A 71,763-nucleotide genomic window follows, 5' to 3' on the forward strand; every position below is an offset into this window, starting at 1 on the left:
GGCATAAAAACCCAGGGTTTCTTATTGACCAGTGGGGGAGAGGGAGTTTGAGCTGTCTGGTCCAGGTCTGCTGCTTTTCCACAATACTGTACTGTATTCCATCAAGAGATTTTTTTTAAATATATATTTTTTTTTAAAGAAGGAGGGAGCTGGAAAATCATGACATGAACAGCAGCTGCAGGCACTTCAAGATTGCAATAGCCTAGCCTAGAAAGCACAAGAAAAACCAGTTTTTCAGAGATAGAGAAGGCAGAAGACAGAGGTGGGCAGATGGCTGCTCATCCTAGGCACCCCGAAGGGCAGGAGGGCAGTTCTATGAGAATGAATTTCCTTTTATTCTTTTTTGTTTTAATTGAAGTATCACCTACAAAGAGTAAAGTGGATGGTTCATAATGTATGATTTGATGAAAATATATATGTATATGTATATATTTGTGTAATCACCAGCCAGATCAAATCTAGAGCATGGCCACTATCCCAGAAGTTTTCCTTGTGTCCTCTCGTAGTCAATATACATCCATTCCCCCAAATTAGCCACTATTCTACCCTATCTCTAAATGAGTTTTGCCTATTTTAGAACGTCCATTTTGTCAACTTTCTTATGCTCAACATATCTGTGCAATTCATCTATGTTATTGTGAGTGTCAACAGTGCATTCTTTTTCATTGCTGTCAAGCATTCATTGTATAATATACCACCATTTATTTATCCATTATACTGTAAAGACATTTGTGTTACTTCTAGTTTTTGTCTATCATGTATAAAGTTGTTCTGAGTATTCTTTTGGTGGATGTTAGCACTCATTTCTGATGAGTATTACCCAAGAGTGGAACTGCTGAGCCATTTATTTATTTTTTAAAAAAGCAAACCTGGATTCAAAGAGGGCAGAGACAATGGCTGTCTTCTTCACTGCTATATCCCCAGAGCTTGTCACAAAGTAGATACCCCGTAAATATCTTTGGAAAGAATATTGCTAAAAATGTTAATTTTTCCAAAATTAGTGTACAGATTTGATACAATTCTAATTAGATAACAGGAAAGTTTTGGCGAGACAATTAAATAAAATTAAGTTATATAGAAGAATAAAGGCTTTCGAATAGCAAATAAAAATGTGAAAAAGAAAAATAAGGGGTGAGATTCATCTTACCAGATATCAGAATGTACTATAAAACCACTGTGATTAAATCAGTTTGGTACTGGCGTGGGAATAGATAAATATATCAGTGGAATAAAATAGGGAACTCAGAAATAGACCAAGTATATATATGAGAATTTACTATATGACATAGCTGGTATTTCAATTCCATGAAAAAGGATGGATTATTTAATAAATGGTGCCAAGACGACCTCCATCTGAAAGAAAATAAAACTGGACTTCTATTTTGTACCACATACAAATATAAATTCCATATAGATTAAAGGCAAATGTAAAAAGTAAGACAATAACAATCTTGAAAATTTAGGAGGCTACATGTTCAATATGGGGGGAGTGGGGGCTTTATAAACCAAGACTAAAATCCAGAAGCTATAAAAAATATGTAGACATATTTTACCTTGCGACAATAAAAAAAAGAAAAACTTTTGCATGGCAATCAATAAAATAAAGTCAAGAGGCAAACAATAGATTGGAGGAAATAGTCATAAATGTTCAGGACAGAAGGATAATTAAAAACAACAATAAACAAAAAGGTTTTATAAATGGACAAGAGAGAGACAAATAACCCAATAGAAAAATGAGCAAAAGCTAGAAGGCACCTCACGAAAGAGCTAAATGGTCAACATGCATAGGAAAAGAAGATCAAAATTTTTAGTATTTAGAGATGCAAATTAAAGTACAATGAGATATTATTTTATACCTTTTAAACTAGCAAAAATTTAAATGAGGGTAATTTCCATTGCTGGCAGGGATGCATGGAAAACAGTTTTTACATTGCTGGTAGAAATATAAATTTCTACAACCTTCTATAATCAGACGACATTTTTTGAAATTGAAAATATGTATCCCCTTTGACCCATCAATCCCACTCTTACTTCCCACAGAAATGAAAACACCAATACATAAGGAGATAGATGTAGATATCTACACATTTATAGATGTATGTGTGTGGGGCGGGGGGGTTGGTGTCTCAGCATCGTTTATTCATACTGGCCATTCTCTCCCCGCACCTCCATCCCACCCTAGAAAAAAAAATTAACTAGAAACAAATTAAAACCCATTAATAGGGACCAGTAGTGTGTTAGTTAAAAACGGAAAAAGCCCTGGATTGTAGCCTTTGCATATTCCTATGGTGTACATATTCTCACCATGCCCAACTTCAAGTTACCAGCCAGGTGTCACTGAATACCAGGCTGGCAAGAGATATGAACAATCAGCACTAGAAAGCCAGGGTCCCCAGCACAACCACATCCTGAATAAATTATAGCATAGCCATACCTTGGACTATTATGCAGCTATTAGAAAGAATCTGAATGTCCTATAGAAGTTTACTTGGTAGATTTCTGAGAGAGAGTTTTGAGCAAGAAAAGCAAGAGGCAGAAAATGTTTAAGATGACAATTATATTTTTATAAAACTATATATGCATATGCATTCTATTTGTATATGATTATATGAATATGAGAAGAGGGGAGAGGAGAGGACAAAGAAAAAGAGTAAACAAAAGAGGAACATTTATGTATTACATATGTGTGTATAAAAGTAAAATGCTTTTTAATTAAAAAAATAAAGATATACTGAGCCTGTGATTCATGATCAGTTCTGTTTCAGGCTTTTGGGAATATAGGAACATGAAAGACATGGTTTCATTCTAACATATAGATGGAACTACAAAAGCAAGTAGTCACAGGACAATGTATTATCTCCTATTAGGAGTGAAATAAGTGCCACGATAGAGGAATAAGTGAAATGAGAGTAGGACTGAGAAAATCCCACAGGACCTCTCCTTTTTTTTTTTTTTTAACTAAGCCCCAAGGCCCTCCTTGGCCCAAGCTTGCTGCCAGGTCTAGATCTTCTTCACTTTCTCACAGTGGGCCCTGGGGACCAGCCTGCTTTTGTCTCCTTGGGGAGGTGTCTTGGCCAGCCTTCCCAGTTCCCTCTTCCTTGCTGCCTCTAAAGATAAACATGTTTTATTTTAAAGCTTTTGCTGCTTTCCTGCTAATCACCATGGAAACAAACATGGAAAAACAGAAACAATACAATTGAGGAAGCCACACACAATTAAGAATCATACAGGTGCCTCAAGGTTGAGTTTCTGGGCCTGGCTCTTGACTCCTTTCTATTATGGTAACTGGAAGTGCTCACTGGGCTGCCTCCCTCCCCTTGCATTCTGTCTCCCAGTCTCTCTCTCTCAGAGCCTCTCTCTCCTTTGGCAGCCAACTATTCATCAGGAAAGACCTGCTGAGTTTCCATCAGCTTTACCTTGGGGCTGGGTCCTTCCACCTTGGAGGTATGCTGCACTCCCAGGCCTCTCTCTTACTGGGTTTTGTTCTCTGGGTAACACTCCAACAAACAGGCCAGACAGGTAATCTGTGCGTCTCCAAGTCCAGGATTAGCTAAAGCCCAGTAAATCCCAGTTGGCCTCAACAGTCTTTATCTTCAGGAAGCTCCAGACCCTGATAAATTCTCCACCCAGAGAAGTCTCTCAGTTTGTCAAAGCCCCTCATCACTTCCTGATACCCCATCTCCCCAAATCTGCAGTCTCTTTGCTGTCAACTAGCTACCTTTTTGTCTTGTTCCTCTATTCCAATGGTTTAGCCTTCAACCCTAGACTCTCAGGAAACTGGTGAGCATCTCTACCTGGTGTCATTGTCACCTCCCATTCAAATATCGCTTTAAGAACTTACTGTGCTCAATATCTTTAATTGATTGTGTCCACATTTCATATTCATATAGCTTGCCAGAATATTTACATAGAGTTCTGAATCATGCAAGAAAATGGCCAGAAGGCCTGTTTACATAGGAAAAAGAAGCAGAGTTTTATTAGGTCTGTGGGGGTCAAGTCAAGCTAGAAAAGAGAAAAACAGAATTGGGACTCTTAATAGTCTGATGAATGTCCCCCGAGTCCACCTAGACAAGGGGACAGGTAGAGTGTGGCCAGGGGTCAGTGGTAGCAGAAGGACACAATAAAATCATAGGAAACTGTGATGAATCAAGGGTTAGATTTTGGGCTGGGCTTGTGGGAAAGATTTCATTCCTGAGGTTGGCAGCAACAACTCAATAGCTGAAAACAGGTGGTAAGACCACACAACCACACAATCGATGAGTGATATTCCTACACAGGGCTCAGTCGCCCACTGCCTAAAATAAATTTGTTTTGTTTCTAATTTTCATTGTTTTCCTGATTATAAAAGTAACTCATACTCACTGTAAAAATATCAAAAGTTACAGAAATATATAAGGTAGAAATTAAAATTCTATCCTTCAGAGATAACCACTTTTAAGTTGAAGTGTATTTATCCAGATTGCTTTCTCCATATATATAAACATTTAATAAAATGCACATATATGTAAAGTTTCATAAAATTAGAATCGTAAAATCATGGCCAAACTTAGAACTTAAGCAACCCTAAGCCTAGAAATGGTTATGGTGTCCTCCCTACCTCACCTAAGCATATGCCTGATTTGTAAATTAGATCATCTAACACTATGTACAATACATATTATCTTGCAACTTGTTTTTTTCCACATGAGATATCTTGGGCATCTGTCCATATCAGTATCTAAACATTATTGTGATCAGCAGTTGCGGATTCCTCTCCAGAGAAAAACAAGATCCTTCAAATGTTGGTACCTATTGGCAAGAGTTAGGATCTTTACAAACACTGACATTAGCTTTACAAAATGACAAGGAGGGTTCCTCCAGATTCAGAATTAAGTTCACAAGCAACTGAACTGCTTTCAAACTTCTATGGAAAGATGAGATATAAACAAACAAATTGACTTATTCATTTACTCACAACTAGTTCAACTTTGGAACAGTGAATATCTTCATCATAATTAAGGGCGAAGGTAAAAATCAGAGAGAATTCATTGATGTAAGTTTTTTCTTTGTGTTATCACTGTTAGAATTTAGAATTGAACTGTCTTGAATTGGTTATTTAATTATTACTTAAATATAATACTTTTATTACTGATTTCTAATTTTATTGCACTTTGTACAGAGAATGTTATTTATATGCTATCAGTTCTTTGGTATCTCGTTGAATCCCGCTGTCACTTAGACATGGTCATTGCAAATAGTCTGCATGGGCATGAAAAGAACATATTAATACTGCAATTTTGTCTATCATCCTGAGTGAAGGAAGAAATCAGAAAATTAAAGTCCACTTTCCTATTTGAAATTAGCACTGAGGGACAGACTTTCAAATATCGTAAATCCTGAAATTTGCCTGACTGAAACCCTTAAAAGCTTTATGAAATAAGAATTTTTAAAAATTATAAGTGGTTTTTAAAACTTTCAAACAGAATAAAGATTATAAAGTCGAAAGCAATAATTCATGATAACTCTCCTAACTCTCAATCTTAGAGAACGGAGGTGGGGCACTGTTAACAGTTTTATGTATTTCCTTCCAGAGATTGTCTATGTACATACAAGAATATATAAATACATACTATATGCCTAGCTTTAAAAGGAAACACCATATAGAAATAGGATTTTACTATATGCATACTGTTACATGTGCTTGGCTTTTTTCACTTAACACATTTTAGGTATTTTTTCAAATTGGCACATTTACATTCTCTCCATTCTTTTTAATGGCTGTATGGTATTCCATAGCAAAGCTGTTCCATAATTTATTTAGCAATCCCCTAATGATGAACACCTGGGTGGTTTCCAATTTTCTATTACAGACGATGCTGCTATGAGCAACCTCATTCATATAAGATATTGCTGCTGCTCATCTCAGTCCTTTCTCAAAACCAACTGCTCCCTCCCACTGTATACTCTCCTCATCCTTCTTTGCTGTAGACCTAGGTATTCAACCTGCTTCCCTCTCCTTGGAGGCTGTCACACTACCACTCATGCTGGCTAAGGCGCAGCAGGTTGTCCCCGAAGTCCTCTATTTTGCTAGTGCCCCTAATGACCAACACAGAGGCCTTTTTGGTTTTAAGTGTTTTCTGCCATCACTTCAAGAAGGAAACAGGAAATAACAATAAGAGCAAATATGGCGTGATACGAAGCTTTCAAGTTTTTTATTTTGGTAGTCTCTGGCTCTGGGGTCTATCTATGCAATGCCTAATTTCCAAAGTTTATCAACTCCATTTCTGATCCCCAAATTAGAGAAAGTCATATAGATTATTTTCTCCATAATATTCCTTCTTTCCCTGCCTGAAAATATCTTCTTATTTCAGGAGTACACTTTACAGCTCTGAGGACCCCAGACTGGGTTTCCAATTCAACAGATCTCTGCCCTGTCAGTTGTGGTCACCCCTGAACATTTGCCTCAACCATAGTTTTTAATTATTATGCAACATCAAGGTAGGCCACAACGTTCTATGACTATTGAATAGCCTTAAAATGTCAGAACTTTGAGTGCTAAAGCCAGCTAATCCTTCATGAGTCACACATAACCTCCTGGTACCTATAACATAAGGCTAGAAGAATGCATAATTTTCCAAGCCTTACAGAGATTGGGAGATGGAGAGAATTCAACTCCGAAGTGAGCTTTGGGTATGAGTGCCTCATGGGTTGGTACATCTGTGGACACCTGTTGTTTTGCCATTTGTTCTGCTGAATTGGAGACACCCAAAATCCCCCAGGCTGATCCCTTGACTTTCACACCTGTCCACATCTGAATTTTTCATTTGTGATCTAAGCCAGCAGTGCTGTAAGGGCCTCTAGAAAATCAGGCATGGCATTTCTAGGCTCTGCTCTACAGAACAAAAACAAAGCATATTTTCCTGCTGCCAACCACCCAGGAAAGCTTTGTTTCTGCTCTGGTCATAAGAACACAAAGTGAGAATTTTGTGCTTGGAAGAGTTCAAAAGGAACATTATGGTAAAGACCATCTGACGCCCCAACATGGGAAACTGGATTCTGGGGGAATCCTGGAACAGATGGTTTGGTTTTATCAGATGTTGAGACCTCAGACTGAAGGCTGCTTCAAGGGTGAAGAGAAGAAGGAAAAGGCAGACTCGGTGAGTGACTTGGAGAGGACTGAGGTGAAAGTAACACAGAGTGCTAGCTAAGGTTTTTTAAATGCAAAGAATGTTCTCAGATTTGTTTGATGCATTGCCTTTTTCTAATGCTTCCAGTTCTTTTCGGTATGGTAGCTAAGTGCCTGGGATGGAGGAGATGGGAAAGAAAGGAGGAAGAGTGGGACACTACTGACCAAGACGCAAGCCAGTACTAAATAAACTGTGGGGATTACGCCTGAAATTTTGGTTGGGGATGTCCAAGTATCACCTAGGCTACCACTGCTCCAAGTATATTCTTTTGAGGAATGGGCCTTGGTGTCAGGAAATCAGAGGAAGTCAGGACTAGGCAAGAGACAGATGTTTTACAACAATGCTGCTATGAGCAACCTTGGGGGAACACCCCAAGGACAAGGTTATAAACACTATTATAACCTTATCTACATCTATCTTCTCTTATCTCCTTCCTGGTTTGGTTTGGTTTGGTTTGAAGGAGATTGGCTTTATTTATTTTTAATTTTTATGATTTATTTCACCTTCCTCCCCTTTGGCAATTATCAGCTTTTTCTCTATATGATGGTCTTTTTCTGTTTTTTCTGTTTTTTGGTTTTTGCTGTTTAGATTCCACATATGAGCGAAATCATTTGTCCTTTTCTGACTTTTCTCACTTAGCATAATACTCTCTAGCTCCATTCATGTTTTCACAAATGGCAAGATTTCATTCCTTTTATAGCTGAGTAATATTCCATTGTGTGTGTGTGTGTGTGTACTACTTCTTTGGTACTAATTCCGAAAAAGTATTAAGACATCCAAGGCAGGTGAAAAAAGCATTTATTTGTACAAATATACCAAGTGCCTACCACGAATAAATAATAACATTAATAATGAGTTAATAAACAGGGATCGGAATTAACCTTTATTGAGCACCTATTATATGCTAAACACTACTATAAGCACTTTACTACATGTATTAATTGATTTAATACAAGCCAATGAGATAGGTACTATTATTCCCAGTTTATAAATGAAAAATCTGAGGCATGGAGAAGCCACGCAACTTCCCAATGAGAAACAGCGCTGATTTAAACTCAGGCAGTCTGGCTTCACAGCCCACACTCCTAACCACTCTACTATACTGCCTCTTGAGATGAACAGACAAAAACCCTGGCCAGCTGAAGGCTTCAATGCATAGAGAAGACATATATACAATAAATCATTTCAATGCAAGGTCATAAATATTATAATGGAGTCATAATGTATACATGGGTTGAGCAAGGAGCAACCAGGTTTCTTCAGGGACGTCAGGGAAATTTTTATTAGGAGGGCAAGATAGCAGTACAATGGGTGCACAAAAGCCCAGAAGCATGAGTGAGGCTGATGTGTTCAAAGAATGGCCAGTACCATTCTTTGTTCTGAATGGCTGGGTGTAAGATGCACAGGGAGGAACACAGTGGGATGGCTTCACTCAGGTAGAAAGTGATCAGATCATGGAGTACCTGATATGGCACGCCCAGGAGTTTAGTTGTAGATTTAGGGCTTTAAAATTTGTTTGGGGATTTTGTTGTTGATGATGATGTTTTTGTTTTGTTTCCCTGTCAATAGTGAATTTGGGAACTGCATGCTCAGATTTGCTTGCTAGAAAGATAGCTCAGGCTGCAGTGTGGAAGATGGATTAAAGAAAGGCACACTGAAAGCAGAGAGACCAGTTTGGAAGCTGTTGCAATAAACTTTGCAAAGGATGATGAGGACCTGTATTGAGATACAGCAGGAGGGATGGAAAGGATATCTGAATATACAAAAATATGTATTTTTTCAATTCTGCAAACCTATAAAAAAAATACAAAGTTTAGAAAAATGAGTGAAATATACAAATATGCAATTAATGAAAGAAGAATCTAAATGGCCCCCCCAAAAAATTATGAAGAGATATTCAACCTAATAATTAAGGGAACACTAAAATAAAACAATGAAAAATCATTTTTGCCATTCAGATTAACAAAAATAAAAAAGGATGATGATATCAAATACTGGAACAGACATGAAGAAAACAGTGCTCTCATACATTGCTAGTAAGACTGAAAATTAATTCAGCTATTTATGGAAAGCAATTTGGCAGCATACAGTAAACCTAATAATGCAAATACCCTATGACCTAGCAATTTCCCTTCTGATTATATAACCCATAGAAATTTTTGTACATGGGCACAAAGAAACATGTACAGAGATGTTCATGACAGCATTGTTTGTAATGGATAAATAAAATGTGGCATATGAACTGCATACATAAATAAAATGTACATGTGTCATATCTTTAAAACATGTATAAAATAATCCTATATATTTTTTATGGCCAAATATATGTATATGTAAAAAAAATAAGGAATCCGAGGCATGGAGAACTTGTGGATTTGAAAATCACATAGTAGAGGGAGGCAAATTAAATTGGGGATGTCGATTAAAAAGGAATCACCTACTTCTGTAACGTTTTATTATAAAAATGAAAAGATCAGAAAAGAGAACTGGACAAAATGTTACAGTTGTATGTTTAGAGTGGTGAATATATATTTATAATATCACTCTTTGTATTTGTCTATATCTTTTACATTTTTAAAAAGAATCAAATATCGATGTGTGTGTGTATGCATGTAATTTTAAGAAAAAAGAGAGGATACAAGTGATATTTAGGGCACAAAATCACCAAGACTTGGTGACTGATAACAGGTGGGGGCTGGGGGTAACAGAGGGAAGGGGGTAGTAGGAATCCCAGGTTTCTGGCTTGGGCGATAGGTATGGGGAGATTTCACTGAGATAAGAAATACAGGAAGAGAGTGCATCAAATTTGAAGGTTAGGGAGAGAAAATAATGAGTTATGTTTAAGACACCTAGAGTTTGAGAACCCAGCAACAAATGTTTGTGCTACCAAATCTCTGTCAGGCAACATAACTTAATGGCCTCCACATTGCCCACAAGGAGCAGGTAGGAGTAGGGGTGTCAGTATTGAGGACCTAGAGAAGGCAGATGAAGGAGAAACGAGTAAATGCTAACAGGAATAGTGACAGCTATCTGGCAAGGTCTTTATTGAAAACAATTAATGTAACAGTATAAATTTTCATCTAAAACCACTGGTCCTTTTATTTCGTGATAGAAAGAAAAAAAAGAAAAAAGAGGAAGAAAAAAGAGAGAGCAGGGGAAGGAAGAAAGAATTGTGTTTCTTTGGAAAAATGATATAAACACCTGGTAAATATAAATTTCACAAATAGGAGAAAACCTCTTTCCAGAGGCAACCGCTGTTATGTGCTTCTTTATCTATGATCCAGTTGGACAGTTAAAAGGACCAATGACTAATGTTTATCAAAAATATAAAATGTACATGTCCTTTGACCCAGCAATTTCCCTCCAAATGTATCTTAGAGATATACTTCTGTGTTTACAAAAGTGAATGTATAAAGGTATTAGTTGCAGTATTATCAGTAGTATAAGGCTGAAAGAGAACTAACTAGTCCAGCAGTCGGAGACTAGTTAAATAAATTATGGTGCATACATATAGCAGAATACCATGCTGCAGTTAGGAAGTCACTTGGAAAGCACAACATCCTTCCAGAGATAATCTTGGCATAAACATGCAAATAATCTCTTTTATTTACACAGGCAATAACATAGTAGCATACACTGTTCTGCGACTTAAAATTTTTTCACTTAATATATCTTAGAGATTATTTCTTACCATTCTATATTATTTACAAGTGTTGAGAGTTCTGCAAAACCACTACATAATATTGCTGCATCCATTTTGTGTGGGCAAGGAGACTGCAGGGGCCTTGAACTGACACTAACCCTCCCATACGCATGCCTAGATAACAGCCGGCAGAGTCTCAAGTAAATATAAGTTCTTGATATGACTCCCCAACAGCCCTTGTGATAAATAGTCTCCCATCTCCCAAGGCCTTTCCCTTGTGTGCCCCTTAATTAGACCCCTGTGGAGCTTACCAAAACCCAGCTATTTTAGGTCTGAGTTGACCAACCCAGCTTTAGCCCTAGAACCCCAAAACACTCCACTACAGACCCTAATGAAGGCATGTGCCCCTGGTCCCGCTGCTCTCTCTCTTGCCTACAGCCTGTCTTGACCTCCCTAAGTGGCACCTCAAGGTATGCCACATACTTTTTCCAGGATCTGTGAGTAATAAACTTCTCTATTGTATTTTCTCTTGGATCTTTTATTGACCATGGACTCACCACCTAACATCCCAGGGCTCTACTTTACAAATGTTAATTTAACAAAGTCACAACAATAAGTAACAATAGCTAAACCTTATAGTTCCTATGATATCCCAAGCACTGTTCTAAGTGCTTTATTTGTATTAACTTATTTAAAACTCACAAAAATTTATGAGGTAGGTACTATCATCATTCCCTCTTGTAGATGAGGGCAATAGCACAGAGAGGTTAGACAACGCACCCAAGGTCACAGTTCTGCTAAGTGGCAGAGCTGGGATTTGAACCGAGGCAGTCAAACCCTAGGGCCTGCATGTTTAACCACAACACATCCTGTGTATCTAATCCAGAATTCTTAATTGCAGCATAGTATTCTAAAGCATGTTTGTGCCATCATTTGTTTAACTAGTCCCCTGTTGCTAGACTAGTTAGTTCTCCTTCAGTCTATTGCTATTGACAGTGTTGCAATGAATACCTCTATACATCCATCTCACAGAAATATAGAAATATAGGGTATATACCAAGACATTGAGGGCAGCTCAAATAGGGAGCTGCAGGCTTTTACTATAGGTCTATATTACGTCTCACCCCAGCACTCTCAGGGTTTAATGCTGAGAGAGAAAACATTGGGCCTACATTCTCACATGGAAATTGTGGCCTGAAGAGGCTGTCCGCATTTAGTGTGGAATGTGCCCTCCAGGTTTCCCAGTCCCATCTCTCTACTCTCTGAGGCTGAGTTCCAGGTGCCATATCATCACGTTTGTGCAAATACTGGGCAAATGTCACCATTTCCTAATTTGTAGGAATGTGGTGAAGATTAAATGGGTCAGTAGTCATAAAGTGCTTAGAACAGAGCCAGACCCATAGTAAGACCCAGTAGGTGTTTGCCATTATTGTCATCAATGCTTTTAAGAAATATTTCTCTGATCCCAACTCTGTAAAAGTTAGGAAAATGGAACTGATTCATGTACTTATATTACCTACCTAGCCCTTATAGGACTAAGACAGAAATCTAGACGTTTATGTGAAATCTCTTGATTTTAAAATGTTACCCCATATCTTTTTAAAAAAACTCATCAAGAGCTAAAAGAACACCTTCGGGAGGCCATCTTATCATGCCTGGTATAGGTGGTTCAGTATTTTGGTGTCGTGGAAACTTACAACTTAAAGATAGTGGTGATAGGGAATGACTCTGAAGAGGCAGATAAAGAAAAGCCCTATGGGTCATGATAGGTGTGTTGAATTCTGGTAAGAGCATTGCAAAGGTGTGAGATCAAATGTATTATTCCCTACAGATGGTTTCCAGTTCCAGGATGGTGCCCTGGGCAGGTTGGACAAGAAATAGATCTTTCTTCCTCTTTTGTACCATTTTCCCTTCTCTCCCATTTCTCACCCACAGTCCCTAGATTACTGAGGACAAGGTGGGACCTGAAAGGGTCACCTCAGCCACTCCTCCCCATCTTGAAAACTATTATAGCACAGAAGGGATATAGGCAAGCTTCTTTGGAGACATCTGCCTCCCTCTACAAGTCCCCCCAGTAGACACACTCTCGAAAGGTATGGCCTTAAAAGGGCACAAGGAGAGCCCTAGTTATGTCTCACTCCACCCCCCACCAGCAGGAGTGCCAAAGGATACCCATCATTTCTCCTCCAAGTAACTGCTATTGTTCAGTGCCACCAATACACAGAAGCGTGAAATGTGAATACAGATTACAGCGACTTTCAAATGTTTCCACGACTGTCCACAATTGGGGCCAAAGAAATCCTTTTATATCACTGCCATATAAAATATATATATAACTGAAGATGTAAGTTTTACAAAATATACATACCCAAATACTATGTGCAATGCACCAATATTCTCTACTCCATTCTCTTTTTTTCGATTCGGTCTGTGACCCATTACATCAATTTCAAAACTCTCTAATGGGTTGCTGACGAAGTCCAGAAAACGCCTGATTACAGGCTGGAGTCCATAAAACCACTAAGTCCCAGAGTCTCTTATATTTTAGATGTATGAATAATATCTATGCCTATCATCACTAGTAAATAAGTTGCTCTAGAAGAAGCATGGATATATATTTTCTATTTGTTATTTAGTTATTTATTAGTTTTTACAGTTAGATTCCATTTGGATAGTTATCACTTTCTAAGTGATATTGATTTTCCACTTACAGAAATGATTGTTTTCTTTTAAAACAAATGTATTTAACTTTAAAAAGTGATTTAAAGAAAAATATATTACATAAATACTAGTATAGGAAATAAGTTATGTCAAAAATCTCAAATATTTACTCATATTCTAAAGTGTGAGAAACTCTATCTTGCACCATTCTATAGTGAAACAACAAGAAATCTACTTTCCTAAACATCAAATCTGCTTTTGCAGTTTTATTATTTACTCCCAGGCAGTTTAAGTAACATGACGTGACATATTACATTTGACTTCTCCCCTGCATCCCCTTAAACCAAGCTAGTGCTTTTTCCAAGCACTTGTTGGGAAGTTTTGAGTTCAGCATCCATTTGCTAAGTAATTTGTGCAGGTCTTGAGATGCTAGAGCTGCCTTCCCTTCTCCAGATCATCATATGGTCCTTTCTCTGTCAAGCTTTTGAGTCAATTATTTCCTGTTTCTCTGAGTCCATTCCTTATCCTGCTTCCCAAGTGACCTCTATTTTCCCATCCACACATTCTCCTAGCCACTATGCAGCAAATCTATCTTTGCCTCTCCACCTGCCCTAACCCACCCTCTAACAAGAGCCTTGGAGTTTATTCCAGAGTGTAGCAAATTCAGAGCAAAAGAATGTCATTACTGTAAAATCAGAAGTTACTTTTAGAGTTCCCTGCATTTGAATAAACTTCTTCATTCTCTGTTAACTTACTAACCTTTTGTTCTTTTAGTCACTGCCCGCTATGGTACTGTGTGAGCTAATCTGCGCAAGCTGTTTTCTTTGTGACTGCTTGGGATCTCTGGCATGAGTTATACTGCCACTCCTCGCAGGACTCCCACTTTGGGTTTTGACTCTCCCAACAAATTTAATCTGTTGTTCATGCAACATTGTTTCTGCCGCTGTCCCCATTCTTTCCCATCAAGGCCAGAATCAGAGGTCTTTCATTGTCTTTAACAACTCTGAGTGTCAAACTGAGCTGAACTGTATGTACCCCATACAAGTTTCATACACAGAAGCCACTCTGTTCCTGTGGGCTTTGCTTCCTCATCCCCATGACCAAAAATCTTTGCTCAAACTAGCCTTTTAAGGTCATCTGGCCTTAATTTCTCCAAATTATTTTTCTAATCCTCGCTGAAGTTTTGTCTTAAATCTCTAATTCAGTCTTGTCTACTTTATTCATCCTCTCCCCCAGCCCCACGCAAGTTTTTCTCTACCTATCTTGAGGACAAACACCTGAACTCTTTAACATCTTTCACTTAGTGTACAGCTTCCTGGCCATGTATTTCCAGCCCACTACAAATTAATGTGTAAAAAGCCCTTATATTAACTGAATATATACACAAAGCAGGAGAAGGCATATAAACACAAAATAAACTGTCCAATGCTATTTAGGGGAATAAAAAGGGCCTTAGAAATTCCTAGGAGTTCTGATTAGTATGTTGAGCATATTTCACCCTGCAACCCAAATTTGTTTCATTTTCAAACACAGTTTAAACAAAGAAGAGCCTTGATGCTTATTGAAGATTTAGATAACTACCTCCCTGTTAAGAAGATTTTTTTTTTAATTGTGTTTTCATTATGACTCCATCTCCATTTATTGATCAAGGGATTTCTTGCCTCACTTAACTCCATAATCTGTTGCTCAGATTAAGAAAATGTGAAAACTATTGTTTGATAGCATGAGTACAGACTTTAGAGTGATATCTTGAAAGCTGGATGATTCAAATACTATAATCCAAGAAAAGCAACGAATTGATCATGCAGAACGTGTTTTTATGCACTACTCTTTTTTATGGACTGAGCATGCAATGAAATGAATCAGATTAAATGTTTTGTAGATGTGCTAGTATAGAAGCAGGAACTTATTAGTGTAGAAACATCTAACAAAAAGCACAAGAGATAGGAAATAATACATGTAAAAAGCCCTTAATAAAAATCATATGTCATTATTCATGCAATATATTTTAAGCATATCTTATCTTCTTTTTAAAGTAAGGAACAATACTAGATATAGCAATTTCTCAGTTATTAGCAGCAGAAAAATGTCCCTTATTGTAGTGTTTCCTTTCTTGCATCACTACTATCTAGCATACAGATAGCTATGTATATATGTTTTGGATGCATGTGAGCCCTGTACATTCACCATTTACCTTCCACCCTTCACCTTGATCACCACTTTATTCCTCATTAATTCTTCCTCCTGAGGGCTAACCAGGAAGAAAAGGTGAACTTCAGGTCAGTCAGGCATGCTTAACTATCGAAGCAGTTAAATCTCAGTGCAATAAACTTTAAAGACCTGTCTAAATTCTTTTGTGTCATTTAAGATTTTGCTCTGTCCAACCGATTGACCAGGCCTGCTAATTAAGCCTGGACATCCTTGTGATTGATATTTTAGTTAATAGTTATTATAACAATATCTGACCTGTCTCTGGAAGATTTTGATAGTAAGTTAAAGTATAAGAGTTGGTTTAAAGAACAAAGGAACTCTAATTTGCTCAGTACTTATTACATGAGATACTCTGAACTGTGCAGTTTACAATGCTTATCTTTTATTAATTACCCAGAAAAGTAGAATACCCGTTTTATAGATGCAGAAACTGAGGCTCAGATACTCTTATCAGTCTCTCCGTTTGTAAGGAAAACACTGGCTAACAGCCTCTAAAGCAGCAGTCCTCAACCTTTTTGGCACCAAGGAACCAGTGCTCCTGCGAGAATCTAATGCCTGATGATCTGAAGTGGAGCTGAGGTGATGATGCTAGTGGGGGCCAGCGGCTGCAAATACAGATGAAGCTTCGCTCCGCCACCACTCGCCTCCTGCTCTGCAGCCAGTTTCCTAACAGGCCACAGACCAGTACCCGACCACTGCTCAGGGGTTATGGATCTCTGCTCTAAAGTACAGGCCACTTACAAAGGACTGGAAACTGCTGGCAGCTTTCACTAATCTATGCTGTCTACACTTAACATGGGTAATTGAAACCTGACTATGTTCCTTTCAAAAAATCTCCAAAGAATCTGGCTGCAGAGACTTCATGGACAACTCCTTTCAGCAGCTGAGAAACAAAACGCTTCTGTGGAATAAAAAGTCTATTCCATCGGAGTTTCTTTCCTTCCTAAAAAGAAAAAAAAAGAAAAAGAAACAGAAAAACAATCAACCACAGCACTCAAGAACCCTCAGAATGGACAAGTTTTCAGATCGGTCTCTGCGGACTACAGAGGAAATTAGGACACTTTGGCCTAAAATGCTAGAGAGACAATGTAATGAATAGCTGAGAATTTCTGAGGCACGATTGTGTGGCACAAGAAACCCAACTGCAAGCCATCCTCACTGAAGGCGGCTGCTGGGCTTGCGTTTGCTTCTGCAAACCTCGCTCCTCGCTCTCGACTAGGCTGGTGCCCCCAGCTGCCGCAGCGCCCACAGCGGCCCGCGCCTTCCCGCCCCACGCGCGAGCCACGGATGACGCGGCCGGGGTTCGGCAGCGCGCGCCACCTCCGCCCCCCGCCCCCCGCGCACGTGATGGCGGGGCAGTTTTCCTTCTCCCCTCCCCCTTCCCGAAACCCCTCCTTCTTCAGAGAGGCTACGGCTTTCTATTGCGCCACTACCGAAATGACCGCCGTGCCATCCAATCAGAATGCGACTCTTCAAGTAAGACCCGCCCCTTGATGGTCCTCAGGTTCCTTCCCGCTCACACAGGAGTCACTTCCGAAGAGAGAACCGCCATGAAGAGAGAAGGGGGTGCCGCCCACCTCTGCTCCGACAGCTTCCCAGAGTCCCAGCAGCAAAACGGCAACCACGCACCCAACTTCTCCAGCCACAGCTCATGCCGCCGTCGCCAGCGGCGCCGACATGACAAGGCGCTGCATGCTCGCTAGGCCAGGTTTCCCCTCATCCCCAGCCCCGGGGTCGTCGCCCCCGCGCTGCCATCTGAGACCCGGTAGTACCGCCCCTGCTGCAGCGGGAAAGAGAACAGAGAGTCCTGGGGACAGGTACCGTGCAGAGGGCTTGAGAAGGGGCCGGGTCGCGGGGGCAAGGGTATGAGGGAGGACTGCGGACGGCCGCTCTTCTAGTTCCCGCCATCCTCCGCGAGCTCAGGCCTCCGCGTTCCAGGGCCTGGCAAACCCCCGCCCCGCCTCCGTGCGGGGGCTTCTGGGAGTTCGAGTTTCCTCTTCTATAGTTGGGACGCTGTCCTCGGTCTAGTGACCACAGCCTAGATGGCTACGGAGATCCCGCCTTAGGTAGAACGTGATTTTTGTCTTTTACGATAGCTGGTACCCGGGGCCCTAACTAGTTAATGCATATTTAGGTGGTTTCTATACTTGGCCAGCTCTACCGATCCTAGTGGTTTAATAGTATAAGCTTTTTTATATTGTGGGTGAAATTATGTAAGATGGGATGAGGAAAACCCTTCCACGAATTACTTTATAGTTAAGTGTACACGATAATTCATACTTAAAAGAACATGCAGATTTGGAGTGTGATATGTTTTCTCCAGTAATTTTACTTCTCTCCAAGAGGCCAGTTATGTAAAGATTTTGTGAGAGCTATGTAATGAGATGGGGAGATTCCTCAAATGACATCCTCTGACAATAAAACGTGTTTAAATTCTCTACACACTTGGTACTGTCTTTTTTATTTTAAGTGTAAAAATTTGTAACGTAAGTTTAACAATAAATTTGTCTTCCAATATTGTGGTACAGGTCCACAATCCCTTATTTCTGAAAGTCAGAAAGATATGAAAACTCAAAGTTTTCAGTAAGTTTGGCACTACATCTTATTTGGCAGCCAAACCTGACTAGAACTAATGGAAAGTTGTATATGGTCTTTATTCCATTAAGTGTAAGTATTCATAAGTTTGCTGGAGAAATATTAACGTGTCAGAGTGCAGTGTAAGACCCCACTGGAGGGCTTTCATACTGCATCCAAGTTACCCTCTTTCTAAAATCCAGTACATTCAGAATTCTAAAATACATTTGGCTCCAAAAGTTTCAAATAAGGGTTTGTGAGCTGTTATAATTTTTTAACTAGTTATAAATAATAAACATTTTTATGCATATGAACTTAGGGAACCGTTCCTTTTTGAACGTTACATTCATAGTTATTTTACAAATTTCCTGCATGTTTTACCCAAACCATTTTTCTCTCTGGTGCATTAATCAATTAGAAGCCAGGAATCTAATATTTTTAGGGAAGAGATACAGTGTTACTTTTAGAAATTAATGTAAAAACATTTAGTATTATCTTGTTTTGAATTAACCTCTTTTTAATCCTGTCTCATCTCTCTTTCCTCAACCAATATCTGAGGGCATCATCCTTCTCCACTTTACAGAACCTCCAGCATTTCTTTCTTTACTCTCATAGAGTTAGTTTACCTGATATTTATTTTTTGAAATCAAATGCATAAATTCTTCCTTCCATCACTCATGTTCATAACCACTTAGCTTTTCTACCAATATCTCAAACATTATAGACTCTTGGTAAACCATTAAAAATGAGCCTTCCTCTTTTAATGTAACCAGTAAAGTGTACAAGATATAAAATAAGCTTAACCTACAAGGGACTTGGATTATTCAAGTTTTCTCTGAGCATTCCAAACTCATAGTGGATAAATGTTTAGATAAAGTGAGACTACCACTTATTCTCTTTCAGTAAAATGAATACTTTTTAGCAAAACTTGCCAGAAAGTTAATTTTTTGCTCTGCACATAATGACATCCGTCTATGCAGCTGACAACTAAATACATGAACAAATCAATACAAATTCTGGTGATATGGTTCTGTTTCACTTCATGTCCACTGTACATTGCAGAAATCCTTAAAAAGAATTGTTTTTGTTATTTACTTCCTGTTCTGTTTGTTTTGTATTTTTCCCAGACAGTGCATTATTTTTCTAATTTAAGAATTTTTAGATTAAAAATTAAAATTTTTAAACTATTAGTGTATAAAGAGGGTAGTATATAAAGATGGTACTGTATAAAAGTATAAAGTTAATGCTTGATCCTTTCTGTCTTTTGCCTGCCACACTTCCATCTACCTCCCAAGACTGGCCAAATCACTTATATTGACATTCTACCATCTATTCTTGTTAATGAGCCTTAAGATTTTACTCAGTTTTTACAATCTCCATTATTCATTCAGCAAACATCTATTAAGCATTATTTTGTACCAGTCAGTGGATATATAAAGGAAGAAGATCAGATGCCTTCAAGATCTTTTATTCTGCTGTGTAACAGCAAGCTTTTCAGTCCCAGGAAGCACTCTACCAATTCTCTGGATCCACGCTTCAATCTTACACTTTAGTACTGTAGGCTGTATAAACCTCAGTTGTATTTTATAAATTTACTCCTACAGGAAGTAGTGGATTGTATTTTCAATTTTTTATCAGCAAAGCATAATTGCCATTGTCAGAATTTGATTAAACTATTCAGTGAAATCCAGCCTATATACTATAAATCTACTAGTGTTCTCCATTTAACCTGAATTATTGAGGTTTTAATATTTGCTTATGTGATACCATATTAGTTATGCTTTTATTTTCAGGAAGCAGTCAATTATAGATTTCTTCAAACCAGCTTCAAAACAAGGTATGTATTCCATTAATGCATTTTGGGAGGGAGGGAGATGGATTTAATTTTTAGATCTAAACTCATTAAACATAATGTTTAAAATTGAAATATGAAAATGCAATGTCTTTTTACAAATATAAGTTCTAATCATCGTCAAGAAACTTTTGCTCTTACACTTTATTACATTTAAAATTCCTGTGGTAATTTTCATAATGTATACTATTTTGATTCTCTAATGCAGTAACTTATTTTATAAATAGAGCCATAGGGAGCTTATGAAAGTACAACTATTAACCATGTCTTAATCACCTCTGGCAATAAAATATGTATCATATCTAAATAAATCGAAAATTTTTATGGTGGATTAGTATTTTAAATATTAATTTAAATGTACAACATAATTTGTATATTTTTAATAATATGCAATTTATATATGTTTTAATAGGCTATTTAGACAGACATATGTTGGATTCTCCACAAAAATCAAACATCAAATATGGAGGAAGTGGTTTGTCCATCACTGGGACAGAGCAGTTCGAAAGGAAACTATCCTCACCAAAAAAATCTAAACCCAAAAGAGTGTCGTCAGAAAAGAGCCCTATTTTAGAGGCTTTCATGAAAGGTGTTAAAGAGCACCCTAAAGATCGTGGTGTACATGAATCATGTCAGCCTTGTGTGTCACTAACCACAAAATGTCCAAAGACAGTTACAAAAGTCTGTCTTCCTCCTTCATTTCACTTGTCAAAAGAGATGAAGACACTAAAGAAAAAACATAGATCTCCAGAGAGAAGAAAGTCGCAGTTCATTCATGAAAATAGGGAGAAGAATGATAGAGATCAAAGCAAGACCAATGCAGATTCCAGAAAGCAGGCCACAGTGACAGAAGCTGACATCTTCAAGAATACCTCCAGAAGTCTTAGCAGCAGGAGCAGCTTATCCAGGCACCACCCAGGAGAAAGCCCACTGGGAGCTAAGTTCCAGTTGTCACTAGCTTCTTACTGTAGAGAAAGGGAACTAAAAAAGTTGAGAAAGGAACAAATGGAGCAGAGAATCAACTCAGAAAATTCTTTCTCAGAAGCAAGCAACCTTTCCTTGAAATCCTCAAGTATAGGAAGAAGTTGTCAACCGAGGCAGGAACAAAGTAAACAAAATGATGTCGCACCTGGAAAGAGTAATCTTTCAAACCTGGTAAGCACAATAATTACTGATTAGCTTGGCTACTGCTTTATATTTAGATGCTAAATATAAAAGTATTTAATAATTGTTAAGTTCATATTGGTATCTTTTGGTAAAGAAATGCTGATACACAGTTTGCGTAGAAGCTAGTTTTATTAGATTTTCTCCAGTTGTCTATCAGACTCAGTAAAGCAGTGTTTCTTTTCCTTAATTTTTTCAGACCAGGAACAAAGACCTTTCTTAATCAGTAAAGCATTCTTTTTTTAAGTCAAATATAGTCATTGTTAAAGTAGGCTATGCCGAAGGGAGATACTTGAAGAATGGAAAATCAAAAATAGCAGGAAATGGTTTAGAACAGAGGTTCTCAAAATGTGGTCCCTGGACTAGCAATATCAGCATCACCTGGGAACTTGTTAGAAAAATAAATCTTGGGCTCCACCCCAGACCTACTGAGCTAGAAACTAGAGGTAGAGTCCAGCCATCTGTGATTAACAAGCCTTCCAGGTGTCTAATGCACTTTAAAGTTTGAGAATCACTAGTTTAGATTACATATAAATCTTGAGTATGGGTCTTAGAAAATTATCCAAATACATCTTAACATCATCAAATTTCTCTTGAAAATGGACCAAACTTAGATTAGCATAAAAGCTGTTCCTCTCTCCTAGATAGTCATGTTAAGTATATCTGTTTCAAAGAACCTCTCTACATACAGAACAAATACAGGAAGATCAGATAACAAAAAATTACTATGCTGAGAAGATGCTATGAGATTTTAAAACTAGATAAACCAAAATAAACCAAACTATGGCATTCTAGGAGTGAATGGAGATTGTTGCATTGTATGTTGCTGGAAAATATATTTGGAAACTCTAAGGTCTGCAGGGATTTGGTGCCTTAAGTGAAATTTGCTAATAATCAATAGAGGTTAGTAACATTTGGTCTATTATAAGGTTTCAGTATTTGGCGTTGCATCAATACTTAAAAGTATTGAAGAGTGAGTTGTAGCCGTTTGATTGGCAAGTATTAGGCTTAGTATTTATCAAAATAATAGTACACTATAATATTACTCTTGAATTATCTCTAAATTTGCATTAGGAAAACTGGCATTTTTATATTTTTATGATACAAATGCCCTTTGTTTCTATGATGAAACTTAAGAATTTAAGATATTTTATTACAGAAGTTTGAATTTACCTCCAAATATAGGTGCTTGCTTCATTCAGTCTAAAAATCTGTGTTTAAATGTTACGAAGAAAAATTCACATTCTTTGCTTCCTTCGACTCCTAATTAATTTTTCTTATTTTGCTAATAGGAAAATGGACATCTCTCAAGAAAAAGATCATCTTCTGACTCATGGGAACCTGCTTCAGGTAGAATCAAATTAAATTTATGAATTTTTAAATTTGCATCTTAATGGCACTGTTTTTTAAAGCAAATTTGTTTAAATATGCAGATTCCTTCTAAAAGTGAATGAGTATCTCAGATTAGTTTAGAGTTTGGTAAAATTATATTCGAAAAGGAATAGTCTTTGAATTTAGTATGTATAACCTGTAGTTTGTCTTGACTTTCCTCTGCCTTCTTCAAGACTACCTAATAATGTGTTTTTCACATGATAATCATTGTTCTACTTTTGAGTCCTTGGCTATAATTAAGAAGCATAATCTTGTATCCTTAGAATTATAGACTGAGATCTTTCTATTAAAAGATGCTTTCTGTATGGTTGAAACTGTTATCATGATCCAAAACAATGTTTCCTATCTTTCAAATACAAAGATTCCTTTTTTAATATCAAATTTCAAGGACACTTACATGATATTAGTTTGTACTTTTAGTACCTACTGGTTGAGAAAATAAGTTACTGTTAATTCAGTAATTCTTAAAGTATCTTTATCTTTTTTTAGCTAGAAAATAGAACAATATAAAATTCAAACACAACTGAAATTTATAACACAGAAAATGAAAGGCCCCCAGAAATAACAACTATTTATAGTTTGGTGTATCAGAGTTTTTTTTCCCTGCTATAACTGCAAACTTTGAAAAATGAACTTTACAAATTTATACACTCAGTAAGATACATTGGACGTAATGATAATAGCATCATTTATTGAGTACTTACTGTGCCCCATTCTGTGTCTTTTTAATTCATTTGAGCCTCACATCCATATAAGGTGGTTACTTTTATTAGAGACCAAAAAAACAGAGGCACAGAGAAACAGTTCTGACATCATTCTTCAGGTTTCATGTAAAACTCTTATTTTTTTATATTTTCTAGAGGTGCACTGCATTTTGACCAAGTGATCTCAAGTGTTAAAATCAGTCTTTAGCCAAGGCTAAAATCTTACTTTACCATCATAGAAGGAGCTTCCAGGATACAGGAATAAATTTGAAGTTTTATGTGTTCTTAAAATTTTATTTAACTTTTATAATATTGTTTATTTTGGTGATCCAATTTTAGTGAATTTTGATATTATAGTACAAGAACAGTAATTTTTCAGCCATGCGATTGCTCCCACCCTCAGTGTATTGCACATTTGTAATAATAAATGATCACTTTGCACTGAGATGAATGGAAGAACAAAATACTTTTAGAGTTATACTCTGGCAGTATAAAGGGCTGCTGGTGGTAGTGTTGCCACCAAACTATTCAACTTTTTTTTCTTCTGATAATGAAATGAGTAAGGTAAAAATTATCTTTAGTTCATGGATTTGCAGATTTCATCAATGGTGACTGAAGTACTTAGATTTATGTAATCTCACATACTGAAGTTTTTGAACACTGCTTGAAAAAGATGTTTTCTACATATTTTCAGAGGCAAACTTAAGATGGTTGTCTTCACTTATTTTTATTTCAAATATTTTGCATATTTATCATAATTGTATTTTACTCTTAATAAATATATATTCATACTTGACTGTCAATAGAATATAAAGCACATAAGGGGCTTTCTCTTTCACTAGATAGCGTGAAGAATGCTTATCTTTATCCGATAGTGAATAGATATTAATAATTAAATGTTATGTCTTGTTCATCTTAATGCTATTACAATTATAAGTTGTGATGGTGCTATACATAGTCACATTCATTAATCTCACACAAGTTCAAGGATTTCAAAAATGTTGGTGGCATAGGCATTTGTCCCCATTTGGCTGAATTTTGAGGTCCAATTTAACCCATCTCTAGTTTATTCCGTAATTTGTTAACAGGCAGTCCCCTATTAATGAGGATTTGGATTTTTCCTTTTTTTAATTTTACAAAATCAATCTCTGTCTTATCTGAGTATTTTATATACAATATATATTTGAAATGTTGTAAAACATTGAGGCTGCAGATTGTACAAGGGGTGCAAAAAGAATCATGAAACTTTTGCAGTTAATCCACTGCCCAGGAGACCTTGCAAAAAGGGAGCCTGCCTGCAGTACCAATTCACTCTCCTCTAATTCTAAATGTTAAAAAGCTCTTAATAAGATGATTTTTCCTAAATTCTGCCCACAGATAGTTTTTGTCTCTTGGGTAAGTCTTCAATTCCTGAACAAAGCAGGAATTTTTCCTTATTACTAGCTGTATATAAATAATCTGACTTCTCTAGGAAAATAGAATAAAACTCAAACTGACAAGCTCAATAGCTCTCTTTTTTATAACTCTCAAACTTAAGATAATCAGTGTAAGTCTGCCCCAAGTCTTCTCTTTTTCCTAGTTCTTTGATTTCTCATTTAGCACTGTAAGGGACCCCTGTCCGTTTTTATAAGACATTTAACCCCCAGAAAACTGAGTGGGCATGAATGATTTCTTCAGTTAATAAAAGATATCTGTAGAAGAATGGAGATGGGGCGTTTGTTTATTTGTTGATTTTTCATTTTATAAATTGAATTTTCCAGTTTATGTATTGACCAAGATATTCAAATAATTGCTTAACTCTTGAGGTTTTTGTTTTGTTTTGGTTTTGTTTGTTTATTTTTGTTTTTACTCTCTTGAAGATTTGGGAACATGGAGGATCTGTCCATGTGAAGAAGGAAACTTGATTTAGGGAAATTTGATTTGGGAGAATACTGATTATATAAATAGTGAATTTTTAATGAATGATGAATTTTAAGAATGAATTAATGAAACCACATTTTTAAACACAATAAGAAAATTTTAAAAACTGGTTATTAAAGTACTTCTGATTGGAGCTCCTAACACACCGATTGTATTAGTTTCCTAGGGCTGCCATGACAAAGTACCAAAACTTAGGTGGCTTTAAACACCAGAAATTGATTACCTCACTGTTTTGGAAGCTAGAAATCCAAACTTAAGGTTATCAGCAGGACCATGCTCTCTAACGGAGAAGCCTTCCGTGCCTCTTCCAGCTTCTGCTCTTTGCCTACAATCCTTGGCATTCCCTGACTTGTAGATGTATCCTTCCAGCCATATAGCACATCATCTTCCCTCTGCATGTGTCTCCCTGTCCAAATTTCCCTTTTGATAAGGACACCAGTCATATTGGATTAAAATCCACCCTAATGACCTCATTTTAATTTGATTACCCCTTCTAAAAGACCCCATTTCTAATTAAGGTCACATTCCAAGGTTCTGGGAGTTAGGATTTTAACATATCATTTTGGGAGCCACAATTTAACCCATAACACAGCTGAAGACTAGAGAGATACATGGGAAAGGATAAACAAATAGCAGCGAGAAAGATTGGATGAATTGTTTTTTTAATTGAGAAATTAAAATTTGACTTCAGCTAGTTACCATATTTGTGTTTTAAGGTACTATAAATTTAAATATAGAAGTGTTAAATTTCTAGAACCAGGTAGTCCTTGGTCTAAGAAATAGTATATGCACTTTGAGAGAAAATGCTTTTGGAATCCTTTCCTTGATACAAATATGCAGTTTTTTATGTGTGGAAGAGTGACACTTTTAGTTATATTTAGATAGTAAACTTTTAATCGTTTTGGAATGAAGATGAGCATTTGTCATTGTCTTGGCCTGACCAGTATTTATCAGTTAATGAATAAATGATACTATTAACTCTTTTTCCTCATTCCATATGTGGTGAATAAACTCCACCTGAACTTTTAGAATTTAAACATTTTGTCATGGTGTTCTAGACACTCATTGAATAAACTTTACTAAGAGAAGAAAGTATACTTTTCACTAATCTAGCAAAAATTAAATTTTAGCAGGCTCTAAGCAGAATAAATTCCCTGACAAAAGAAAAAGGAACTCTGTGGACTCAGATCTGAAAAGCACAAGAGAATCTATAATGCCAAAAGCAAGAGAGTCCTTTCTTGAGAAGCGTCCTGATGGACCACATCAGAGAGAGAAATTTATTAAACATATTGCATTGAAGACACCTGGTGGTGTATTGCGCTTGGAAGATATATCCAAGGAACCGAATGAAGAAGCCGATCGCTCCTCTGCAGGCTTGGCACCTTCAAATTCTGGCCACCATTCTTCCAGGAATAGTGACCAAATCCGTGTGGCAAGTACCAAAGAGACTAAGATGCAGAAACCCCACTTATCTTTACCTCAGGAAAAGTCTGCAGCTAAAAAAGCTAGCAACCTTCAGAAAAATAAAACTGCTAGCTCTGTGGCATCAAAGGAGACAAAACTTCTACCTTTACTTTCCCATGTTCCAAATGCTGGTTCCTCTCGGGTACCATTAAATACTAAAAATTGCACTCTTCCAGTTCTTAAAAAAGATAAAGAGCGTTCCTCATCTAAAGAATGTTCTGGGCATTCTACAGAGTCCTCCAAACACAAGGAACACAAAGCAAAGACTAATAAGGCTGATTCTAATGTATCTTCAGGGAAAATTTCTGGGGGATCTTTGCGTTCAGAATATGGCACTCCTACAAAGTCTCCCCCAGCTGCTTTGGAAGTTGTGCCATGTATCCCAAGCCCTACAGCACCTTCAGCTAAAGCCCCTTCAGATAAAGAGAGTTCAGGAAATTCCAATGCAGGTAGCAATGCACTGAAAAGAAAACTAAGGGGTGATTTTGATAGTGATGAAGAAAGTTTAGGTTACAACCTAGACAGTGATGAGGAAGAGGAAACATTAAAATCACTGGAAGAAATAATGGCTCAGAACTTCAATCAGACTCCTGCATCTACAGGAAAGTCTTCTGCTCCTTCCAAGGGGCTTAGATCTCAGTCATCAGACTATACAGTAAGTAATTCTATAGCATTTATCTTTACTTAAAGAAAGATGGATTGATTAGTGAAGAAAATTAGAACTTATTTTAAATTTCAGTATTTGTTATGGTTCATAATTGGTCTAAAACTGGTGTAGTATTTGATTAGTTAATGGGTTTTCAATACCTTTAGTTTTATTACTGTAAATCAGTGGTCTCCAAACTTTTCTGATCACACACACTTAGTAAAAATTTTTTTGAGCATGCACCCCAATATATATGTATACTTATAGATTAATACATGTGCATGCACCCCAATATATGTATATGTATACTTATAGATTAATACATGTATCATTATGTACTTTATAAAGCATATGCAAAAACAGATTTTAACGGAAGAAGAAAGTATTTTCCTATGGAAGTTAATGTAGAAGTTACTATAGACTAAGTTCTACTGGAGTTTCTATAGACGTTCCGTATAAATAGAAGTTCTATTATTTTCTTCCTGCACCCCAATGGATCACCTTGCACACCCCCTGCTTTGGAGACCACTGCTGTAAATGAAGGTAGAGTGTAGAAATGTTGTTAATTGTGGTGTGCAATTTTATTTTTAAGTGCTTCATTCTATCTTGGGAATAAGCTGAATTCTAATGTCTGTGAAATTTGGTGGGGAAGGTGTTAATGTTCCATGGTAACACCTAAAAATTAGTAGTTTGATTCCACTAAAATAGAATTTAAAAATAAAGACAGGGTAGCCATGGAGCCCTTGGGTGTTTGGAGTCAGTTCCTAGGGCTAACAGTAGTGCCTTTCCTAATAGATGGTGAAATCAAGTTGCCTGCAGTACAAAATACTAGATTTAAAGCATGATGGTGAAAATTCTTTTTTAAGAAAGGTATCCTCCTGCCCAGGTTATTGAAATAGAAAATATTCTATAGTACTCCAAATAACTTAAAACATCCCAGTTTTTCACTAAGATATGTTATAAAGTATTCCTAAATTTTCTTCTTGTTTTAGGAACGTGTTCATAGTGGAACGTACACAAATACTCTAGAACGTCTAGTGAAGGAAATGGAAGACACACAAAGGTTAGCATCATGACTACCTTGCTAAATTTAACATACTGCTTATTTGTGTGGGTGGCTTTTAATTTACCTTAAAAAATCATGAACTGACTACAAGGAAGGGCTCACCTATACTCCCTGCTCTTGCAGCCTCCTCTACTCATTACTACTTTTAGCATTCTCCAGGCTTTTAATCAAGTTTAATTGTGCAAGGGGGTACAGTTCACTGGCATTAAGTACATTTACATTGTTGTGCAACCATCACCACCATACATCTCCAGAACTTCTTTCTTTTATCTTCCGTAACTGAAATTCCATGCCCATTAAACAATAACTCCTCATTGTCCCCTCCTCTCCCATCCCCTGGCACAACTACTATTGTACTTTATGTCTCTATGAAATTGACCATTCTAAGTACCTCAGATAAATGGGATTGGAAGCATGTGGCCTTTTATGACTGGCTTATTTCACTTAGCATATCTTTGGGGTTCATACATTTTGTAGCATGTGTCAGAATTTCCTTTTTAAGGCTGAATAATATTCCATTGTACCACATTTTGTTCATCTATTGATGGACACTTGGGTTGCTTCTGTTTTTTTACTATTGTAAATATTGCTGCTGTGAACATGGGTGTACAAATATTTCTCAAGTACCCACTTTGAATTCTTTTGGGTATATGCCCAGAAGTGGAATTGCCGGATCATATAATAATTCTATGCATAATTGTTTGCAGAACTGCCATATTGTTTTCCATGGTGGCTGCTCCATTTTACATTTCCACCAGCAGTGCACAAGGCTTCCAGTTTCTCCACATCTTTACCAAGCCTTGGTATTGGCTGGGTTTTTTGTTGTTTTTTTTTTTTTCCCTGCCCTTATAGTAGCCATCCTAATGAGTATGAAGTGGTACCTCATTATGGTTTTGATTTGCATTTCCCTAGTGACTAATGATGTTGAACATCTTTTCATGCCCTTATTGTATAGCTTCTTTGGAGAAATATCTGTTCAGATCCTTTGCTCAATTTTTAATTGGGTTGCTTTTCTTGTTATTGTTCGCATAGGTAAATTTTTTTTTTTAATGTTTTTTATGCCTTTCTAGTCCAAGTTTGAAACCAGCATAACCAGACATGTTATTTCTACATCAAGCTACTCTTTTGAGGAAGATATTTAGAATTATGACTGATAGCCTCCTACATGCACTTACATAGAAATCAAAAAGTTTGAGGATCATAATGTCCCTAATTAAATTTATATGATTGGTTGCAACTACTTTACTAATGAGAAGGGGAAAATATATTTCTTATGAGCTCAAGGAATATCCTTGAAAGTAGCCCAGAGAACTTCACTAAAAGCTTAGCTGGCTTGAAGTTGGTATGTATGTGTCTCAAATTTGATAACTAAGCAGCTCACTATAGGAATTGCAGATACTTAGTAGGTCAGAAGTGTTCCCTTTCTGAATGTAATTAAAGAAATTGTTCCTATTATAAAATTAATTAAATGTTTCATAAATTCATGTGATTTGTGATGTCAGATCTGAAGTTGCTTATTTACAATTGAACTTGCACAGATCAAAGGCAGAGATGCTACTTTAATCTGATGATTGATTCTTTCCTGTAGTGATAGAGCAGTACATTTATTTACTGGTCATTTACTGTTATATTATACTCATCTACTGTGGAGCTGAAGCTGAGAATAAGGACCTCAGTTAAAATAACTTAATCTTGGTAAGCAATATAAGCAAAGGCTTTAAAGCTAGACTCTGGCTTTGAATCCCAGCTCCTCACCTTGTGAGCTTGAGCACATTAACTTTTTAATGTCTGTTTCCTCATACATAAAATGGGTAATCATAAACTACCACACTTTTAGTAGAGTGGCTGTCGCATAGTAAATGCTCAGTAAGAGTTAGGTGTTGTGATGATAATGATGACAATGATAATGACTGCTACTAGAAAGCCTAGTTAACATATCAGGTTGTTATCTACTAGAAGTCAAATGAGCATTAAAGATTAGAGGGACTAATCAAATTAGTCATGTTGAGCTTTTGCCATTTTTCCTTACCTTTCTCTAAGTGATTTCGGCATTATTTTTGAAGTCCTACCTATAAGGAAATGTTCAAGTTTTTTTTAATGCAATAGAACACTATTCTAATACCATACTAGTAGATGGATAAAAGCCTAAGACCTAAATTAGATTTTCTGTGTTTAGTGGAAATAGTATATACTGTATCATCATCATATATGTGGGAAACAAGATTTGACCTATAGTGTAAACAAAGTCTGTCTTATAACAAGGTATTTGAATAAGAGTTTTCCTTGGTGCTGTTTTTAGACATAAAGATTTTTTTAATTTTGTGCAGTGTTGGTAGTATATTTTTTAAGGCAAACCATTTATTATAACATTCTTTCAATTCTCAGGCTAGATGAACTGCAGAAACAACTACAGGAAGATATAAGGCAGGGCCGAGGCATTAAATCCCCAATAAGAGTTGGAGATCAAGACAGTACAGATGATGAGGATGGCCTCTTAGAAGAGCACAGGTACAGCATTTTTCACTATGTTTACCATATTAAGTTTATACAATTTTTATCTTTGTTTTTGTAAAATAGATGAGCCATTGATGGTTATTTACTTAGTAGATAATCTATGATGGATTTGAAAGGCAAATGTTAAGGCCAAGTTACATCATTTGTCTTTTCTCCTGGTTATTGTTTCTTTTCACACACATATTTAGTGATTTTGGACTAACAACAAGCAAAAAGTGTAAGGTGCAAAACACATGTTCTCTTGCTTTGCACCCAGCTTTTAAATACAAAATTATGTGCAGTATAACTGTTTGATATTTAGTACCTTTTTTTTTTTTTTTAATTTCAGGGAATTTCTAAAGAAATTTTCAATTACAATTGATGCTATTCCTGATCATCATCCAGGTGAAGAAATATTTAATTTCCTCAATTCTGGAAAAATTTTCAATCAGTATACCTTGGATTTAAGAGACTCTGGTTTTATTGGACAAAGTGCTGTAGAAAAGCTTATTCTTAAGTAAGTAGAAAAATAGAAATTTTACTTTTATGTAAAAATTACTCTAAGATTCTGACTGATGTAATCTAAACATTAATTTCTATTATGACCTATCCAGTTTCTTAATCCTCTTACTTATTACTATTGCCCTTTGTGTTTTTTGTTTTTTGTTTTTTTAGTTTAATTATAGGGAGCAATGTAAGATAGTCGTTTGGCACATCACATCTTTATTAATTAGGATTAAGATCAGTGTATAATAACAGTGACTGTCAAAATAACGGGCTTAAATAAGAGGTATATTTCTTATGTGAAAGAATTCAGAAGTAGAAAGTCCAGGGCTGGTGTTTCAATACATAATCTTTCTTTGCCACCATCCTTAGCACTTGCTTGCTTCAGGTGCTATTGGAGCTCCAGCCTTTACATTCAAATTCCCAGAAATCCCACACAACATTTCTACTTATGGTTAGTTGGATAGAACTTAGCATGACCATACCAGCTGCAAGGAAGGCTGGGAAGTGATTTTTATTTTTGGCAGCCAGTGTGCTCAACTAAAAATCAGGGTTCAGTTATCAAGAGGAAAGACAAAGATAAATGTTGGGATAGGCATCTAGCAGTCTCTACCACAGTGCTTTTCTTCAAATTGCCACAAAGCTAATTTCTCTTGATATGGTACATGATATCTCAGATCCAGAGAGATCTCATTAATTAATTCTGGTGCTGAGTTTTATGAAGTATAAACCCAAGCTGGCAAAAGCAGATAGTGTCCTGAGACTTGATAGTCTCCTTCTCAACACTGCCAGCTAACGATTTGTCCACCAGATAAATCTAGTAACAAGCCAACAGATTGGATCAACTTTAGGCCATCAATTCAATTTCTTTTATGAGTAACCCATTCATATTGGGGTAGAATCCACCTCCATGGACTTGAGGATAATTTGCTTGCTCATTTCCCTGATTATGTCAGATGTGGTGGTAGAAGTTTCTTGCCATGAAAGTAACAGTCATATTGATTTTACTATATTTTTTCAGATCAGGAAAAACAGATCAGATTTTTTTGACAACACAAGGCTTCCTTACCTCTGCTTATCACTATGTCCAGTGCCCTGTACCTGTGTTAAAGTGGCTCTTTCGGGTAAGAGAAATGTTTGGGGATATAGTTGCCTCCTATTGTATTTCTCTGTTAAAAACAAGCTTTTAAATATAATTTTATTTGCACGTTACTAGAGAAAATAATATTTAACACATCAAACACATGATTTCAGTGGATTAGAATGAAGCAAAAAAGTCAATGTAAAGAGATTATAAAGAAAATACTAACGCAGATGGTATGCAGGGTAATGTTAGTTGTCAATTATGTTAGTAATGTTGGTTGTACTTAAGACATTTCATCACATTGGTAAATCACTATTATAGTTAGTTTCAGAAGAGGTCTTCGAACACTTACATACCTGAGGGATTTTTTACCCATTTTTATGGAGGTGCCTATGTACATTTTTAAGATTTGACTTGTATACTACTAATATTTCCCCATTCATATATATATTTTCTTGGTATGCAAATCCAAGTGGTTTTCTTATCCATTCATATTTAACTCTTAAGTCCACTTAAATAATTATCTTAATTTTTGTATTATCTACATGGGAACTGTATAAATATCAATGGTAGCAGAGAACTAACATATATGAAGTGAAAAGTGAACAAACATGAGTTTTTATTCTGGACTTTAAAACAGAATTTCAGAGAATCTCGTATTTGGCAAGAACTAGATATTCCAGTGCAGCCTTTTTTTATATAGCTAGCATTTTTGAGTGCAAAGTATGCCAGGCCCTGGAGAGAACAGCAATAAAAAGAAAATCAGTGTTGCTGATATCATGAAACCCATATTCTGATATAGAAGAAACACAAATGTGTGTATGCACATTTACTGGTATATTGTGCCAGATGGTAAGTGTTATGAAGAAAAAGTAGGCTAAGGTAGGTAAAAATATCAGGGTAGGAAAGAAAATTTGCCTTTTTAATATATACATATAGTAGTTGATGAAGGCCTTACTGATAAAGTGATCTCTGAGTAAAGAACTGAAGAAAGTGCTGGAATGAGCCTTGCCAATGTAGGCAAAGAGAATAACAGGTGGTGCAGACTATGAGGCAGGCGCATTTGCTTCCAAGGGTTAGGAGATAACTACTTGGACCTCAGTAATTTTTTTAAACAGTTCTAATTAAATAAAAAGTTGCCTCCCTACAGTTTTCATCTAGTAGTACTTATTATCTTCCCTATAGCTTCTCATAATATACCTCATCTGTCTTAACAGTCAGTCCTTCAGTTATTTTTAGACACTCTCATGGCTGTCATCTCTCCCCACATTAAACATTTGCAGTCACTTAATTTCCCTTTACTGATCATCTTTCTGAAAGACCCTTTGCTTGTCAGTGTCACTCTCCCCATAAATGGACCTATTTTCCAGATAAGGTCTTTCTTACCAGCCATTTTCAGCAAGACTTTTACCTATCTACTCCACTCACATATTTCTATTTATTATAGTTCAAAATTTTATTTGCTTTCACACCAGGGCTTCATTATTCTCTATGTAATATATCTTTTCTTAAACTTACAAGTAAGATTTTGCATTTATCTGTGTTAATTTTCATCTTCTTGATGTGGGCCCATCATTATAGCCTTTAAAACCCTATCAATGACATACAGGCATATCTTTAAGCAGTTTTTTATGCTCCTCATATTTATTCTTTAAAAAACAAACTAATAATCATTTATTAAGCATTTTTTTGTGTGTAAGATACTTCGTCTCATTTCTCCTTTCCAATTCCAAGTCCTTTTTTTGTGATGGAGAGACTTACCAATTTATAAGTATTTTTTTACAAAATATGTCAGAATTCATTTTAATGCTATAGTCCTAATTAATATTTTGTAAATTTAATTGTTGAAATGTAAGTAAAATATTGGCACCTTTGTGACCTTATCACAAGTGTCTAAATGTAGTAATAGACCAGAAAGACAGTTTACTTTTTTTAACATTTTCAGAGAGAATTCACATTTCATCGTGAGACATTTAAGTAAAATGGGAAAATTAAAATAAAAAGAGCTGAACTCCCAACTTGCAAGGGCTATTAAATTTAGTGTTTTCTAGATTGTTCTCTGTGTACACAGATTGCAGTATAATAATAAAAACAAAATATATGCTATTTTATAACTCATTTATTTCAGACAACAATAAATTATTAAAGATTTTTATCGCAGTCTAGATGTTATCCTTTTTAATGACCTTACACTATTCCTTTGTAATACTATACCATGATTTATTTAACTCAGTCTTGATTGATAGACATTAGGTTATTGTATACACTTCTTTACACACTTATGTAATTATCTCAAGTGCTGTGTTGCCAACCTTAGAATTCATCACCCCCACAAGATAGTTATCTAAAACTTGTCCTATGTTTAATATGCCTTTGAATGGTGCTGCCCCTTAGAAGAGAGTAACAACACAAATATAGCAAAGACATTTATTCATATAGGATGATTTTAAAATGGCACAGGCTCTATGCCTGATTGCGTTTGAGTTATTCCCTCTTATATTTTAGATTTAAATTTATTATAATTATCCATGGCTCCAAAGCAAAAGAGAGATAGAAATACAATATATCTTTCTCTAAAAACCACTTTAAAATTACTTTCAATGTGATTTTTTAAAAACATTTTTAAATTTGAGCTTTTGTTCCCAAAGAATTGTCTCGTAAAATTAATTATATGCCTCTGCATAAAAAGTCCTTTGTCAAAAAGCTGACTAGATCAAAATATAAGGACAATAACTTGCACAAATATTACCAAATTATTTTTTATTTATTTTTATTATTCCAAATTATTTTTCAAATTTTTCCAAATTACTTTCGCACTGGGCATTCCTCCTCTTTTCTAGTACACTTGTGAAAACTGGGTATTATCAGTAATCTCAATCTTTACCAATCTCGAAGTCAACTAATGATATCTCGTCATTTTTCTTTGTATTTTTTGATTACTGGTAATAGCGAACACCTTTTTAAGTATGTTGGTATGTTAATTTGCATATTTGTATCTTTTCAAGTATTTTAACTAGTTTATGGTTTGACTTTTGCTGGTGAAGTGATAAAGCTAGCAGCCTTTTTCCTTTATGTTTTTTGGCTTTCATGGCAGGAGTTCTTTTTTTTTTATAGTTTTAAATGTCTATTTATATTTGACATTTGTCTATAGTTACATTTGTCTAATTATAAGTGAAAGCTGTAAAAACAAGCAGCATGTTAGAATGGAAGAGGGCCTGACTTTGGAGTAAGACTTAGACTTATATGTCAACTCCTCATGTATTACGTTGGGTAGACTATTTTAATCTCTCTGAGCCTGTTTGCTCATATGTATGATGTATGACCATTTCATAAAGTTATTATAAGTATTAAATGAAAGGCATATAAAACATCTTTATATGTGCCTGGCAAATAGTAAATTCTCATATTTCCTTTCTTCTCTTTATACTCTATGATTTATCTACTTATGACAGATGATGTCAGTTCACACAGACTGTATTGTGTCCATGCAGATTTTAAGTACATTGATGGAAATAACAATTAGAAATGGTGAGTATATAAATTCACTGTGACTAATGGTGTGAATTAGTGGTTGCTATGTACATGGTCTCTTTTGTATTGCTAAAAGTTAGGATATTTGGGAATATAGAATAAAAATTTATTTTTGTAATTAAAGTCTTTGATAATAAAATGAAACTCCAATCAAACATGAGTATCTGCATTTTTCTAGTTACATTGAGAAAAAAGGTATAAGATCTTGGAAGTGGCAGCCCTTACCTAGTATTTACCAAGTCGTAGCTTACTGTGCTGGGTAGAAATAGTTGCAAGTTTATTTATTCAGTCAATTAACTTTAATTGACTTTTGATGAGCAAGAGTGTTGTATTGATTATGCACTGAGAAGATTGAAAGTGTCCACTGCAAAAATGTGATAGTTGCTTTCTCACTTTTGAGATCCCTTAAAATGAAACAAGCATTGTGATTTATCTGTATCACTTGTTTTGAAGATTGGGACAAATAGGCACTGAAGATGGTAAAATCTTCCTGTGTTAACAATAGTTGGTATTTTACCACTGTTATTTCCAGTCTTTTCAAAATATGTTACTTCCTCCAGAGTTATATCCTTTGATTCATCTATTTTGTTCATAAATATTATTTCCTTCGGATATTCTTGAAAATTTCTAATTCCTATATGATCATTCTAAATAACTGTATTGTTAACATATCAGCTGTCATTTCTATAAAATCACTGTAATAATCTGTGTTTCACATGCAGACTACCACCTTGCAACTGTGGGTTTGTGGATCCAGGATTTGTGATAACATATTTTTTTCTGTTAACTAGATACCTTCAGTGATTCACCAGTTTGGCCCTGGATACCATCATTGTCTGATATAGCGGCTGTTTTTTTCAATATGGGAATTGATTTTAGATTTTTGTTTCCTCTGGAGAATCTCCAGCCAGACTTCAATGAAGACAATCTAGTGTAAGTTTTCTTTTCATAATTAATGCCCAAAACATTCCTTTAAACAATTTTTATATAAGAACAGTTAATATTCATTTGATAAGTTTAATATCCATTCTTGATTTTTTAAAGTCTCAAAGTTGAAATGGATCTTGAATTAGATACATTCTTAACATGTCTTAATCTAAAAACCATCATCATGTTTAATAGCGAAAAAATAGAAACATTTTCTTAAAATTCAAAACTGTAATTCAAAATTCAAAACTTTGACCTGTTATCTAGTTTTTGCTCTCCTCTTGTTCTAACCAAATTGATCTGCTTGCTGTTCCTCCACATTAGCTATTGTTGCGTTGGCTCTTCCTCCATACTTAGTGTCTACTCTCCAAAATATTACCTGTCTCATTTGTTGAAGCACTATAAGAGCAAAAGACTCCATCTTTAAGGGATAGATCATTGGTATATTAATAATCATCATCACAACTGCTAACACATATTGCTTACTATGTGCCAGGCATAGTTCTAAGGGCTTAATATATGGTACTTTACTTAATAGTCACTACAACTATTAGTATTTCCATTCCAATTTTACTGGTAAATCAGGCACAGAAAGGTATTAAGTAACTTGCCCAAGGTTGTACAGCTAGAAAGGGACACAGGACTACCAAGCAGATATTTAAAAAATAAAGTTCTTTTCATATGAAAGTATCTCCAAGTTATATATTAAGTGAAAAAAGAAAAGTGCACAACAGAGTATATAATATGCTATCATTTGTATTAAAGGTGGAGGAGCAAATATTCATATATATTTGTGCATACATAAAATGCCTGTGGAAGGAAAGACTAAAACTAGTAGTGATTGTGGGGAGGGGAAATGGGTGCTGAAGGTCTAGAATGGGAGGACAGTTCTTACAGTATATGGTGCCTTGGTACCACTTGGCTTTTTAACTATAGAAGATATTATTTATTCAAGAAATTAAACAGGAAAATATTATCTACCTTTTGAAGACCGAATTCATGTATCTTCTCTTCCATGAACCTTCACTGATTACCTCAACCAAAATTGAAGTGTTTAGAATTGTTTCTTTATATTTTGTTTCTTTATATTTTCTTTATATTGTTTCTTTATATTTTCTTTCGGCCACTCATGAAACCTTTAAATATTATGAGTTCTTTGTAGTAAGAGCCACCTTCCACATAGCTCTCTGACACCAAGAGCAGTGAGGATAGTGTCTTATAAAAAGTAGTTGTCCAAGGAAAAACTAATGCATAGAGATAGAAATCAGATTTGTGTTTACCTGGAGTGGGAGATAGCAGATTGGCTTGCATCTGACATGAAATGACTTTTGGGGGTAACAAAAATATTCCATTTCTTGATTTGGATGGTGGTTATACTAGTTTATTTATCAAAACTAAAAATGGGTATATTCCTTTTATTGCATGTAAATTATACCTCAATAAAACGTTTTTGTTGCTCAGTGTTTTTAAAAATAGTTATATTGTTCCTAATTTCATGCTGCTTTATTCACTTTTCAATAGTTCTAAAACACAGATGACATTGGGGGGAAAAGGAACTGAAGATTCATCTAAGCCAATTTTTTCAACTCTTCCTGAAACTAACATTTTAAATGTGGTTAAGGTAGGAAAAAACTTTGTATGTCTTTAGTACAGAGCTAGAACCATTTAGTTTTGTGGTTAATAGTTTTAAAACAAAACAAAACTGGTGATTTAAAACAAAACTGGTGATTTAAAACAAAACTGGTGATTCCCAGTCTCTAAAATTTCTTAGCAATAATCTTTGTATTAAAGGTTGTTTTTGTTGTTTTTGTTTTAATATTGGGAGTGAAAGAGATCTTGAGATCAAAGTTATGTATTTAAAATAGCTCTAGGAATACCTTTACCAAGAAGCTTTTTGAAATTAGTATTTTTTAAACCAATTTTTTTAGAATTAAGATATATGAAGAAAAAAAATACAACTCACAATATAACAGTGATCAAGAATTAATAACAATGTTAAAACAAAGCTGGATCAAATCAATGATATTGAACTGTTAAGAAAATCTTAAAAATGAAAAATGCAGAAGAAAATACTTATCCTATCACCTTATTCAGTTACTAACATGAGTATTTCTTGCTTCTTTCTAGACAGCTGATGTTTTGTTTTCTACACATTCTCTTTTGCATTTTTTGTTTAAAACTTTTTATTTTGAGCTCTTCAAGTAAAATATACCTCAAGTTGTTTTGTCTCTGCATTTATGTCAAAGTTTCTAGGCTTATGTACATCTATACATCCAGAAGGTTACCAGGATCGCGAAATAATTTTGCTGATTCTAATGTTGTTTAAAATGAGTTTGGAAAAACAGCTGAAGCAGATTCCTCTAGTGGACTTTCAAAGCCTCCTGATAAACCTGATGAAAAACATCAGAGATTGGAACATAGAGGTAACATTACTTAAAACTTTAGTGTTGGTTTTTTGTATGACATCACAATTCGACTTTCATTGCGCATGCAGAACAGTGTCTAACCTCAGTTAAGATCTTCAGCAGATGAAAAATAAACTGAAAAAGGGACTTATCTTTGCTGAGATCATATTATTTAAGTTCATGATAACTGAATCTTCTCTAAAACTGCAGCTATTCATTTCATTAATGAATGGTGTTTATTGGGGATTTACTATGGGACCCTGGAGATAGAGCTGTGAAAAAGACAAAGTCTTTGCCCTCATGGTAGTTTTATCCTGGTCAGAGGGTTGGATAATAAATAAAGTCAATGTAGATTATAATATGTCAAGTTGTATTAAGAGCTATTAATAAAATTAAAGTAGTACATGGATGTAGAGAGTAGCATGGCAGAGATGTCTGCACATTCAGATGAGGCAGTCAAGGAAGCCCTTTTTAAGGCGGCCTTTGAGCAGAGACCTAAAAAGAATGATAGAGTGAGTCACACACAAAACAAGAATTTGAGTTGAATTTCTGCAGCCACATTGACTAAATATGTATAATTTTTGTTAGATTTTTTAAAATTATATGTTTCAACCTTTCTTGTGGAAGGCTCCAAAAAAGTACAAAAGTAGAAGGAGGAGTACATTGAACCCCTAAGTACCCATCACTCCGCTTTAATATTGAAGACATAATTTTGTATCCTCTATTACCATCATCCCATACTACTTTCCCCTACTCAGGGATTGTTTGACTTTAAATACTGGAATAGTTGAGGATCATTAAAATGCAAGAAATCTCAGGTCAGGAAGATATATGCTCTCGTGCAACAATCATAATAGACCTTTGGAAACTGGTATTTGTATTTAGATCACTTTATTCTTCCAAGAAGTCCTGTTTAAATACATATAGATATGATGTAGCACAAAACATGAAAGCCAAGTGAAATTCTGATAAATGTGTCTGTTCAGTCTGTTCTAGAATTTATGATATACTGAATCTTTGTACTGTATATATTTTAGCAGGTACTAGACTCCACGCTATTTTTAAAAATGAGTGCTCTCTCGGTAATAATGCTTTCATCTTGGCAAGAAGGGATGTGGATGATCTGTTGGACATTCGATTCTACCAACCTATTTGAAAAATCTTATTTGTTGTTCTTTGTTTTCAGATGCCTGAACTCTGTCTGGCCATAAATGAACTCTCCAGTCATCCCCACAACCTTCTGTGGTTGGTACAGCTGGTCCCTAACTGGACATCACGTGGAAGGTATTGAAAAGTGAGAATTAAACATTGAGAAAAATGTATAATGTTTATATTAATGAAATACTTCTAGGTCCTTTATTTTCTTTCATCATTCCTTGAATGTTAGAGTCTTTTATTTCATATTCAGCTATGGGCAAAGGCATTGACAGCCTGATTCTGATACTTAACTCAGACCATTTTATAATCTTGATTCTTAATTTAGTTTATCTGGTAATATAGACGGCACATACTATGAAAGTAAATGAATTAGCATATTTTTTTGCTTTAGTGAAAAGAAATCCCAGCAGTAAAATAGATTTTCTATCAGTAAATCAGTAGGGTCAGAGATAAAGGCTTTACTAATTTGCCTGAGCCTCAGGCAACTCTAACTTTATGTACAAATATTTTACGTGAAAATTTTACTATTCTGTTAAAGCACATTTGTTCTTATACAGCCTTCTCTTGAAACATTAGCTATGTTTTCAATTAGGATTAGAAGAACTCCTTATGGCTCATTCACTTCTCAAGCAATATTGATTAAAATATTTTCTAAATACTTTTAAATTCTAATTCCAGGCAACTGAGACAGTGCCTCAGCTTAGTGATTATTTCAAAGCTTTTGGATGAGAAACATGAAGATATCCCTAATGCGAATAATCTTCAGGTATAAATAATATTTTTGTTTTCTTTTAATAAATGGAAGAGCTAGTGAGGTGTAGGGGAAAATTGATGGATCCTGAGTCAAAAGCACAAATGAATAGTTACAAAATAGACATGGAGGTATAAAGTATAGCACAGGAAAAATAGTTAATAATTTTGTGTAAATATGTAGAGGGGAAGTGGGGTACTAGATTTAGTGGGTTGATCACTTTGTGAGTTATATAGATCTCTAATCACTGTGCTGTACAACTGAAACTAATATATTATTGTATGCCAACTATAATTAAAAAAAAAAAACCTCATTTAATTGAACAATGTAAATACAAGCAACTAATTGTCTATTATATTTCAATAAAGCCAGAAAAAAAAAAGTGCTGGGGTTAGATCTCAACTCTTGGGCATAATAATATTCATATACTCTTTAGAATGGTACTTAACTAATGAGATCTAATTTCTTCATCTGTGAAATGGAGATGGTATCACACCCTCTACCATCTCTGTGTGATTGTTGTGGACATTTAGATGAATTAATGTATAAAAAACTATTGGAAAAATCATAATGTGCTAAATACGACTATTTATTAAGTTAGTTTGCCTTATCAAGGTTAGCAGTTTTATCTCAAGATTAGAAATTGCAAAACTGTTGTACATTAATTTTATCTTGTACCTGTTTTAATATTAGTCTTTAAATTGTAGAGCTTAAATGCAGTTGCCCTTTGGTACTTGTTAAGTAGTGAATATATCATATATATATGAGTGCATATAAACATGTCTTGAGGAAGTTCTACTCTTAGAAGTCCTGAAAACTTTTTACAAACATTATTAGCACTAATGGGGCTACTCATAGTTGGATTTGAAAACTCAACATAGAACCTGGTCTAGATGTAGTGTTCTTATTTGAATTGCAGTTCAGTACAAGATATTCTACTAGGGATAAAAAAAATGAACTAAAGACTCTGCCCTTGAAAACATAATCTAGTGGTTGAAACAAAATAAACCAATCATTGATATACATTGTAGTGAGAACAATAATAGAAGTATGCACAAGGTGCTGAGGGACAGAAATTGAAAGAGAGAGCTGATTTCTGCATTAATAGAGTTGAGGTAGATTTCATTCCAGATATATAGGTACCACTCCTGAGTCACCAGGGTCATTATCAAATAGCTCTCAATCCTTTCAGTGGTATTTATTGCCATCAAGAGAGAATTCTTTTCAGAATTCAATGACTTCGACTCACAGGGAGATTCAGTTTTGCTGACTTTCAAATAATTTCACAGAGAAAGTATTGTCTTTGACCTCTAATTGTAATACCATTTGGTCTCCTTAAGCTTTTATCCTCAATTACAAGTACTAAATCTTTCATTTAAAACCCCTTCCAAGCAATTGAAGACTTCTTAGGAGAAATGGGTATCACAGACTATAAAGAAATATAAAGGGGCAAAATTAGAAAAGGCAAAATGAACAGAGGACACACTGAAAAAAAGCAGCCTAAGAGAGAACAACTGTGTTGCTTAATATTGTTCACTGTCTTCTCTCTATTTTGATAGATATCAGTCCTACTTCGTTATCTTGTACAAATGAAGCCTTCTGATTTGTTGAAGAAAATGGTCTTGAAGAGAAAGGCTGAACAACCAAATGACACCATTGATGACAGTCTTCATTTGGAACTTGAAAAGCAGGTATCAGGCTAGATCATCTCAAAAGGGTATATGAGCATAACTGATACCAGCTTACAAACTATAGAATGATATAGGACTGACTCTTAGGTTGTTTCTATGTCTTGGCCACCGTGAATAATGCTGGATTTAGAGACCAGATACACAATTATAAAGTGAATGATATTTTTTATTGCTGTCCTATAATCTTCAGTAAACTCGAGAATTGAGAATTGAGGTAAAAGGATGGTTGTTGGTAGTTTAATACTGGAAGTGTTTTTTGTAGCCCTTTACTTATACAGTCATGAGGTTAAAGGAATGCACTTGAGTTAGAAATTAGAAAGCCTAGGTTAAATGCATAGCTTTTCCCTATTACTAGCCTGGTTAACTAGCAAATCTTTTATCCTTCCCGAGCAGCTTTCCTAATGTGTAAACTAGGATGACATCTATGCTAACTAATTCACAGGTGTTCGTTTTATTCATTTCTCTAATAGGCATATTACCTGACCTACATTCTTCTTCATTTAGTTGGTGAAGTTAGTTGTTCTCATTCTTTTTCTTCTGGACAACGGGTATGTAGTTTTTAGTGGCTTTTGTTTTTAATAAATGTCACTGATGGAATGAATAAACTTTTTAATTTTATTAAACTTACTGGGGTGACATCGGTTAATAAGATTGTATGGATTTCAAGTGTAAAATTCTGTAATACATCATCTGTATATTGTATTGCGTGTTCACCACCCAGAGTCAAGTCTCCTTATTTCACCATATATTTGACTCCCTTTACCTTCATGTACATCCTTCTCCCTACCTCTTCTCCTCTGGTAACCACCATACTATTGTCTGTATCTGTGAGTTGTTTGTTTTGTTTGTTCATTTGTTGCTTTCTGTTTTATATCCCACATATGAGTTAAATCATATGGTCCTTGTCTTTTCCCTCTGCCTTATTTTGTTTAGTATGATACACTCAGGATCCAACCATGTTGTAGCAAATGGCCATATTTCACCTATTTTTATGGCCGAGTAGTATTCCATTATGTATATGCACCACATCTTCTTTATCAGCGACTCTTTTTAAGAGTCATTCATTGAAAGACTCTTAGGTTGTTTCTATGTCTTGGCCACCGTGAATAGTGCTGCAGTAAACATAGGGGTACATATGTTTTTACAAATAAACGTTTTCAAATTTTGGGGGTAGATACCATTGTTAGGTCATATGGTAGCTCTATTAAGTTTTCGAGGAACCTCCATACTGTTTTCTATAGTGACTGTACCAGTTTATGAACAGTCTTTGTCTAGGAGAAAACTTAATAAAAATTAACTTTAGATTTTCTATACAGTATTTCCCCTTTGTCCACAGGACATATGTTGCAAGACCCACAGTGGACGCCTGAAATTGCAAATAGTACTGAACCTTGTATATACTATGTTTTTTCCAATACATACATACCTTTTTACTTAAAGGAAGCACTTTACAACTTCTCTTTGAAACACCCAAATTGCCAGCATCATTGCTGTTATGCTTTAGGTCCATTATTAAGTAAATAAGGGTTATTTAACACAAACACTGTGATACCACAACAATCTCTCTGATAACTGAGATGGCTACTAAGTCACTAATAGGTGGATAGCATATACAGTGTGGATTCGCTGGACAAAGGAATGATTCCCCAGGAGGGACAGAGCAGGATGGCATGAGATATCATCATGTTACTCAGAATGGCGCAAAATTTTAAACTTATGAATTATTTATTTCTAGAAATTTCCATTTAATATTTTCAGACCATGGTTGACCACAGATAACTGAAACTACAGAAAAGCGAAACCACGGATAAGGGGGGACTACTATAGAAATCTCAGTATACACTGGAAAGAGGGAAGTAATCATAACCTTGCAACCACATCACTGACAAGAATTGTCCGCAAATGTTAGTTCTGTTTATTGGAGCGGAACTGAACTATCATAACTTGGCAACAGTGTCGTATATTAATAAGATATTAAAGTCACAAATACAAAATGGGCCGTCTCTTAGCTGGTTTCTTTCCATCTCTTTTTCCATTCTACTTTTTTTCCTTTAGAAATAATATTTGCCTTAAAAATTAAGTTAATGGTAAGTCAGGCTACTTCAGATATGTATTTCTAAATTATCTCCCAATGTTAAGGTTCTCATTTTCAGTCATTTTGTTCTTCCCATACTCCATATCCGTACTCCTGGTTTAGTTCTTGTTTAATTCCTCATGTTTCACACCTTAGGTAATCCAACCCCTGTTTTAAAACTTAGGATCTCCTTAGGCATGATGAAGAGGACATGACCGGTTCGTGTGTTTTTATGAACACTATTGGACATAGAACTATTTGCTCTCTTGATTGGAACCTAATGTAATCATTTATCTGTAATGTTCTTCTATAGTCTTTATATTTAAAAAGTTTTTTGCAAAAAATCAATGAGTAGTGTTTTAAAATTCAATTATTATAAAATCACCTAAGGTAGAAAGTGAAAGACTCCTATAATCCAGTGCCCTCCTGTAAATTTTTCCGTAATTTATGTGTATACTAACATAATTTTAACAAAAATGGAGTCAGACTATTCATATTATTTGCAACGTGTCTTTTTTTCACTTTAAGGTATTAGCATTTCTGTCTAAAATCATAGTTGATAAACATTACATTTTTGTGATTACACACAGTGTTAACATGAATATGCTTATTCATATATTTTTACCAATCTATGCAAGCATTTCTATAAGGTAAATTCCTAGAAGTAGAATTGCTATATGAAAGTTTATAAATTTTTCAAACTTTAATTATTTAAAAATATTTGTCACATTTCTCTCCCTAAAAATGTCCATTTACATTCTCACCTTACAGTCTCAATTTTGGTATATGTATAAGAGTGGCTGTTTTGGACTATACACTTCTAAAACTTAAAAGATGATTTTTCAAGGAACTACTATTAAAGCTTGTTTTGTTCACAAAGAAAAAATACATTATTTGTTACTTGAATATTTCATGAGAGAATGTGGTAAAAGAAACAAATTTAAATTTCTGGACATTACATCACAATCTGAGCCCTAGAGTTAATTTTCTTTAATGTACTTCCATACATAGCAAAAAAAACCTTTTACTTTTGTGTATATTTTTTACATTAGCAATAAACCATAAGTCTTATTATTGTGGCAGTTACTGCTTTCACTGATAGACTGCTGTTATGTTAGATAGTTAACATCAGAAATTGCTAACTGGAGAATGGTAGATTTTTAAATGATTGTTAGTACTAGTAATTTGTAATACTTTAGAGTCGTTTTCATCCTTTGTATTTGTTTTGCACAGAAACACTTCGTGCACCTCTGTGGGGCTTTGGAAAAGCATGTTAAGTGTGACATTAGAGAAGATGCAAGACTGTTTTATAGAACTAAGGTAAGTATGCATTTTCTTTATATATTGTTGATTCTTTTGTTTAACCTTGGTAACATTAATATTTGAGGAAGAGAAGAATATAAGCATCTCTTTAAAAAAACAAAGATTAGAAATATGAGTTTCTTTAAAAACAAATCAGCTTCTACTAAGTGCTTCTAGCTAGACTGAAATTGAAAGAAAAAAATTTCAAAGCAAATACATGTTTTAATTTTACTATACTTTCTATTCTAAAACTCCTGACACCTAAGGAAGAAAATTCTTTCCCTACTAATGAAACTTATGTACAAATTAAGACCTTTATGCTTAAGTTAGCTTCAAGGATTAAAACATTGTTTAAATAGATATTTAAGTTTTAAAATAGTGATTATAAAATCTTGTGATAGTTGAAAACTTGTTTTGTTCATAAAGAAATAGGCTAGGTGTTATTTGAATATTCCATTAGAGAGTTTGTTAAAGGAAGGTCTCCTCAAATCTCTTGAGTTTTGCATCACCCAGTCTGAGCTCTAGGGTGGAAGTGATTTCAGCAGTAAGCTTGCTAAGTTTTTTTTCTTAAAGGTTTAGTATATTCAAAGACAGTAGAAAATCTGAGTATATGAGTATAGAGTTAGGAAAGCAACTTTAGTATTAATAAAATGACTTGGCAATTTTTCCTGAAACACTAAGTTAAACAACACTTTTTTAAAAGTTTTTTCTAAGGATTTTTTATTCCAAATCATATTTTAGCTTTTGTAATGTAAAGCTGATTCTTTTTGCCCTTGCGTTTGGATAGTCATTGAATGTGAAAGTTATAAAGTCATTTCAACTTTATAACTTTATCTTACATTAGTTAGCTATAAAGGTCAAGTCATTTCAACAATGCCTATTTGGACTTAGTATCTGAATATTAGTAGATTTAAGTTAAATACAAGAATGAGCAACTAATGAAGTTGTATCAGATTGCAGATTTTCAGATACATGTAGCAGCTAGCTCTTTGCCTCAGAGGGGAAACCATAGTTTCAGAAGCACATTCTTTTGAACACTAACTAGAGTTACTGGTCCATAGAACTTGGTGGTAGTGGCTACTGCTGACAGACATGCTAAAAGGGGACCACCCAAGGTTTTTGTTTCCTAAAGCCAAGGTTAGGACATAGATTGGTGCCAGGGCTGCTCTTACTTAGAGTGGAGAGTGACATAGAGGTCTCTGGAAATTGCTTCGGGGGATGGTCCTGCAGAAATAGATGAAATAGATGAGTCGCATTCCCCTTCACAAGCCCCTAGTAAAAAATAAAAAGGTGGTGATTGTTTTGAAGAAACCGAATCTGCTGAACTCTAAATGGAGAAAAAAGCAGACCTTGCAATTTACTGCATAAACTTAAAGTAGCTATAAAATTCCTGACTTGCTTAAGACATTTTTCTCAAGCACTTGCATTTGAGAGCTAATTGAGAATCTCTAGAGTGGTAGGAAAATTTGAGTTTCATACAAAGACTTGTTAAACCTCTAAATGTAAGAAGATACCAAGTATTTAAAGAAGATTCATACTACTTTGGAAAAACCTAGAGAGGTGTAACGGAATTTCAGATGTTCTAGAACAAATGGCAACCTTCTTTGTGGCCTTGAGTCTTTCAAATAGAAGCTGGGACGGCAGGGAACAACCTAAGCTGTGGGCCCTAAAGCAAAGCCTGCCTTTTAGCTTCTCTGTCAGGGTGATCAAAAGCCAGCAAGTTGAAAATGTAGGTGTCTTGGAAGGTAGGAAGTATTTTTTGGGTGATCTTTAGTAACTAATGGGAAAATTGAGTCCTAAGCACTCAGTATTTCAGACCATGGTGATGAAGAAAAAATCTTACTAATCACTAATTTTAAAGCCCCTCCAGAAGATGAGTTCAAGTTTATTTTCTTTTTTCTTGACAAAAATCAAATTGAGTTGTTGGGTATGGACCTGTCACAGTTGTCAAATCTTTTGTATCAAGCATTAAATTGATTTTAAAGGTGAGGATGTTTTGATCTGATCCTTTTTCCCTTTTATGATATTTTTAAGGTAAAAGACTTGGTTGCCAGGATACATGGAAAATGGCAAGAAATAATCCAGAACTGTCGGCCGACTCAGGTGTCATTTTATTAAACATTTTTATTTAGTCTTAATAATTTTGCTAAATGGTATTTCTTCATACTGTGAAAAAAATATAACAGAGGACTTGCTTCTAGGTATCTTAAGATAAACTGAAAACTCCAATACAATAGTTTATATATTTTTTTTAGTTTTTGTTTGCTTTATATTCATTAATTTATTTTAAGAAGTGGCTGAGCCCATTTTTAAATGCTAAATTGCATCAAATAGAGGTTATCTCATGAGGAACATTTTTCTTAACAGCTTAGTCGAGATAAAATTCACATATCATACATTTCACCCACTTAAAGTGTACAGTGGTTTTAACCTTTTTGTCACTCCAAAAAAAAAATCCCGTTAGTATTAGTAGTCACTCTCCATTACCCAAGCTCCTGCATTCCCATCCCCAGTCCCCCAAGTTTTCAGCAACTAAAGACTTTTTGTCGTATAAATTTGCCTGTTCTTTACATTTTCATGTAGACGAAGTCATATACTATATGGTCTCTTATGACTGGCTTTCTTTCACATAACAATGTTAAATGAATCCATATTGTAGCGCGTGTGTCTTTTCTATTGGGAAATAATATTCCATTATATGGATAGGTCACATTTTATTTTCCACTTATTAGATGGACATTTGAGTTGTTTCTGTGTCCTGGCTATTAAAAATAATGCTTCCATGAACATTTGTGTACAGGTTTTTGTATGAACGTATGTTTTCAAATGAAAACATGTTGGGCATATACCTAGGAGTAGAATTGCTGGGTCATATGGTAACTATGTCAGATGTTTTGAACTGCCAGACTGCTGAAGTGGCTGCACTGTTTTATATTCCCACCAGAATGTATGAGGTTTCTAATTTCTCTACATTCTTGCCAACACTTGTTATCTGTCTTTTTAACTAAAGCTATAGTAAGGAGTTGGAAGTGGAATCTCACTGTGGTTTCAGTTTGCATTTCCCTAGTAACTAATGATGTTGTATTAATTTATATTGCATTTTCCTAATGACTAATAAGCATTTTTCTTGTGCTTACCAGCCATTCATATAGTTTCTTTAGAGAAATGTTTATTCAGATCCTTTGCCCATTTTTTAATTGGGTTTTTGTGTTTTTATTATTGTATTGTAAGAATTCTCTATATGTTTTAAATACAAGTCCCTTATTAAGTATATAATTTGCAAATATTTTCTCCCATTCTGTGTGTTGTCTTTTTATTGTCTTGATGGCATCATATGTAGAACAAGTTTTTAATCGTGATTAAGTCCAGTTTTATCTTTTTTTTTCTTTTATCACATAGGCTTTTGGTGTCATATCCAAGGAAACTTTGCTTAAGAGGGGCATTGTTTAAATACCTACTATTAAGTCTGCTATCCTGCTTGTTTACAAATGAACTGAGAAGTCTTTGAGAAATCTTAAGCTACTGTTATTTTGTTGTTCGTAACCTCAGTAGACTTCCTTTTAGGCTGGCCATCTTTACTGATGTGGCATTAAAACAAAATTAATTTAAAACTAAAACTTAATCAGCTTATCATTTTACTTAATTTTCTTAAATATAACCCTCTACTTGTGTGTGTTTGGTGAGGAGAAATTGTCTTGTACTTATTTTATAGTTTTAATTGCGAGACCACAAAATGGAAACTCGAATCTGTTACCATAAAATTTCAGAGAAATATACAATATAAAGATTTTATTACTTTAGTTGTCAAAGCCTATTTTCTTAGAAAAATAATTAGAAGTTTTATAAAAGTTAATTCATAATCTGCTTTTCCTTTATCCTCTTTTTCCCTCCTTCCTTTTTCTAGGGGCAGCTTCATGACTTCTGGGTACCAGATTCTTAACAGGAATTGCAGCAGCAAAAATATGAACCAAGAGAAATTTAATAAGAGCCTTTTCTAGAGGAATTGAAAGGAATACTACAAAACCCAGTGGAATGCTAAGAAAATGTGCAGCACATGTATCACTTGAGTATCTAGTATGAAGCTGGTAATGAAGAAATTGCCATTTCTGAAGCAGATATGGAGCATAATCTGCTTAATTAAGGCAATTGGCCTTTTAGAAGAACAAAATCCTATAATGGGGGGAGGAGTAGAAGCAGCTGATAGTTGCATGGCTAACCTGCCCCTATTAACTCCTCTGTTAAATTTTAAGCCAGTTGGCTTTTTTGGTTTATGCGTGTGTGTGGTTTTCAGGGGGTTTTCATTTTGGGGTTTTGTTTTGTTTCTGTTTTTGTATTTGTGTGTGGCACTTGGATAATCACAGGAAATATGTAAGAAAGGGTTTGTACCAACTTGAGTTGGACATGGAAACTAAGACCAAGTTCCAGTTGGGTTTAATTTTCCCTTTTGGTTATTTTAAGATTTGAAGGGAAAGCTTACAACTGAGTTCAGTAACAAAAAGGGAAAATTTCTTCTGTAACTCCTATAAACCACAGAGAAGTTTCAATCTCTACATTTTCTTTCACAGTTCAAGGTTATAAATCTGTTAGGTTTTTAAAATACATTTAAACAGTTGAGAAACAAGTTTGGTATATTGTCAGACCCCCTTAAGGAGAAGAGGTTAAGCTATGATATAGTGGCTCTGTTTTATGCCAAAATATTAATATGCAGTTTGTTTTTTTAAATACTGGTTAAATATTAGAATCTTGGCTAAATCTTGGAATTCTGGCCCCTTGATAGCCATATTACAGAAGCCTGTATTGTAAAAGCTTAAAGATCTGGACAAGTAAGTTTCCAGTAACCTTGGCAGAGACCTGGATGGTGTTTGTTCTTTAGGACACTGCACGCATGTGTATGTGTGTGTGCTTATATTTTAAAGTTGTTGCACTTGAAAACCACAGCTGCTCTAAATTCTTAAACACTGGAAAGCCACCCTTTGGTTTAAGTGGTGGAAGGTTAGTAGAAGTGCACATGCTGGTCTTAGCCCAAGGGCCCTTTGAAGACTTTGATAGTAATAGACTCTTACTAACTGAAAATTTCTTTTGTTGACTGAATGTCTCTTTTAGGAGGGTGTGTCTCTTAAGAGAATACCAACTTTTTTCCTTTCTTTTAATATCGACTTGGATGACATTGCTGTCCTGAGCACTCTAAGGTCTCCAGTTGTGGGGAGAAAGATAATGGAGGAAAACGGAATTGGACTTGATGTTTGTAGTTTGAGAGGGGAGAAAATAAATTTTGAAAAATAGCTTGCTACCTCTAAATTGAGGCTTAGGAGTAAAAACCATTTAATCCTAAATTTATCATTTAAAATCTCATCAGTAACTTTTGAGCCCATGTCAAGCATTGAGCAGTTAGAGATTTTATAGGAAAAACTAAGTAAATCCAGTTCCTAAGAACCCTGGCTGAATGAGGCTGTAAGAGTCAGACCAACAAAAGTTTTATTCTGTGTTGAGTTTACTGGTAAGAGTATTATTATCTTGATACTACCTCTCAAGGGTGTTGTTAGAAAATGCCACTTATGGTTAATGAGATAGATACAAAGAGTTATATTTGACAGAAGCTTGAAACTCTAGCATCTATCTGCCCAACAATGGGGGCTTTCACGCTCTGTAATTTAATGCTTTGTAGATACATTATTTGTGCGTAATTTTATAAGTGTTCATATTTTTCTCATTTTGCATTGTGTAAAGTGTACAAAATCTCAAAAGTATAAAATACTGCTTATATTGCTTGTAATTACAGTGTGTAAATATTTTCTAATCGTGTACATTGATGGGGGGACAAGTGGGTTATTCAGGTTTTTTTTTAAGTGACCTTTTTGTATTGCGGTTTCAACAGATAACTGCCCATCAAATTTAAAACCACTTTGATAACATTTTTATTTAACAGTTCCAGTAAGGAAAGTCTCTATTTTTAATTATCTTTCTCCATTAGAGAAAAATACTTCATCTGTCCCTTTAAAATAAATGGCCAAACATCCATTTGGGCCCTTGTATTTATGACACTGGTAGATGTCTTTAGTCTCCAGGTCATATTCCAGTCAGTATTTGCATTTGGATTCTCATAAAAATTTTGTGATTCTCTTTTGGTACAAGTATTCCATGGTTTTTCTCCCAAATCAAGTATTATCCTCCCTGTTGAGTCCCCATGCTTTGTCTCCCTCCTGCTGTTGTTGCCCACCCAGTGAATGGGATGGTAGTAGGGGAGAAATCTTCATTGCACAGAGAATGTCAGGCCACTTTTTGGACTTGACATACAAAGCTTGCACTGAGTGGTGGTGTGTTTGGCAATGTTACTGTGCCAAAAATCACCTTGTCTTATTTTCTGGATATGTATGTCAAACTTATTACCCTTATTGCAAGCTGAAAATTAAGGTACTTGTGTTTATGCTTTTGTGTGTAACTGTTTGCCTTTTCTAAACTGCTTTTCTTGTTATCCAAAAATATAATTCTATTAGTTATACCATGTTAAGTGAAGAGGCTCTCCATGCACAAAATGCATCTATGTAGCAGTAAAGTAACAGCATTTGTACATTTTCTGTCTATCTCCTGATGGCAGTAGTGCCTTTGTCACCTTTTGGAAGGTTGGCATTTTGTTTTTGTTTTCAGGTACAAGTAATAGCTTGCTTTTGACTTCACAAAAATCTCCCCAGATGTAAAAGATAGGAAATGGAGTGTTGTCATCCAGGCTCAGTTGGAGCATTTGCATTTTTATGTCTGTTGAAATAAGTGTAGTTGGTGGGGACTGGCCAGTAATAATGTATGGAGTCTTTAAACCAAGAATAATTTTTAAATTTAAAAAAAGTAAAAATTTAAGAGGTGACCCATTAACAAATGACTGAGTTGGAGAATTAGGGAAGGACTGTCCTGATTTGTCTCTAAGGAGGCAAGGGTAGGGTACAGGTGGCTAGGCATATAGAGCATGATCTGTGGTTGTTATTTCTTATGCATTAACAATGTTGGTGCACCTCATTATCTGTGCATTTGTTTTCCCTGGGCAGTCTTGTCAGCCGGATAATCCACCAGCTCTTAGGCAGTTTACAAATAAATGCAGATTTCCTTTTTTTTCCCTTTTTTTTTTTTTTTAAGATTTTATACTACATCTTGTTTTAAAGTCCTATGAATGTATGTGTGTTATTAAAATGGCTTTTTCTCAGTTTGAACATGTGTTTGGTAATATTTGTTTGGGAGTGGGGATGGTAAAGTATCTGGAATGTCTTGTTTCTTCCCCTGCACCATCCCCTGGTTTTTAAATGGATTTCTTCCTTTCTTCCTTTTGCTTTGGATTCTCCAGTCAGTTTTTTAGCTTGATGTCTCCTGTTTCTAGAATACATAAAGCTGTAGTGATACATAGTTCACTTTTATACAACCCAGTTAATAATTTGCTATATACTTTGCAGTCAGGAATTCAGTTATCTCATTCTTACATTACCTCATTCACTTTGTTCATTCAGCAACTATTGAGTACTTACTATTGCTAGGCATTCTTTGTAGGATTCAGTGGTGAACAACACAAGCAGCTGTCATGAATCTTACCTTCTGGTATTCAGGTGAAAATACTTTCTGTTATTGGGCAAAGGACTGGAAAAGAATATCCTTGGCCTGGCCCCCTTGTTCTAGAGCCCAGGGCAAAGAAAAGAGAAGCCAGACAATGCAGAAGCAGGGCTCAGGATCACCAACCTGCCAAGCAGATACAGCTTTAGATATGCCAGCTGGGGAAGACATAGGTTGACACCTTCTCACAGAAGCAATTCTTAGCTCATAGAAGGGCCTAGGCGTGGTTACCAGAACCCTCAAGTTCCAGAACCATGCCAGTATACTAGTTAGGAGAAGACCGTCTATGAGCATTTTTCTCTGACGAGTGGGGGAGTGACAGCCCAGGCAAAAGCAGAGACATTGCCTAATAACTTAGTGGGAGGCAGGCAGCATAGCCTTGTACAAGTTAAGGGCCTTGACTTTACTCTTAGTCCTGACCTCAGATCTCAGATTCACCACATCAGCCATTAGATTTGGGCAAGTTACTGAGCCTTAGTTTTCTTCGTGTTAAAAGGAATAATGTGTCTACTTGAGTTTGTGAGGACTAAATGAGCTAATGCATGAAAAATGCTTAGCAAGTGCCTGGCATATAGAACTCCAAATGCTAGCTGTTATTTAGCTCTAATTTGAGGCTCTTCTCAGATGACAATTAAAATTGATCTTAAGGCACTTGGAGTTCACTGATATCTGAGCAAACTGTCTCCTAAAATTGTAGTGTATGTGTGCTTTATTCCAACAGCACCAGAGGCTTCTCTGTCCAGCTCTTGTCTGCTGGTAAAATAAGTTGGTGGCTTTAAAAAAAAAAAAAAAAAAGCATGCTAAAGCTGAGAAAGGGGTGGTGGGTGGTGATTTTCCAACATTTGTGGACATATCCTAACACACCCTTTTCCTTGCTAACCATTCCCCAGGCTGCAGTCAAGAGAGGGCAAACCAGAAGGCCCAGCTTTGGGTCTGACACCAAGACGACTGGCTGGGAGGAAAACTTAACAGGCAAAACAGGCTTCTGAGGCACAGTGGAACAGTGAGACTACAGCATTGTTGCACTGGTGACAGTCCCTACTGAAGAAGCACTTCAGCTGTTAATGTGGCCAAAATAAAGATGATACCACCTAAAGGGAGAGTGCTGGGCAAACCAGAGGTGGAGATGGCAAAGCAGGAACAGAAATGCCTCAGTGAACAGGAAGCAGGACAACTTGACTAGACCAGAGTTCTTTTGCCTCAGGGAACCTCTGCTCAAGTTTCAGGAGTTCATGCCTACCCCCTTCACCTAGGATCCCTACTACAGTAGGTAACTGCTCTGTGCAAAGCCTGGAGCCAAACGCTGGTGTGTAGATGGCTGAGGACAACCAGCATTGCCCTCAGCCACTTTGCTACAACATTTGGGGAAAATAGCCTGGCAAAAACAAAACCTCCATTTGTGTTCTGTTTGTGAAGTACACTAGAAGGTTTTCAAATGGGATCCTCTCATAGCAACCCTGTGAAGCAGCCGAGGTAGTGATTTTAAGGATGAGTAGCAACCTCAAAGAAGGATCTGCCTGTGTCCCAGGACACAAATTCATGGCTAAGGATTAATTTCTTAGTTTGATTTCAAGTCCCTTCCACTGTCAGTATATTTTATTCATATTTTATCAGCTTGATTTACAAAAAAATACCAAAAGGCCTTCCTTAGAAAGTTCCATTAATTGCCATCACATCTGATCATTTTTTTAGGTTCAGAGATTGAAGTGGGAGAACAGTAGAGAGAAATGTGGTCAGAATCTACATATCAGAGGTACTGAAGTAACTGCCCATTACAGTTTAGCAAGTGCCATACTGGAACTCAGCATTGTGAGTTACATATTTTATTCATTTGAAAATGTATGACCTCTGAGTCTGCCATCAAAGTACCTTAGAAGAGAAAGGCTTGCCTCGTAGAGTGTAGGTGAGTAGGATGCTGAACCTACCACCAAATCACTTTGGCCTACTTGCCACCTCCAGTGGTATCCAAAGTCAGCACTGTGAGTTCTGTGAGAACATGAAGAACTCTCTGTCCCTTTGCCCACTGGTCCCCCCTGCAATTTAACTTCTCTCCTATCTGATACTTTAGGTCTAATAGTCTTCCTGCCCATCCTCCATTGTCACCCCCAACCCACTTTGCCACAAGGACTGCACATTAAATTTTTTTAGCCATGCCTTTCTCAGTCTTCCCAGATTAGACTTCCTTACCAATTCATCAGCTTTCAGGATTTTCTTGTGTGGTCTTGTCCAAACTACTTACTAACGTTTCTATTTCTCACTAGGATCTGTTCCATCTCATCAAATCAAATTCATCCTTCTCATGCCCTTTCTCTCTGCCTACTCTCCCAACGCAAACCTGTATGTTTTCGCCTTTGCTCTGCTAACACCCCTTTGGGCTTACCCTGCTTGCCTCTTCTCAGGCTTTTCTAGTCCTGATTGTCCTCTCTGTAAACACAAGAATAATTTCAAGGCAAATTATTTAACCTCTTAGAGCCTGTTTTCCCATCTATAAAATGAGGCTGTTAGTGCCTCAGAATGAGGTTACAATTTTAAAAAATGAAGCTGAGCATTCTGCAAATGTGTATGTACACTTCAAGCATTTCTCCCCAGCTACCTCCCCTCCACATACACATCCTATTTGCAGAATGCTGGGGGAGGTAGAAGTGCGATGTGGGCCCTGCTGTCTAGCAGTCTGCTGTCACACACAGCAGCCCAAACTACGAGATTGTATATGATGAAGTGCCAAACTGAGCTTTGAGGAATTCAGAAAAGAAGGATGATCTGTCTTTCCCAAGGCATCTTCAGTTAAATAATGATAGAGCCACTTGAATCTTGTTCAAACTCTCTCAGGCCAGTGCTCATTTGATTGTTCCCCTACTCTCTATCCCTCCAGAGCACAGACTCCTAGGCACATGGAAGAGTCACTTACCTATGTTCCTGTGGCCCTCATCATTTTGGTCCTGCTCTTGGGCCCATAGCAATACTGTCATGGATATGAGAGATTAGGCCAGGTCATGGGTAGAGCTGGGGTTTGGGTCAAACCCTAGAGGGGTCTTTAATAGGGGATGGGAAGGAGGCATAGCCTGAGTTGAGGTGAAACTATAGGTCCAAAGATTGCATGGGAAGACCAGCCTAGTTGGGAGGTTGATTCTGGTGGTGCTTCCTAGATAGCTGATAATATGATTGAGCCCAGGAAGGGCAGGATATTTTGTTGACTAGGAGGAGTGCACTGAAGGATCTGGAGTAACATTGATGTCCAAGATGAGCTGGAAGGAAGGCAAATGTCTGAGTGACCCAGTCTCTGAAGAGGGTTACGTCTAAGTTTTGATTGAGTGGACCAGGTGCAAATGGTTGTGGGTATTTATCCAGAAAAACATTTTCTGTGTGCACTTCTGGTCAAACTGTAATGTCATCCCTCTAAACCTGACTCCCTTCACCCACCCACACCTCAGGCTGCAGGACCATATGAAGGAGGCCCTTGACCTCCGAATGAAGACCCTGTTCTGTGTTCAAAGCTGCCCCAACGCTTGGTCTCCACACACTGTTTCCCACTACCCCCCGCATCCTAGTCAGCGGAAGAGGGGTAGCCGGAGGGCAAGAAGTGAGGACGGGCCCTTGGAGAATTTTTAAGCTCCCAGAGGACAAGCTTGCACGACCCTAGCAGTAGGAAAGTCAGAGGCATCAGGGCTAGAGGGGAGAGAAGATGGGCTATAAGCCGCAGAGGGAACTCGGGGAGGTGAGGCCAACACCAAGACACGATCCCGGGGCCGTGGCCGTTGGGGACAGGGCACGCCAGTTGCCGGACGGTTATGTGTGATCCTTGGCTTTAAATGTCTCTATTGTATAGAGTGGGGGGCGCGAAAGAAGAACTGTGCCCTTCCGGCCACCCCACCCTGTCGCGCCTGCCTCCTGGTCCCGCCTTCCGAGCCCCCGCCCCACCTCCGGCCCCGCCTCCACCCCGCCCCACCTCCGGCCGCGGCCCCTTCGCGCAGCTGGTTCTTTGGGGCTGCTGAGCTGCGCGTCGCTGTCTCTATGGCCAGGGATCCGAGCGCAAAGGTGAGAGGCAGGGAGTGCGGGCGGCGGTGGCACCCGCGCCAGGGGGCAGGGACCAGGCCAGGCCTTTCACATGTCCATTCTACCCTCCAAGCTGGACCAGGCCTTTCTCATTGCTAAGTCCCCCAGTCCCGCATAAAGGCTCTAGAGGGGCGCAGGCCAGGCCTCGGGCCGCACTGGGCGCAGCCCCGCCACCGCGGAGTCGGGGACCTGAGCGGAACGGGGCCCGCGTGATGAACACTGTACCCCGGGATCTGGGTCATGTCTTCTGGTGTCTGGCGGAATCGAAGGAGAGCTTGTCCTCAAGCTGCAGCAGTAGAGACTTGAGGTTAGACCTGAGGAAAGGATTGAACTGGAAAGATGGTGGAGAAAGGAGGTAGCGGGGGAGGGGCTCTCCGGAGAGACCACCATTCTATTAGGCAGAAGGAGATACCGCCTGCACTAAGCAGGTGGACATCTGGGATGAAGGTCGAGAGCTTGCTGATCCTACATTGATCTTGTTTGGGGGGAGGGGTCCTCCCCTCTTCAGTTCCCTCTGCCCTGGGATCTGCTTAGGGGGAAGGTGATCAGAGTTCAGGGGGCCGGCCCTGGGGAGGAACCCAAACTGTGGAACTGTGGGTGGAGTGTGAGGTGTGGACTGGAGACCTTGAAGCCTTGTTGCCACTGGTGTGTGGGGGGGTGGGGGGAGGAGCTCCGCCCCCCCGTTTAGCCCCGCCCTCTCTCCCAACAGGTTAAATAGGGGCTGAGAACTCGAGCCCAACTCTATCTAGAACTGCTATATACTTGAGTGTAGAGGAGTGCTAAGTTAGGCGCTCCATTCATCTTTCCTTCGTTAAAACTAGGGGCCTCCTCCCCTTTGTTAGGTACCCCTCCTTCCCTTGCAGAGCAGACTTGGCCTATGCACCTATCCCATTTGAGCATCTGAAGTCAGAAGCCTCCCCCCATCTCACACACACACAGAGACATACACTTGGTATCTGGCCTTAGAAGTGGGACATTTAAGAAGGGAGGCAGTGTTCTGCTCTGCATCTCACCTTCAGTGGACACTGGCAGTCTCCGAGCTTGCAGTGAGAGCTAGCCCCCTGTATGTACATGTGCTTGTCTCTACGTAGATGTAATTATGTGTTTGAGGACTGTGTGAACACATGTACTGGACCCTTCTGTGAACATGATGATAGCTGACCCACTGTATCAATGAGTTTGTGTCCACGTCCTTCCACATACGTGTGTATGTACAGGACCCTCCTGTGAATAGGTGTACAATCCTTCATATGCACATGTGTAGGTTTTTAACCCTCCTTGTTAACCTCTGAGGCCATGTGACCTGATGAATGAATGGACTTGTGAATACAACCTTACAGGTGAATATATATGAACACATGTTGCGGGCCCTTTATGTGGACATGTGTGCACAAACCTCACTGTGAATGTGCATGTGCATGACTTTCCTGAGAATACATGTGTTCACAGCCCTCTTGTGAATATATGTGTGTACGAGTATGCATGCTTATCACCCTCCGGTGGACACATGTGACTCTTGTGTAAACCTGTGTAAGTGTGCCATGTACCACACTCTGAGTGGTTCCTCTGACCTGGGGTGTGTTCCCCCTGCCCAATCCTAAGGACTGATCTCTCATAGCTATCTGGCTCCTCAACCCTTCTGCACTAAGCAAATAGGAGGCCCAAAAGGTAAACAGGTGTGCCTCCACAGTGAGGGGTGGAGTATGGGCAGTTTGCCTGGGGCCTCCTACTGCCCCAGCCTCTAAACCAGTAGCTGATGCCCTTTCTGTGGTCTAGGGACCCTTTTCTCTCTACTCATACTCCATTCTCCCACTCTGGGCTCTGCCCACTACAGTGGTGACCTTTACCTCTTAAATAAATGCTCCAAATTCCTGTTCTTCTCCCTCTGGCCAGCTCCTAGTCCCTCCCCTCTCTTCAAGGCCACATAGTTAATATTTGACCTAGAAGGGAGGGGAGAGGCCAGTGACACCCCTGGCCCAGTCTGTGGGCATCTAAATGAGATTGGGTGGGTCAGGCTTCCTCCACACCTAGCCCAGCTCAGGAAACCTTCAGGGGCCACCCCAGATATCAGGCCTGTTATAGAGCTCAGTGTAACCCCGATCTCTGTGCCATGTACCACATCCTGAGTTGGCTTGAGGGAGGGCCAGGTGTGGGAATAGTCTCCAATATATGCCAGGAGAGGTGGCCAAGAGCTCAGGGATCCCATCATTCACCTTTTCCACATTGTTCATGTCTCAATTAACTGGGTTTGCACATTATAGCCTCCTGCACAAACATTACACCCATGCAGCCAGTAAATCTAGACCCCTCCCCGCTGCATTGCCTGTGAATGCCTGTTTGCAGGTAAGGGCACGTGTAGATAGATGCCTAGCCAAAGGATGCAGTACAGACTCGAATGGGCAGGGCGGAGATGTGCACCCTCTCAGAGAGGAATGCCAAGAAGTGTCTAATCAAAGAGAAATTCCAGAGGGAGCTCTCAGGCCAGGGAAAAGAAAAAACAAAGGGAAAACTGGATAAAATAAACAAAGGCCCATTAAACATCTCTGCTTAGGCCTTCCTGCATAAGGCACCCCTGCAGGCAGCAAGGCCAGCTGCTGCCCATTTTGAGTCTGAAGGCAGTCTCCCTGAGAACCTGAGCTCCACCAAGATAGAGGCGTAGCTAAGCTTCTGACTTGGTCAAAGGAGAGCTATTCCCTTGGGTTTGGGTTAGGGGAAGTCTAGGACCTGTAAAGAGGGCAAATTCCACCACGCAACTTCCTGCATCAGAATGACTGTGAGTCGATCCTAACATGGGAGTTCTGTGAATGCTGGGCCTTCTTCCTTCAGTACCCCCTGAAGTTTAGGGGTAATGTCATCTACCTTCCACCCACACATAGATCAAAGGGCTTTTTTTCCTGTTTTTTCTTCAGAAACTGGACCTCAGAGAACCAGGACTAGCCCTGTGGTCGGAGCAGGGTGACACCATCAGTGACTTACAACCCCTCCATGACCCCACAACTCCCTCTCACCATGGAGTTTGTATTTGATGCAGACAGACAGCGTGTGATCCATCCATTCCTCTGACCTCTTACCGAGGATTCCATGGCCACACAATCCTGTGATTCCATGTCTCCCCAATTCCAGGACCCTCCTTGGCCCCATGACGCCTGACTTTCCAAGTGACCCCCCAGGACCTTGACCCCTGTGACTATTCTTCCCATCATCTCCTTGACTGGCCCTGGCTCTCCTTGAGAGTCTTGTTGGTCTGGGCCTCCCCAGGAAGATGTGGGGGAGGCTCTGGCCCCTCCTAATGAGCTTCCTCACAGCAACTGCGGTCCCTGGACCATCACTGCGGAGACCATCTAGAGAACTAGATGCCACCCCACGGATGACCATCCCCTATGAAGGTTAGATGTCCTCCCCAACCTCAAAAGGCAGCAGAAGCCGGGGCAGGGGGTTGGGAGGCAGCCCCAGAGCTGGGCTCACAGCTCCCACTCTCCCCAGAGCTCTCTGGGACCCGGCACTTCAAGGGCCCAGCCCAGAACTACTCAACACTGCTGCTGGAGGAGGCCTCAGCAAGGCTGCTGGTGGGAGCCCGAGGTGCTCTATTCTCTCTCAGTGCCCACGACATAGGAGATGGGGCTCACAAAGAGGTCAGCCCCTGGCACTTGGACCACTCGGAGGGTCTCCAGCTTCATCCAGCTCCCTGGGACCTCAACTTTCTAGAAATGCTGCCAGCCTTCCAGAGCCCCCTGGTCAGACAATGCTGCCCTTCCCAACCCAGGTCTCCCTTACTCTCAAAGCTCCTCCTGAAACCTACCCCCAACCCAATTTCCTCACTCCCCTGGGGTCCTATCACCTGGTCACACAGATAATGAGGAAAGGCAAGGGTATTGGGGTCAGTGCATCAGCCTTTCTACCATTTCCCCCTCTCCAGATCCACTGGGAGGCCTCCCCAGAGATGCAAAGCAAATGTCATCAAAAAGGGAAAAACAATCAGGTACGTGGTCTGCCCTGTCCCCAGCTCCTTTCCTCTTCCTCAATTGGAGATGTCAGGGTTGGTGGGAACACAAATGGAGAGTTAATTATCAGCGAGTCAGTTGCAGCAACCATAATAAACAAGCCCCAGTGCAGCACTTCTAATCCAAACATCTGGTGGCCTAATAAATAGATCTGCGATGGCATCTTAATCTCCTCTGGGCTCCCCAATAATAATCATGATAACAATAAGTAATCTCTAGTAAGTGTTGACTTAGCTATTATCACCTAATTCTAAAATAACCATATGAAATGGTATTATCCTCCATTGTAGAGATGAGAAAAAATGAAGCTTTGGTCAAGGAATAGTTCAGGAATTCAGTATCCCATGGAGGGGTATTGGTGAAGCCCTTGCTAGCTAAAGAACAGGTGTCTTCAGGGGTCCCATGTCTGGCTATGTAACAGAGCCATCTGGACAGCTTTTTAAAAATACATATTCTCAAGGTCCACCAGCCCAAGGATTCTGATTCAGTGAGTCAAGAGTGGTGCTGGGACAGCTGTGTTTAAAGAGATGCCTCTAGGAGCTTCTATCAAAGGCCGCTTCTTGGTGTAGTGTGGGTAGAAAATGGGACTGGTAAGGTAGGTGGAGCCCAGGTCATGGAGGGCTGTAAATGCCCAGCAGGGGGTTTGGATTTTATTCTATGACAGTGAGTATCCTCACCACTGAGAGTCTACTTTAGAGACTCTCAAACTTCAATGTGCACATGAATCACAGGGGTATATTATAAATGCAGATGCTAATTCAGTAGGTCTGGGAAGGGCCCAAGATTCTGCAATTCTAATAAGCTCCCAGGTTAAGCTGACACTGCTGGTCCCTGGACCTCACTTTGGGTAGAGAGAACATTTCCCAAAGCTTGTTCTGAGGAGCGTTAATTTTCAGTAAAAAGAGTTTAATGATCAGATGAGTTTGGGAAATGCTGCACACTCCATCCCACAATGCACAGCAATCCCTTAAGGCTCTCAGAAGTCCTCAGTAAAGGTAGGTTTTACCCATGGTTTCCAACTTATTTCACCACAGATTTCCTCCCTCCTCTCCCCATTATTAAATGTAAACATCTTGGGGAAACACTACTATAGGAATATTTATTCAGCTCCAGGGACTAGATGGATTAAAATGGAGGCAGGAAAGGCAGTGGGGAGGTTGGGGACATTGCGTGGGTCAAAGGAGGGAGGCCTGAGTAGGCTGGTAGAGAGGATGGATGGATGACAAATACTGCACCCAGCAAGGGAGCGAGATGAAACAAAGAGGCCTGCATGGATCCAAACCCTGAGTAACAGGCAGGAGGAGGAATCATTAACAAGGCAAAGAAGTCAAGAGAGTGACAGCTCAAGGCATTTGATGAGTAGAGAAGGCCAGTGTGTCTGGAGTAGGGTGAATGAGGCCAGAGGAAGGGGCAAGGCACTATCATGCAGGGTTGGGAGCATGTAGAACTCCATGTTCAGGACTCTGGTGAACCACTGAAGGGATTTTTTAAATACAGCAGTGACATGATCTGGTTTACATTTTTTAAAATATGCCTTGGAAAGTGGGTTGCAAGTATGTGCCATTTGGTAGGATCTCTCTGGAAGGAAACTTCAGACAATGGTAACAGCAGTTTCCTTTGAAGACAACAGAGATAAAAAGGAGACTCTGTTTACAACATATCCCTTTGTACCTTTTGAATTTTACACTGTGTGCACGTATTCCTCATTCATTGAGTAAATAAGTCATTTTTATGAAGAGTGGCAGAGAACTGGGAGAGCTGTCAGGTGGTAATCTGGACTCAAGTGGGGGCAGTGGAGGGGAAGTAGGCCAAGTCAGGAGACATTTAGGACAAACACTTAATCAGGGAACAGGACTGAATGTAGGGGTGAAGAGATGGGAAGCAGCAAAGATGACTCCTGGTTTCTAGACTGAGTAATAGGAAACAGATGAAGAGAGATGGGAAAGACTAGAAGAACAGGTTTAGGAGGGAAGATGCAGTTAGGGAGGAGGGGATGAACTTGCTTTCTGACATGGATGAGTTTGATGTGTCTGTGGGATATCAGGTAGAGAGAGGGCTGGAGCCTGGGGATAGATTCGGTAGTGTCACTCCAAAGGGGGCTATAGGAGCTCCAAGACTGATGGACATTGCTAAGAAGGAGATGTGAGAGAAGCATCTTAGTATGGTGAGAACCTGGGAGCCCCTGAACTGTGGGTACAGGAGATACAGGAGAAGCTGGCAGAGTATATCAAGTAATCCAAGAGACAGAAGAGTTATGCCACTAGGAGGCTAAAAGACAGTGAATTCTAGAGAATATTCTGTGTTCCGGGCAGTAAGAAGGCCCACTGGGATCTTGGAAAGAACTGTGTCCTGTGGGTGGGGATAAGAACCAGACTACAAAGCTGGACTACTGGAAGAGGCTTCTAAGGAGACCTGGGGCTCCTAACCCTCCCCCACCTATCCCACAGACTGAGTGCTTCAACCATGTGCGATTCCTACAGCGGCTCAATGCCACCCACCTCTATGCATGCGGGACTCATGCTTTCCAGCCCCTCTGTGCAGCTATTGTGAGTATGCCTGCCTCAGCCCTAATCACTGGTCCCTGACTCCAGACTGGTCTGACCTTAGGCCTCTACCCCTGCCTGTCCTGGGAACCACTGACTTCTGGACTCTCATTCCCCCAGGATGCTGAGGCCTTCACCTTGCCAACCAACTTTGAGGAGGGGAAGGAGAAGTGTCCTTACGACCCAGCCCGTGGCTTCACAGGACTCATTATTGGTGAGTGTGCCCTTCTCCCCACCCTAGTCTCTCATCCACAAGCATCCTTGCTAGGACTTGCCACCCATGTGTGTTATGTGCCTTGTCGTATGTGACATATCTCATGTCTGGCATGTCCCTGCCCCAGATGGAGGCCTCTACACAGCAACACGATATGAATTCCGGAGCATACCTGACATCCGCCGAAGCCGCCACCCTCACTCCCTGAGGACTGAGGAGGCACCCATGCACTGGCTCAATGGTTAGGAGGATGAGGCACAGGATGATGGGGGGCAGGGGACTATTTCTTCATCTTTACTCCCTTGGGCAGTTGACCATCCTATCCCCAAATCCCCAGGTGAGCCTGCCTATTCCTTTGTATCATTGAGTGAGGGGTGGGGGATTGGGAGAGAGACCTCCGACCTGTCTCAGAAGCCACCTGAACTGCCTCACCTGCAGATGCCGAGTTTATATTCTCTATCCTGGTACGGGAGAGCAAGGCCAGTGCAGTGGGCGATGATGACAAGATTTACTACTTCTTCACGGAGCGTGCCACTGAGGAGGGCTCTGGCAGCTTTGCTCAGAGCCGCAGCAGCCACCGTGTGGCCCGTGTGGCCCGTGTGTGCAAGGTGAATAGGACTGAGATTGGGGCAAGGGTATAGCGGCTGAACTTCTGACCCTGGCCTCTGATCCCATGCCCCTACCTCCCTAGGGTGACCTAGGAGGGAGGAAGATCCTGCAGAAGAAGTGGACCTCCTTCTTAAAGGCGCGTCTCATCTGCCACATTCCACAATATGAGACACTACGTGGTGTCTGCAGCCTGGACGCTGACACATCAGCTCGCACGCATTTCTATGCGGCCTTCACGCTGACCACACAGTGGTCAGTGCAGGGATACTGGGGAGGCAAGGAACTAGGGATAGCATAGGAGCTGTAGCAGAGGTCACTGAGGATGAGATAGGATCCATTGTTGGGAGGGCTAGCTGCAGAGAGAATTTCAGGCACATCCAGCTAGCTTGGGACCAGAAGCCCTGTGGGCCTGGAGCTGGCATTGACCAGAGCAACAGTGGGCTCAAGGCTGGGAAAGTGGCAGGGAAGCAGGCTCCACTCAGTGTAACTCAGCCCTCTTTCCTATGTCTTATCTCTAGGAAGACCCTGGAGGCCTCAGCCATCTGCCGCTATGACCTGACCGAGGTGCAGACTGTCTTTGCAGGTCCCTACATGGAATACCAGGATGGTGCTCGGCGCTGGGGCCGCTATGAGGGCAGGGTGCCAGAGCCCCGACCTGGCTCAGTGAGTACCCAGGCCTGGGGCCAGTGCTGAGTAGGCAGAAACCCTGGAAGGAGCAGGAGGGTCTGGCCTTATAGGGAGGACAGGCAGGAAGACAGAACCCTTGGGAGGGATAGTAGTCCTGAGGTTCACCACCCCTGTCTCCCACCCCAGTGCATCACAGATTTGTTGCGCAGCCAAGGCTACAACTCATCCCAGGACTTGCCATCGCTGGTCCTGGACTTTGTGAAGTTGCACCCACTGATGGCTCGGCCCGTGGTACCCACGCGTGGAAGACCCCTGCTGCTCAAGCGTAGTGTGCGCTATACACACCTTACAGGGACACCTGTCACCACGCCTGCTGGACCCACCTATGACCTGCTCTTTCTGGGCACAGGTGCTTCTGACCCCTAACCTGAGCCCTCTGGTGACTGCTGACCTGTCCTTGATCCCTGTTGACCTCTAGCCCCTGGTTGACCCTTGATCACAAAACACTGATGACCACTGGTTCTTGGTGACTGCCGACTCCTGTCACCAACTAGTGACGTTTGACCTCAATCACGATGCTTTTGAACCCAATAATTCTTGCCATGATAAGCCCAGAGTTCCCAATGTCCTGAGGGCCCACTTCTACTGGCTGAATCCTGTCCCTGACCTTATAACTCCCAAGCTGGTCCCATTAGACTATTGCAGGGGGCCAAGAGCAGTTTTTCATTGCTGGAGTCTGACCCTCTGCCTTTTCTATACCAGCTGATGGCTGGATCCACAAGGCTGTGGTCCTGGGCTCTGGAATGCACATTATTGAAGAGACACAAGTGTTCAAGGAGCCCCAGTCTGTGGAGAATCTGGTTATTTCTCCTATGCAGGTAGCTCCTAACTCATGACCCTCAATATGGCCTTTTGGAATGGTGCGGGGCGGGAGAATGAGGAGGCTGGGAAGTGGCTGTATGTGTGTCTGTAAGTGGGAGTGAGGGTATTGCTAATCAGCTGTCCTCTCTGGCTCCCAGCATAGCCTCTACATAGGGGCCTCTAGTGGAGTCATCCAGCTACCACTGTCCAGCTGCTCCCGCTACCGCTCCTGCTATGACTGCATCCTGGCCCGGGACCCCTACTGTGGCTGGGACCCCAGCACCCATGCCTGCATGGAGACCACCATAGCCAACAGGTCCCAGGGTAGCAAGCAGGAGGTGGTAGGGGGTGTGAGGGTCCCATGTGCCCAGGGCATCAGGGCCTGAGGAGAGGAGGATGGCCTACCCAGCTGTAGGAGGAGTGACAGCCGGTTGTTGGTAACCGCCCTGTTGACAATTCCACTGAGGAAACGAGCCCATTTTCTCTTGTTCATGAGTTCTGCTCTTCTGTCTCCAGGACAGCACTGATACAGGACATAGAGAGAGGAAATAGAGGCTGTGAGAGCAACAGGGACACAAGTAAGTGATATTCATGTGTATGTGGGTCTGGCTGCATTTGTATACATATGTATGTATCTGAATGGCTATGTCTGTGCACTTTCAGAGTCTGGCATAGAGTAAGTGTTCAGCAAACATTTGTTTCCCAAAAGAATTACAAATGAGGAAACAGGTTCAAAATGTGAAGTTTCTTGTCACTTCTGGGGCTTAAAGCCAAGTGTGTGTGCCAGGGGGCAGCACTGGCAATCACATGATCACACAATTAATTATAATCATTTCTACTGGTTTTTGTTGCAAAAAGAATCATTATAACTATGACGGTAGTTTGAAGGATAATGAGTACTACCCCAAGGAAGAACAGATGACTGCACTGATATCTGAAAGAAGAACAAAAGTTAAAAATCATAGCTAATATGTACTGAGTACTTTCTATGTGCCAGACACTGATCAAACACTCACATGCACTTTCATTTATTCTCACAGCATTCCTATGAGAGAGGTGCCATTATCATCATCTCCATGAGGGGCAACCTCTCTGAGGCACAGGTAGAATAAGTAAACTGCCCAAATTTAATCAGCTGTTAAGCAGCAGGGTCAGAATTCAAATGTGCTTCCAAGCAGTTGGACTGGAGTTGGTGCTTTTGATCACTGCTATGTTCTCTTCCCCCGAGTTAACTGAGCAAGTGGAGGACATGGGGAGAAGGATGACACCCAAGTAGAGGGAATAGCAGGCAGAGCAAGCTTGGCATGTTTGAGCAACAAGAGGCTGGAGAAGTGGGCAGGGACAGTGCTAATGTAGGGTAGTGGCTTCATCAGCTGAGTGTTTGTAAAAGGTCACCCCATTGCTGCGTGGAGAATGGATTAGATGGGGACCAGAGTGGGCTAGCAGCTGGAGGAGAGAAGCGAACAGGTCTGAGATAGATTCCAAAAGCATAATCTTGGTTGGCCCAAGAGGGTTAGATACAAAGGTGAGGCGGAGAGAGAGGCAGGGAAACTCCCAGGTTTCTGACTTAAGCAACTGAGGAGCTGGTGGCACAGTTCACGGTGATGACAATTCAAAGAAAAGACCTGGTGTAGTTTGGGAGGGAGCTTTGGCCATAGTTCCTGTGACATGTCCAAGAGACCTCATACTGATGTCCAGCATGTAGAAGATATTCAGTTCTGACGTTCAAGAGAGAACACTGTGCTGGAGGTAGAGATTAGGCATCACTGGCAGACGTCAGGAATCGAAACCACAGGGAAAGGCCAACTTGAACCTCCTGTGCAAGCATAAGTGCAGAGAGCTTGGCTGGGTATCTCCACGATTCCAGATTCTGCGCTTGGTGCTGGAGACATAACAGTGAACCATCTGGCTTGCCACCTCTAGTGCCCTTCCTGGGATAGGCGGGCATTGACTGCTCCTATCTTCCACTCCCTCCAGGGCCACCACCACCAACGAAGACCCGCTCTGTGCTCCGGGGTGATGACGTCCTCCTGCCCTGTGACCAGCCATCCAACCTGGCTCGGGCATTGTGGCTGCTCAATGGAAGCATGGGCCTGAGTGATGGGCAGGATGGCTACCGTGTGGGTGTAGATGGGCTGCTGGTGACAGACACACAGCCCGAGCACAGTGGCAACTATGGCTGCTATGCTGAGGAGAATGGCCTCCGCACCCTGCTGGCCTCCTACAGCCTCACCGTGCGGCCAGCCACTCCTGCCCCGGCTCCACAAGCCCCTGCTATGCCAGGAGCACAACTGGCACCTGATGTGAGGCTGCTCTATGTGCTAGCCATTGCTGTACTTGGTGGTCTCTGCCTCATCCTGGCTTCTTCCCTCCTCTACGTGGCCTGTCTTCGGGGAGGCAGACGAGGACACCGACGGAAATACTCGCTGGGTCGGGCCAGCAGGGCAGGGGGCTCTGCTGTGCAGCTACAGACAGTCTCAGGCCAGTGCCCTGGAGAGGAAGATGAGGGTGATGATGGGGAAGGGGCAGGAGGCCTGGAGGGGGGCTGTCTCCAGATCATCCCTGGAGAAGGAGCCCCAGCCCCACCACCTCCACCACCCCCACTGCCACCGGCTGAGCTGACCAATGGGCTTGTGGCACTGCCCAGCCGGCTGCGCAGGATGAATGGCAACAGCTATGTGCTCCTGAGGCAGAGCAACAACGGAGTGCCGGCAGGGCCCTGCTCCTTCGCTGAGGAGCTCAGCCGCATCCTGGAGAAGAGGAAGCACACGCAGCTCGTAGAGCACCTGGATGAGAGCTCTGTCTGAGCCCAGCCTCCCAGGACGAATGCTCTTCCAAGCCAGCCTGTCTTGCTCCAGGATGGGCTGCTGCCTCCCCAACACAGTCACCTTACCTTCACTGCCCCCTAACTCCAGGCCCTTCTCCCAACTTTTTGATGTCCCTGTATGGCTGGCCAGAGTTAGGCCCAGCCAAAGCCCCCTCCTCATCTCCACAGATCCATCTGTGAGCAGCCCAGGCCAACCGGTGCTCCTCAGAGGTAGGTGCTCCCTCAGGTTCTGCAGCCCCAGTTCCTGTGCCCTTAACCTAAGCACTCAGGAAGAGAGGACTCCATCCTCATGCAGCATTCATCTGCTCAAACCCTTCTTCTTTCTCCCAGGCAGGGCTCTACAGGTCCAGAGGGCCTCAATGTCACCATCCTCTGCATGGCCCTATGTGCTGGATGGTACTGATACCAGATAAGACCTCTGTCAGCTACCAGAGCATCCTGAGCCCTGCATACATTCAGATGTGCACATGGAAGAATGTCTATCAGCTGGGCTGCAGGGCCCCTACCCTCACCTTCTGGTACATCGCTGTTTAATCCCTTTTTCTGGACTTTGGGTACCCTCCCAATTGCCACATCCCATCCTATCCAGTCCTCTTCCCTAGTCCTAGTCCTAGCCCCATGTGGTGACCTCATTGGCAAGAGCCTAAAGAGGTAAGACTTTCATTCCCCTCTTCTCCCTTAATGTGCTTGAGTCAGCTCCCTCACCCCACCTTGGTCACTCTCAAGAGTGGCAGAGTTCCAGGCATGTCCCTTCCTCACACACATGTGCTTACATTTCCACTCACATGCACCTTCTGGGCCTCCCCTGTCTGTTGAGTTTGGTCTTTTGACATTTCAGGAGAGCCCTCTTCCATTTAGCTATCTTTGAAGACACTTCCCTAGAATGGGTGACCGACACTGCACTCAATGAGCCAGCATTCCTTTTAGGGACCAAGCATTTGCTACCCCTAGACCAGAGCAGGGGAAGGAGAGATCTGATGTCTCACCTGGCACATGAAGCCCGTTCTTGGAACTATGCAAAGGGCAGAGGCTGGGAGTTTGGATGCTTGGCTCCCACCCCTGTCCTACCTCACCGGGGCACTTTCAGGGTCCAGGGGCCTCTGAAGTCTCCAGGCCCATATGGGACAATCAAATCCTGACTGAGCTCCCCCATTCCCCTTGGGTGAGGATGACTGTTATTTTTGTAGCTGAGAACGTGGAATCTCACGGATTTTTACTGCCCTTTACCCATCCTCTCCCACCTCCACTCCACAATGAATGTATTTATTGTGAGAACAGCTACATTTCTTTAGGAATGCCCCCACTCACCACTCAGGTGGGTGGAACAGGCATGTGACAGAGTGGGGAGCGTGGGCTCAGCTCCCCCACCCTGTTGGTTAATAAATACCCTCTTTTCCCCACAGCTGAGTGGTCTGCTTGGTCTCAACTGGCCCTCCCGATTACCAGGGGACAGGCTTCTGTGCCTATGGTAAAGGTGCCGCAGGGTTGGCTCTGCTCCCCATAAAAACCATTTGTAGAGGAAATTGGGATCCTCAGCTTCTATACGGGTTGCCCTGGGCAATAATAAAGGGTACACAGGCCTTTATTAAGGCTCTCACTATTCACTGATCATGGGGATAAGAGCACTACAACAATTCAAGAATTCATGCAACAGTTTCTAGGTTTTTACTTCCTCTTTTCCTCACCATCCCTCCCCCATCCCTTTTTTTTTTTTTTTTGGTTAAGCCTAGAAGATGCTGCCCATTTCACTCTCTCCAAGGGTCAGGCCTAGATTAATCATATGGTCTTTGATATTAACCATCCTGAAGGGTTACTGTATGTTCTGCTTCTGGTTTTATAATGAAAAATGGGGTTATATTTTAAAATGCACATATTTTGAAGTAAGACCTCAAGTGTGTCCATGGGCAAGTTTATTAACCTCAGTTTTCTAATCTGTACACAAACATTTACACAGCTATAAAGTGCCTAGCCCAATGCCAGGCTCACAGCAGAGTATAAAGTGCTAGCTCTCTCTAGCTCAATGGTTGCAGAAATAGGACATCAAGGACAATAGGA

General features: G+C 39.1%; 3 protein-coding genes and 1 long non-coding RNA gene across 9 annotated transcripts in view; 2 read left to right on the plus strand and 2 right to left on the minus strand.

Annotated features, from left to right (window-relative positions):
• Positions 1–16,039: 16,039 nt before the first annotated feature.
• Positions 16,040–19,191, minus strand: LOC111731044. The gene is made up of 2 exons (XR_002776926.1): positions 17,503–19,191; positions 16,040–16,624 (listed from the first exon to the last, which is right to left on the minus strand). It is a non-coding gene; the product is annotated as an uncharacterized LOC111731044 (long non-coding RNA).
• On the plus strand, positions 17,184–53,582 carry SLF2 (SMC5-SMC6 complex localization factor 2). 2 transcript variants are annotated; one of them, XM_011378852.2, is made up of 20 exons: positions 17,184–17,498; positions 20,049–20,092; positions 20,520–21,262; positions 22,564–22,621; positions 26,418–27,406; positions 28,390–28,460; positions 30,849–30,971; positions 31,306–31,473; positions 32,482–32,584; positions 35,997–36,072; positions 36,867–37,008; positions 38,524–38,623; positions 39,249–39,425; positions 40,594–40,691; positions 41,244–41,331; positions 42,876–43,007; positions 43,478–43,555; positions 46,315–46,401; positions 48,418–48,486; positions 50,288–53,582. In XM_011378852.2, exons 1-20 carry the CDS (start codon positions 17,359–17,361, stop codon positions 50,321–50,323), a joined length of 3,522 nt encoding a protein of 1,173 aa, XP_011377154.1. In that variant the 5' UTR covers positions 17,184–17,358; the 3' UTR covers positions 50,324–53,582. The 2 variants fall into 2 exon arrangements, with proteins under 2 accessions (XP_011377154.1, XP_011377155.1); XM_011378853.2 differs by having other exon boundaries at positions 26,421–27,406.
• Positions 53,583–57,925: 4,343 nt separating this feature from the next.
• Positions 57,926–71,110, plus strand: SEMA4G (semaphorin 4G). Of its 5 annotated transcripts, none has more exons than XR_002776948.1 (16): positions 57,926–58,008; positions 60,936–61,412; positions 61,510–61,760; positions 61,943–62,005; positions 64,475–64,573; positions 64,691–64,784; positions 64,912–65,025; positions 65,223–65,392; positions 65,476–65,645; positions 65,912–66,056; positions 66,207–66,429; positions 66,783–66,898; positions 67,040–67,197; positions 67,398–67,459; positions 68,859–69,918; positions 70,039–71,110. XR_002776948.1 is itself a non-coding variant. In XM_023522540.1 (16 exons), the coding sequence occupies exons 3-16, from the start codon at positions 61,289–61,291 to the stop codon at positions 69,686–69,688; spliced, it is 2,619 nt and encodes an 872-aa protein (XP_023378308.1). In that variant the 5' UTR covers positions 57,931–58,008; positions 59,291–59,366; positions 60,936–61,288; the 3' UTR covers positions 69,689–71,110. The 5 variants fall into 5 exon arrangements, 4 of the variants coding, with proteins under 4 accessions (XP_023378307.1, XP_023378309.1, XP_023378308.1 ...); XM_023522540.1 differs by adding an exon at positions 59,291–59,366 and having other exon boundaries at positions 57,931–58,008; positions 68,859–71,110; XM_023522539.1 differs by having other exon boundaries at positions 68,859–71,110.
• Positions 71,111–71,596: 486 nt separating this feature from the next.
• MRPL43 (mitochondrial ribosomal protein L43) overlaps positions 71,597–71,763 on the minus strand; it is a 1,235-nt gene continuing 1,068 nt past the window's right edge. The window contains exon 3 of the mRNA XM_011378856.2: positions 71,597–71,763. This exon is cut by the window's right edge and continues 560 nt beyond it. The gene's annotated coding sequence lies outside the window, so the exon portion shown is untranslated.

This window comes from Pteropus vampyrus, unplaced genomic scaffold, assembly GCF_000151845.1.
Source record: "Pteropus vampyrus isolate Shadow unplaced genomic scaffold, Pvam_2.0 Scaffold348, whole genome shotgun sequence".
Classification (NCBI taxonomy): domain Eukaryota; kingdom Metazoa; phylum Chordata; class Mammalia; order Chiroptera; family Pteropodidae; genus Pteropus; species Pteropus vampyrus.

Coding starts and splice junctions, on each gene's coding strand:
- SLF2 (XM_011378852.2), top strand. CDS start 17,359: ATGACAAGGCGCTGCATGCTCGCTAGGCCAGGTTTCCCCTCATCCCCA. Junction 38,624..39,248: donor ACATTTTAAATGTGGTTAAG/GTAGGAAAAAAC, acceptor TTTATGTCAAAG/TTTCTAGGCTTATGTACATC. Junction 48,487..50,287: donor AGAACTGTCGGCCGACTCAG/GTGTCATTTTAT, acceptor TCCTTTTTCTAG/GGGCAGCTTCATGACTTCTG.
- SEMA4G (XM_023522539.1), top strand. CDS start 61,289: ATGTGGGGGAGGCTCTGGCCCCTCCTAATGAGCTTCCTCACAGCAACT. Junction 65,026..65,222: donor ACCCATGCACTGGCTCAATG/GTTAGGAGGATG, acceptor CCTCACCTGCAG/ATGCCGAGTTTATATTCTCT. Junction 67,460..68,858: donor TGAGAGCAACAGGGACACAA/GTAAGTGATATT, acceptor CACTCCCTCCAG/GGCCACCACCACCAACGAAG.